We start from the raw sequence: 55,731 nt of genomic DNA on the forward strand, positions 1-55,731 counted from the left end.
CGCCTTTAATCCTATCGAAGCATAAACGCGTTGCCGTCGACATAGAGCTTGTCATGTCGGATCTTTGGGGATTTTCCAGCTTGTAGAGCCTCCGTGAATATTTTACTGAGTGAGCGCCTGGCTTCTCTCACTCGCTTTGTTAGATCCTCGGTGACACGGATCCGTTGGCTATCTTCATTTCGATTTCCTCTTGCAGCTTGTAGTATGTTGTTTCTATCTTTTGTTAGTACAAAATTCGCAATGACAGGCGAAGTTAGTCTTTCCACTTCGCAGTCGATGCGCCCGAAGTTATCAGCACATTTTCGTGTCTGTCATGTGAAGCATGGTTTTCATGAAGTCAATGTACTTTTTCTTCTGTTTGGTCCCAGGTTTCACCCTTTTCCTCCGGTATACCGTGAAACAACAAGTTGTTACGCCTGGAGCGAGATTCATAGTCATCTAGACGATCATGAAGGTTGTTGTTTTCGACACGTAGCAGCGCTGATTTCAGTGTTCATATCCGGCGCCATATTGTTTACCTTCTGATCTAGGTCACTAAATTTGTCATTTACTTCCTTTATATCAGCTTTTAGTCCAACTAGAACGTTCATTAAGTCGTCATTCGTGTATTTACATTGTTGTGAAGTTCCACTGCCACTGGCTTCCACTGATAAAGTTGACTGTCGTGTATAGGGTCCCGGATTTGACTCGACATCGCCGCTCACCACTAACAGGGTGAGCGTTAGTAATGTAAGTCTCAAGATCAAACAAACACTTCGTTTTTCCAGTGAAATGCCACGTACAGATGTGTGACACTTACACGGTTGCACAAAACATCCGATTTTAAGCCTGTATTGTTGTAAACTTATGCCCATTGCGGAGCAGTGGTAAACACGTCTACACTCATGAATTACCCAGCATGCATGAAATTGCTGGAATATTGATCACTCACTCACTCACTCCTGTTGATAATGCTGACCACTGACTGTAATAGGTACTGAAATGAGATCCACCGAGCAGTCTTGCGAAACACATCCGCGCATCTTCAGTGAGCCACCACCAATGGATTCAGCTGCATGGATCATCTATTGGTGATGTCTCCCCATACGTGGTCACGGCTACTGGTGATGTGTAGAAGACAGCGACTTTCATCAGACCAATGAACCCCACCATGTCCTCAAGCTCCGGTTTTCTCGGCCGAGATACTGTACCGGAATATACCGGTTTAACGGTTTACCATTAACATTGCAGTCCTACTAATTTGGATCTTCACGGGATGAGTATATGGTTATGATTAGGCGATTAAGTGGCAACAGAGATGGGTCTCTGGTGGCAATTAGTGTTTCTGGTTTCATGGGTTGACTCATCAGTCAACATACTTTGAAGTACCATCTTTGATCACTTTGGAATAACAGAAAGGCATACACACGTCAACTTAGGTGGGCATTCTTGTTTACCGACTCCTCTTCAGTGAGCCTGATTACCTAGTCATATTCGTCGCCTCCAAGGGCTAACCCGAATCTTCACTCGAAACTGCCAATAATATATAGCGCTGTTATATGACATAAGTTTAGGCGCCCGGCTCTGATATATTTATAAGTATGACCCATATATATAAGATACATAGGCGCCTGGTTCTGATATATTTATAAGTATTACCTATATATATAAGATATAAGATCATATATAGGTCATACTTATAAATAGATCAGAGCCGGGCGCCTATGCATTAACTCAAATAATATTAAACACTTTAATCATTTACAACATAATCAAAGGCACCTGGTCACCTGATGTATGCACCAATCTACAGCTAGCACTGTCTTCAGACGACCGAATTGAATATGAAATAATATGAAACATATAAAATAACAGTGGCCAACTAATTCCCATGTAAAGGCAATTATTTTGAGTCAACGGAAAACCTGAAGCTCCAAGTTTTGACTGAACTGCGAGAGAACAAATATATCAACAAATATTGTCATTGTTTTTTTTAAATACTCTGAAAAATAATCATTTTAGAGGATATGGTAAATTAGGTCTAGAACATTGAAGCTCTATGTTTACTGGCCAAATCTGTCAGCTGCACAATGAGTAATTATGTCAACTCCATAAACAATACATAAAAGAACAAGGACTTTATTCAAACCAAGTTGAAAAGGAGCCCAGGAAACATAAGTTTCTAAGCAGCATAATTAATAAATAACAATCAATCAATTTCTCATTCCTTATTCCTCATTCCTTCTAAAATAAGATTTAAAGCCTTTCCAAGCGCCAACAACAGCGACACCTGCCGAACTTGCTGCAGCAGTAGCAGTTCCACTCAGTCCTACAGCACCAGCCGACTGGCAGACAGCGACCAAGCTTCCAGCAGCTACACCCCCTCCATTAGCAACAGCAGCAACAGACATCGCTCGTGCTGCCAAACTTCCCGCCACTATTCCACCAGCCCCGAAGCCCGCGGCAGAAAGAGCGACAGGTATGGCTACGGGTAGAGCCACAGCTCCTACTACGAAGGGAGCTACACTTTTGGCCTTGTTCAACCAGCCTGATGATGTCTCTTCCATCTGATCCTCTTCCATCTGAACCGGATCAGATCTAAAACAAAAAAATGCCTCTTATATCCTGACCGAAAGACCAATACAAACAAAATTTTGAAAATTAGGTATTGTAACTTGATGTACAATGCAGTTATTAATGCAGGGACCCTTAAAGTGCAGGTGTCCCAATTTTATGTAATATTTATAGGTAAATAATTGCTGACACACACCCAGTACATGTGTACAAAATTGATGGAAACCCCCCCATCTCTTCATAACAAAACGGGTTCACACCCATCCCCCACCCCCCTTTAAAAATCATCATCACCTCCCCTCGCCATAAATTATGAATGGTCCCTTAACAAAAACAGCCTTACTATGCAACCATAAGATATAAACAAAAAGTGATTATTTTATCGCTTAGACAAGCAGGTAAGCATACGTTTATTTTCATTTCCATCCATTTTAATATAATAAATAAATAAATATGAAATATGGTAACTCACCCTGGAACAGACAAACAGGTGATACATACTGACACCCTACTAAAACAGGCCAACAGGTGCTATCTACTGAAATAGGGTAAACATTCCAGGAACAGGCTAGCAGGTGTTTCATTGTGGCATACAGTTTCCTCCCTAAAACAGGGGCTCAATACGAACATATTAATCTTTGAAACAGGTCATCAGGTGCTTCATACTTGAGTATGGAAACTATTCCTAGAACAGGCCAATAGGCATTAATACCAAAATACTGATTCCTCCTTAAAACAGACCAACAGGTGCTTCATACTGACGTAGGCATAGGACACAACTGGTTCAGAACATTGCTTAGATATGTTTTCATCTTTACACTCCAGTAGCATTGTATCAGTTAACAAAAGCACAAAAGCAAATGTCATGATGTTTAAACCAGCTTTACTCTCAACAGTTACACAATGAAACAGCTCTACTTGGTTATGGTGCAAGATCACAGGTCAAAGTAAAATAAACCAAAAAGAATTGATGAAGTACATAAAGATGAAAATAAAGATACGAATAAGACAAAGAAAAATACCCAAAATAGCTGAGAAATGAGATAAAGAACAAAGACAGGGATGAACAAAGATCAAGAATGTGAGAAAGATCAAGAATGTGAGAAAGAAAGATCAGAGACCATATAATAGATCTATTATATGGTCTCTGGAAAGATAAGATGAAGAATGAATTCAGTTTCTTTCTTCATAAAGAGGTAACACTTGAACCACTAGGCTATCCCATTACTAAGAATTAGTTGAGTGAGTGAATGTATAACGGAATGTGATACTTAGAAACTTACTCAATTTTATTGTATGATGCACTGTCAGCATTTCTCGGCATGAATCAGCATCTAGGCCCACAGCCCTGTTGTTCAAAGAGTTCAGAAGAATGCACCATATTTGCCCTTTTTGCCTTTGCTATGGACCCATTCAGCCCAATGCTCATCAAAATTGGCTGAGAACTGATACATCTGCCCCATGCTCACCACGCCAGCGATTGGTTACAGGAAACCCATTGTGCCTTACAACAATCATAGGCACTCTCTCAGCCACGATATCCATACCACAGCAATGGGGTACTAGGGACCTATTCTGGCAGGAATCCACACAAAAAATAGGTTACTATGTATCTATTCTGCCATGGAATCCCTATGATAACAATAGGGTATGCCAAAGAATCACTTCATTAGCCACGGAGTACTTAGGCGTCAAACACACCAAAGCTTCCATAGTCAAATCCTTGGAAAAGATTGTGTTAGCATCTGTTAGATAAAGTAACTGAGCTGCAAAATCGGCATGTATAAACTACAATATACTACGGGCACACCAGAAATAGGCTTCACACATTGTACCCATGTGGGTAATCGAACCCAGGGCTTTGGTATGACAAGCGACGCTTTAACCACTAGGCTACCCCACCAACCCTATGACCTCAGATGCCACACCCACCCTCCCTATTCAAGGATAATGTACAGCTTATTCCACGGTACAAACACTTTTAATACTGCACACATGTACTGTTCCCTAGTACCTCAGAGAATTACAAACAAACTTCACCTTACAGGTTTATTTTTTTCAATTTTACCCATGGACATTGGTTTTTAGAGATCTACAGAAAGTCTTTGATATCCTACACTAAGGCTGCATCCAATACCTAAAATTTTGGCAAAGGAAGAAGTTCCTTTAACTACTTTACAGTAGCTCCAAGAAGAGCCTTAAACGAAACCCAAAAAACCAGTACAATTCTTTATCATCACCTCAATTCATAAATGTGAATAATCATAAGCATTCAAATTATCATTACAATTGGTCCAAAAAAACATCATGCAAAAGCAATCAAGGCCAGTAGTTTCTTGTGAATGTGGTAAAAGTTTCAAATGGGAATGATGAAGATGATACATAAATGTATTAGCGGCCTAAGCCATTTTTCCTTCACACACAGAATGTTTCCTTTGGCAAAGCTGAAATGTACTGTTCCTTTCACTGTAATTACATTTCCAAATGTTTCATAATGCTACCACAAATTCAGTAGTGACATATTTTGACCTAATGCAATGAGGAGTGAAAAAAAGAACAACATTCCTTGCATGAACTTGAGTTTGGGCACTATTTTTCCCTCCACTGCAAGCGTTTCAACAAAAGCCAAGTTGTTCACAGAATGGCATGTACAGGACTCAAAGCAGAGCTAGAGCAAATTCAAGTTGCCAAAAGAACTATGACAGCCAGTTGCATGGTAACAGATAACTAAGAAGACTCCATGTTTCTCAGTGAGTTGTGCTTTTTGAAAAGTTAGAGCCTCTGTCTGGTCAGTCACTGAGCATCTGGACAACACCCAACACCTTTTGGAATTGGTGGAATGTTTGGTGGAGTTGAATCATGAGTGAAGACTGCTGAAGGAAAATGATTTACGTGTTTGGGTAGAGAAGATCATGGAGCTCGGACAACTTCTCACAAGTCTTGCCCACTTCCTTTGATAGGAGATAAAACAGGGACTTCTCTTCACTGAATTTGTAGGCTGTTCCATCCACATTAACCTTGACCTTCAACTGGGAGAGGTGGGGGAGGTCAATAGGCCATGGCAAGCCAAGATGATGGCGATGAAGCTAAAATATGATACATAACAATCAAAAGACAAAGCACACTTAGGCCAGACCAATATTATTTCTTGTTTTACGGATTTTTGTCCTCAGAAAACCTAAAGGCAGGAGGGAAAAAAATAAAAATAAAAATCACTAGTCAAAATAATTTTCCTTTGAAATACTAAAAGTATTTTATTTTTGGCAATTTATGAAGTTTATATGGGGCAAAAAACAATCAAAAAAAGATTATTACTGTAAGTTTACAATTTTGGCCAATAAAAACATGAGGATTTTATTTTTTGAGTGGGGAAAATCATTTTTGTTTTTCTTAGCCTTGAAAAAATACAACGGCGGATCCATTAAACATGAAATAAAATTGGTCTGGCCTTAAACTGCAACAGGGTCGAACAGATCAAGTTAAGCATGCCTTCCAAATATAATCTCATGATAATCAGATCTTAGTGCTCGTTACCGCTAAACAAAGACCTCAGGACAACCCAGTACATGTCATACCAAAACAGCCTTTCTTGAATTTTGACCAATCATTAAAATGACTCAAAAGAAGTCAAAATTAGTCAATGAGAAAGATGCTTGCACAGCCCAAATTTCAAGCTGACAATTTTCTTTTCTTTTTTTTTTTTTGTAATATAAATTTTATTTCTGTATCCCTGTTACAGTCAAGACTAAGCAGCCAGGGAACCGCTCAGTCAGAAGATATGCAGCGATCTTATGGGATACAGGTGTGAATTTTAACGAAACAAGACAAACCATTCACTCACCATTCACACAAACACAAAGTTGTTTTAATTATCAAACAAATTAATTAAGAATATAATTAATTCAGTCGTCTTTGAATAAGCCATGATGATTTAAACGATTTTAGGAAAATACAGTTCCAGTCAAGACCACTCTGAAAATCCTCTTGCCACAGGATATAGTGATAGGCCTTTGAGCCTTTATTAATTGGAAGTAACAATCGAGTAATTGATGTATTTCCTGCACATTTTCCAGTGTTTTCTTTTACTAGTGACAAGCCAGCAAAATATTTTCTTATAGAGCTAATGACACCATAGTATTCTAAAAGAGATACATCCAATTGATACATTTCATTAAAATCAACCAAAGACAGATAACTGCCATGTTCATCAACAGATCACAAATTTGAGAGATACCCCTTTGAAACCACCCTTCATAAAAAATTATTTTCTTATCAATCACAACATTGCTATTATAAAATATATGATCAGACAAGAAATCTTCAAAATTATCAGGTTTAATTTTACTTGAAAAATCATAAAAATCATTGAAACAATCAATCCAGAAGGGATTTTTGAGATTTCAGACCAAACTGGCGATTTTCACTGCAGGCTATGCAGAAAAAATATTTTCCTTTTTTAACATAAATCATAAAGTTCTAAAGTCTCAATTCAAAATTTCAAAACTGGACAAAAATGTAATTTTCTGAATAAAATTGATATTTTATACTTATCCTGATTCATGCTCTTTTTGCTTGTCTTCTTCTTCTTGCGAACATAGTGGAACACTTGTATCTCCCTAATTGAAGCTCCCTTCAATTTAAAATCACTAATTAGTACTCACCAAGAGTTGCCCCTCTTTGCCTTTTGGCGGGAAAGACGGCGCCACCGTTCCCCACATGTCTTCACTTTCTCCTGTTTAACGAGCCCGACACTTGAACTTTCAGGGAAATCCAAAAGTGTCATGTGGGGAGGATGGGAGGGCTTACCTCATGAGTCAGGATAAGTATAAAATATCAATTTTATTCAGAAATTTACATATTTCTCCTTATCCTGACTCATGCTCTTTTTGCTTGTAGAATCCGACGGAATCGGAGGTGGGAACAGATACTTTGGATTTTAATTAGTGATTTAAGATGTAATAACCCCCTACGGGAACTTCATAATGGCACTGTAATTAAATTAATTTCTGCTGCTATCATACATAAGTTCTACCAGCTGCCATAGATGGGGGTACTACAATATTAAAATAAAAGTGGAGAAGCAACCCAATTGTACAGGTAACACAGGTACTGGGTTTAAGACTAAGGTAGGCTTAAGATATACATAACAAGCAAAAACTCCGTAGAGTTGTAAGCTTGATAAATACTGATATAGTATATACGGATATAATCTCGTGAGACTATGTCTCATCGTCTACAAGGAACTGTCAACTGCTGTGCGAGGACCAGAGGACCGAAATGGTGAATGCCTGAGACGTCCTCGGTGGCGATATCTCTCAGGTAGTGGATAGCAAACACCATGTCCGATCTCCAGAAACAGCCCTCCATGATGGTATTCAGCGAGCAATTTCCATGTAGAGCGAGTGTAGAAGCCAGTGCTCTAATTTCGTGAGGATTAGATGCTCTTGGAGGGTCGAGTCCAGCAGTCTTGTAGGCTCGTAGTATGACAGTTCTGATCCATATAGAAATCGTAGTGCGAGAGACTTCCGTCTGTGTCGCCATAGAGATAGGGACGAATAGTCGCTTGACTTTTCGTCGCCTCGTTTTGGATCGTTGTAAATAAACTTTGAGTGCTCTAATTGGGCATAATGATAAGTCAAGCGTATCATGAGGTCCGAGTATGGAGGAAAGTGCTGGGACGTGGAATTGTCTGTCTGGTTGACCTGGCTGTTGATTCTTGGCGATAAAGTCCGTTCGCAGTCCCATATGCACGATATTTTGATTTGCATCAAAACGTGTTCTCTGAAATCCAGAGCATGTATTTCCGACATTCTTGCTGCTGTTACTAAGGTTATCAGGAACAGCGCCTTCTGCATCAAGAACTCGAATGATGTTCTCTGTAATGGTTCGTAGATCTCACTAGTGAGATGTCGTAGAACTACGTTGAGGTCCCACATCGGAGTTTTAAATCTATGATGTTGGTCCTCCAATTAAAAGGGCGTAGTAAGGCCAGTAACTCTGGTACTTTTGTCAGTTGCACTCGTCCTCATGACGATAACTGATTTCAATGCCGCTAGGTATGTTGAGAGTGTTGACCCTTTTAATCGCTTCCTTTGTCTAGGTGACAGAGGTAGTCCGCCACTTGAGGATGTGTCACTTTCATGGCTGTGAAACCGATCCTCGAAACGTATCTTTTTTGTCACGAAGCATCACTACTTGTCGTCAGACAAGTTGTGTGAAGACTTGCGTAAAGCTAGTGTGACTGCTTTCGCTGCTCTGGCGAAATATCCTCTCTTGTTCAAGCATGCTTGATACAGTCCACACGTGTAGCCGGAACACCTCTGGGTTGCCGTGCGCCTGCTTTGTGTGAGGATGTACTAGTAGATTCGTACACTCTGGTAGTTGCAGTAGAAGCAGTCCTAGGTCTTGTATGAGAATAGGAATTCATATTCTCGCTGGTCAAAAGGCGTGCCCCAAATAGTTGTGGGTCTCTCGCCTGACTGATTTCTGCAACACCCTAGGTATCAGAGCTGGTGGAGAAACACGTAAGTGTTTTAGACCTAGGCAGGAGATGCTTCGCATGTCCGTTGCCCCTGTGTTATCAGTTGACCCTTGTGGGGAAGATATCTCTTCAAGGTTCAACCATCTCTTATATGATCTGTTTGAAGATCTCTGAATGTAGCATCCAGTTTGTTGAGAATGGCTGCGTTGGACACGATAGTGTATTGCTAACACATTCTTGGTTCTTGGAATGTGGCATATTCTGCTGTGGACAGTCAGGTTGACTGTTATACTGATCAACTGAAAGCAGAGGTCCAGAAGGTTGATCCTTCTGTAAATGTAGACCGTCACTGTGGAGGTGACTGTGTGTACCGTTAGATGAGCATTTTATAAAAAAGCTGATCCGGTGGAGTATGGCGTTTATTGCTGCTTTCATTTCCAACCTGTGGAAGTGCAGATCGTCTCTGCTATGGTCCATATCACAGCTGACATATTGTTGTCGAGGTGTGCTCCCACTCTAGGAGAGATGCGTCCCCATAGAGATGCGTCTTGTACTGCGACTCCGCTAATTAGGTGCGTCTGCAACCCTCCTCGCACGGAGTTCACCATATATAGATATGGGTTATAATCTGTCCGGATCGTCCGGTTGTACATTCATGAAGACCGGTAGAGGGCGTAGTTACAATTCTCTTTGCATGTCATGTCTTGTGCTGACGTGCGAAAACCCAACAGATTCCGCCACTTCGTAGTAAAAAACGGAGAGAGTAGTGCTTGAGATACAAGAACTTGTATCTATATCCTACGATCTTGACACCCTTACCGTGTCTGTAAGGAAATGAAGCGATGGCCGACTCTGTGACTGCCATCGTTGAAACTTTAGGTAAAAATTGCCTGGCTGCCGTCTTTAATGATGACAGGGGAGGTCTCTAACCCCATGAAGGCAGACAAATCACGAAGGTCCAGTCTAACTGGACTGTAATGGAGGCGTTGCTCGCTCGCTGACATGTTGTCGTCACTTGCAACCCATGTCTTGATCTGTGAACTACGTCCTGCCTCTGCGCAGGGCGTTGTCCCTCGTGGTCCAATCAAAACAAAGCATTTTGATTCTGTAGGCTAGCCACGCTGTGATGTCACCGGTGTAGCAGGAAAAAGATCCATGTAGAATCTAGTGCCGTCGTTGATATCAGATCAATTGTCGGTCTTGTCCGTACTTTTCCGAAGTTACACGAGTGACCACGTGTGTCGAGGGTTAAATGGTAAACGCGCGAATATTTCGGCACGAAATATTTCGCCGCGTAATATCGATGCTGGGTAGGTTGTTTTCCTGGCTGCTCATCGTACAGGCCCTGTTCTGCTCATCATACAGGCCCTGTTCTGCGACGGGAACAATCTCGGCGAGAAAGTTCGTGCGGTCTGCGCTGGCTTCCCCTTGGTGGTAGACGCTGCCCTGGGGGTGCGGATTCTGCGCTGAAATGTAGATGCCCTCTTACTCTAGACTGGGACGACGGGATGTCTGGTGAGGCAGGTCGCTTCTTGGAGACGGCGGACTGCATCCCACGCCTCTCCTCCAAGATAACTCCAGCTGAACACCAGACGGGAGGGGATCATCCGACAGCAGTTGACTTGAGAGGGATTCAGCCTATACACCATGCCTGGATATAGCTTACGTGACCTATCTGCTGTGCGTCACAAGACGCAAAGTAAATATTTGTTAAATGCAGAATTATATAAATTATAGCAAAAACTGCAACCTGAACTGAAAGAACATGGTACAGTATGGCTAGGGCATATTAAATGCGGATCAGCAGCAGAAAAACGTAACTTGCAAACAGTACAGAATTTTTCATGAACGTAACCTACTGAACAAACACGGAATACACCGCGAATAAACAGCAGTAAATACAAATAATGATCAAAACATATTGTTGAAGGATACTAGGTAAACCTCTATAAGGGACTTGTAGAGGTAATTAAGTAAAAATAATCAAAGGATATAGTGCCGTAGGGAGACACAGGAGCTCTCACATCCTGCTCACTGAGCGAAGAAGGAGAGAGTGAAGACATGTGGGGAACGGTGGCGCCGTCTTTCCTGCCAAAAGGCAAAGAGGGGCAACTCTTGGTGAGTACTAATTAGTGATTTTAAATTGAAGGGAGCTTCAATTAGGGAGATACAAGTGTTCCACTATGTTTGCAAGAAGAAGAAGACAAGCAAAAAGAGCATGAGTCAGGATAAGGAAAACTGAAAACTCTGAAACGTATAATGATGCTATGGAAATGTCTGTTTTTTCAAACTTGGAAATTTTAACTATAAATTGTATATTTATATACTTATCCTATCTCACGACTTGCACCTCTCTCTCTTCATTCGACCATCAGTGGAAATGAATTAAACTTTGCTCCAGGCCTACCTTGTCCCTGTCCCTGTCCCCGTGCTGTGCCTGCCTTCCTGTCTTAGCCATGCTCACTAGTCCATGACAGCACGTGGCATGTGGAGTCCTCACCCTTGTGATCACCTTACATACTCATTCTCGATCTTGGAGCCATAAAAGGACAAAACCGGAACGGTGGTAATCTAAGCAGTGGGGAGGTAGGGTGGGACTTTATCGCGTGAGATAGGATAAGTATATAAATATACAGCTTATAGTTAAAATTTCCAATTTTTAAACTTATCCTATCTCACGACTTGCACTATCCCATGGTAGGAAGGTGGGTCATAGATTACCCGAAGTTCAAGCGATAACAGCTAAGCGTTATAACAACCGTAGGAAGCAACTACAAGGCAGGCCAATAACTACCAAAGTGACTACGTGCGAGGGTTAGTTCGAACCCATTGACTTACTAAGCACAAGTGCTCCCAGGGACCGGGATTCCCGAGCAATGTGGTGTTCAGTCACTACCTTCACGAAAGTGAAAGGACGCAGCTTAGCGAGTGTAGTCAGTCGCATCGCCACGATTTCCAAGGTACCCCCGTAATAAAGTCTAACAACTAGTATCGGGCCAGCCCCTGGTTCAAAACAACCCCCACAGACACCGTCCCGTGGAGGGTGAAAGGGTAATTGAATCGGAAAAACTCACAATTTTAACGTTCAGTACCACAACATCATCTTATGACTTCCAATACTTACCACAGTAAGATCACATAGATGTGTATAGCTTCTTAGGAGCATGAACGCTACGAAGTGTAACACTTCGAGAATGACTCACTTCACTTACGTAATTACTCCGTGGAGCAGAGGACAGTAAGTGAGGTGGCGACTCTCCAGACTCTCAAAACAAAATGAGAGGAGAAATCTAAATCCCGGAAGAATCAAAGAAGAAATAAGTTTCAGATTTATTCAGATTGTACACAAGCAGAAACGATCACGACTGGTGATCATCTGCGCTAATGGGTATCCATATAGCATCGTAGCACAAGGAAGTTCATTATCTGCGATGTTGTGCTGCTGACAACTGTTGGGCAAGGATGAGTGGTCCAAACTAATGAAGGCCTTGAATATCCATCACCGACACATCTCTGAGGTAATGAGACGAAAATACAGTGTCAGAACGCCCAAAACAACCCTCCATTATAGCAGTTAATGAGCAGCTACTATGCAACGCCATAGTAGAAGCCAATGCCCTGGTTTCATGAGGGTTGGATGCCGTAGGTGGCGGTAAACTGGCAAAGGCGTAGGCTCGTAGTTTTGTATCCCCGTAACCAATATGAGAGAGTTGTGCGAGAGACTTCCGCCTTGGAAGCAGTAGACAAGGGTATAAACAGTCTCTTACGCAAGCAGCGGCGCTCTTGTGATGCTTTAAGGAAAATGCGAAGTGCTCTTACTGGACACAGAGACAGATCCTCGACATCTTCTGGACCCAAAATAGTAGACAAAGGTGGGATTGTAAAATCTTGAAAGAAACCTGTTCAAAATTCTTGTCCTGTAAGGGTTCATAATGCTCGGACACTAAGTGGCGAAGGACCACAGATAAGTCCCAAGCTGGTGAACAAAATTTCCTGGATTGGTCAGCTAGCTTAAAAGATCGAAGCAAGTACTGCAGTTCCGGTACCGTCGAAACCTTCAAAGTCGTAGTTAAGACCGAATTAATAGCCGCCAAATAAGTGGCTAAAGTGGAACCCTTGAGTTTCCTTGTAGCCCGCAAATGTTGTAAATATTCCGCAACAACCTGGGGTGAAGCAGTAGTAGGGGAAGTGATCCCTCTGACCCGACAATAACATTCAAATTTCTTCCACTTATAATCATATAAAGAGCGTGTAGACGTGCGATGAGCTGCAGTGATAGCTGAGGCCACTCTGTGAGAATAACCTTTGGCCATTAATGATTTCTGCAAATGTGCCATACGTGAAGATTAAACGTCTGTAGTGACTCATGATACATGCCCGAGTGCGGATGAACTAGTAGGTCGTCCCGCACAGGAAGAGGAATACTGCTTCCACTGACTAGACTTTTTAGTCCAATGAACCAGCTTTTTGCCGGCCAGGAGGGTGCTACCGAGTGGCAAACAGGTCGACACTTGGTCGAGAGAACGGGTAAATTATCGTCCGAAAAATCTTGGTCAGGAGTTGCCACTCTGAGGGCGACGGGCGACTGGAACGAGACAGAGCGTCGGCAATCACATTCTTTGTTCCGGGGATGTGCCTGGCTCTTGCTACGATGTTGAGAGAATCTATCAGGAGATAAAATCGAAACGTCTACTGTAGAAGTGCTACTGAACCCGTCGACCTTAGGTGATTTATGTACCACACTACTGTCGAGTTGTCGAACTGTATCAGCAGGTGAGACATCTTGAGTAGAGCCGCCCAGTGCTGAATTGCCAGTAATACTGCCTTGAACTCCAGAATGTTTATGTGGAGTGACTTTCTTATGTGACTGCCCTGCCACTTGATGCTGAAGGAAGTGGGCGCCCCAACCTTCGAGAGAAGCCTCCACAAACAACTGATGGGCACCAAAGAGACGCCGGCGCAAACATTCTGTACGTTGAGCCACCAACGCAGAATTGGACACAGTTCCCTGGGTAACCGAATCAACTCCTGAGGGGAACAAACAATATGGCTTGTTCTGTGTCAAAAACCGCTCCTATGAACTACAGTCTGCGAGTCGGTGTTAACTCAGACTTCTCTTATTTGAGGAGCCACCCTAACTGTTTAAGCAGCTTGATGGTGAACTCCCGATGAATTTGAGGAACGATTGGATCCAGTTGTGCCTGAATACAATCGTCTATATAGCTCTCGAAAGTCACTCCCCGAGAGTGAAGGAAACTGCTAAAGGGTTTGGTCACCCGAGTAAAAAGCCACGGGGACGTAGAGATTCCAAATGGAAGGACTTTCCATTGGAAGTGATGGCCCTCGAAGGTGAACCTCAGGTTCTTCCGATGATCTTGGTGAATCAGAATGTGAAGGTATGCATCTTGAAGATTGAGGGATATGATGAAATCCCCTTTCTTCAGAATTGAATGTAGAAGACTGACTGATACCATTCGAAAATGAGGTGGCGGTTGAGGGAAACGAGTGTTGAATGCCTTCATATTGAATATGAGACGCAGCTTGCTTGAGTATTTCTTTGGCACAAGAAAAACCGTGGAGTAAAACCGTGGAGTTATGCACACCGGATCGAGGCGTTCTACCGCATGTTTCTCCAGTAGAGTTGAGATTGTGGACAAAAGGACTGCAGCCTGATCCTGAGGATACGTTCGCTGCAAAGGTTGAATGGTGAGGGGTGGTTCCCTGACAACAGGCATTCGATAGCCATGAATGAGAGTCATTGTGACAAATGGATCCCCTAGAAACTCCCAGTTGGGAGCAAACAGACCTAACCTCTCGCCTACAGGGGAATCAAACACCGGAACCACCGGATCCGGCAGAACCAATCTGAGCTCTGATTTCCGCGAGTCACTGTTTGGAGTTTTTGACTTCCAGTTCCAGCGTCGGGTTTAAAGGGGCGACGTGATGCGGAACCACGAAAAGGCTTCCTGCCCCTGCCTCGTGCTTGAGAAGACGCCTTGTCTTTCAAACAGTCACGAAGGTCTGGATTGGAAGGGGTAAAGTGTGGGGTTCGACGGTGCCGCATAGAGTCTTGAATTTGAATTTTTTGCAACTCAAACAGATCTACAGATACTTGAAACTGATTAAGACGGTCTACTTTGGATGCGACTTCTGCAATAGACCCACTGAACACCGTATCCCCCGACTATGGTTGACGAAACAATTCAGCCTTGAATCTATCTTCCCATGAGGATAAATTCAAAGGGCCCGGACGACATATGGCAAGTAGATAGCCAAAGAAAGAGAAAGTTGCCCCAAGACCACCTGGAATTGATCTAATATCAGGGCCATACTTCCCCTTATGTATGCATCTTGGTCCGTATAGGCATGATTGACAGCCGCCGCCACAGCGTCAACAGCCGAAATGATACAACAAATGGAAGGGATAGAATGCCACATCGCAGCATCTAGATGAGCCAATTCCCTATCTTCCACAAAAAACGGAGAACTGGAACGCTTGCCACAGACCATGGAAATGTCATCGTCAACTAAAGGTGCCGCTGACCAAAGTTGAACACCATGAGTATGTGCCGTCGATGGTCGGAACCTTGGAGCTGACAAACCATCCTTCGTCCTCCTAAGCTTCTTGAAAGCCGCATCAAGAGAAGAAGGTAATTGTTGAATACATGGACGCAAAGGAAGTGTGATACTGGAAATATCTCTATTTGTCATGGCATAAGACGTGGCCAAATCATCTTGAGATTTACTAAGAGGTAGATGAAGTTTTTCAACTATCCAAGCTAGCACGTGAGCCGGTTCAACAACATCAAAACTGCCATCTGGAGTGGAGATGTCCGACTGCCCAGGTGAAGATAAAGGAGTCTGAGACCGAGTCAGATCCCTCGAATCCAAGGGACGATTATTGCTAGGTATGGCAGACGATTGTTGAACTTGAGAGGACGAATGACACTGATTCCAAGCCGATGTAACAGCACGAAGCATGGTGTCTAAATCCGGTGCAGGAGAGGAATCAAGCGCAGGATTCCAAGACTCAGTAATAACCTGTGACCGAGGCAAAGTAGAAGTGGCATGGCGTGAAGGTGAATGCCGATCCACTGAACCATAACTCTGCCTAGTAGGTGAAATCGCCCACACAGAACGATGTTGATGAAGGGAACTATCACGTAAAGACTGACCAGACAGGATATCCTTATTCACCTGAGGTGAATGAGACCGACTACGAGAATCACTCTGACGAAAAGACACCGTGTGGCTAGGTGAACCGGATCGAAATGGCGAACTACTTCGACTAGGTGAGACTGAACGACTATGTGAATCAAAATGCTGTGGTGAATTGATTCGACTATGAGATGGTGAGTCGAACCGAAACATATGTTGAGGTGAATTGAGTCGGGAATGTGAACCGGTTCGTCCTGGTGAATCCATTCGATTACGTGAATCAGTTCGGTCTGGTGAGCCAGCTCAGCTGAGTGAACTCGTTCGACCCTTGGCAATGCAACGGCTAGGTGAATGGTTCCGTTCTAGTGAACCAACACTGGCATTAGACCCAATTCTGATTGGTGAAATATGAATCGAGGTGGTGAATCGGTTCAGACTGGTACATTGGAAGGACGACGAGATCTCGAGTGTGAATGAGATCTAGAACGGCACTTCCCAGCAGTAGAAGAACGATTTCGAACCTCTGAACCAGATGGTGACTCAACTCGTGTGGGTGAATTGTTTTGGTGGGATGAAACCGTACGAATAGGAGAACGGTTCAGTTCAAACCGCGCCGATCAACGCTAAAATGATGAATGCTTGGATTTAGAAGTTTTCGAGGACTGTGAACGGTCCGATGAAACGGATCTACGAGATAAAGTAGATCGCAGGTCTTGTGTAGAGGAAATATCAGTCATTACCACCCTTGCATGCCCATGAGAACTTGAGCTAGGTGAGGGAAGAGTCCCAAAAAGCCTTCTAACATTCTCAGACAAATAGGAATCAGACGAAGCGTCCATAAAATCTTCGTCAGGAGAGACGGGTGATTTAGAACGGCGAGCAGTTAGGGAGGGGCGATCTAAACATTGTTTTTTGGAGATGGACCAGATCCCGCAGAAGCATTCCTGGCCCTATCTGCCAAACGTCTGGCACAAGCACGTTTGTAAGCTTTAAAATCCTCATTAGACAGTCCTGAACACTTAGGACAACGTTTGTCCCAATCACAACAACCCACACAATCACTAAAAAGCTGAAAAGACTTTATTACATTGAGAGCAAAACTTTCGTTTTCTGGCCTGAACAGGCTTATCCATGTTGAGCAATTCTCAGACGAAAACAATTTCACGTCCACTCTGTTGAGCGACAAGAAAGAGAATGGTAAGGTGATCACGTGGGTGAGGACTGCGCATGCCACATGCTGTCACAGACTAGTGAGCATGGCTAAGGCAGGAAGGCATGCACAGCACGGGGACAGGGACAAGGTAGGCCTGGAGCAAAGATTAATTCATTTCCACTCATGGTCGAATGAAGAGAGAGAGGTGTAAGTTGTGAGATAGGAAAAGTTTAAAAATCTGTTTTTTTAACATTGGAGCAAAGGACACAGATATTGTCATTCAGGCAGTTCCTGTTCTTTATGAATATCACTTATCATATTTTCTTTGAGGGTGCATCATGACAAATCTCATTTTATCTCTAACTTTTGCATCTCAAGATCAGATTGTTTGGATGAAGAGTTGTTCTGAAGTGACTTTGTTGAGCGATACTCAGCACCAAGAAATGACATTGTATAAATGATTACATAAGGTCCTGGGTTTCCCAACAAGTCTACATTTGAAACAGTGACAGGTACACTTTCCTTGTCTTGAAAACAGGTTCCTGATTTTTTAAAAAGATAGTAAATCTTGTTTGACACAACTATTTCATGTCACTCTTTCATGCCAAGAATTACCACAGAGTTTTTTTTGTGCTTAATACCACACTACTATATCAGAGCTCTACATTAGTTACCAATGAATATTAGAGTCTGAAGCAGACAGTCAAGAGATTAATATTCACAGCAATGATCTAGGCTATCAGGATCCAAAGACAGGCATTTGGACACAATTACTGACCACAAGATGTATAAAATACATAGTATACATTGCAAGGTTGCCTATTTTAACCTGGTGTCCCAACACTAGTAAGCATAAATACCTTAAATAAAGCCCCGGTCTCACAGTGCCACACAATGCCCTCAACTTGACCATCACCACTTTCTCTGAACCAGTGAGTGAGATTTTCAAGGGTCGGAGGTTGAGGACAGCTCAAGGTCATGCTTCCATGAACAACAAGAAAATGTAATGGCTTCTTCTTATTGCCAAGCTCTGAAAGAGATGACAATTTTAAAGGAATAAAATGACCAGCTATCCTCCCATATTAAACATTCAGGATAATACTAATATCTACATACACAGTATTTGAAATTAACCATTATTTGTGTGGTTTTACACAGATTTTAGCAATATTCCGCAATATCGCAGCAGGGGACACCAGAACTGAGCTTGAACCTGGCCTTTGGCTTGAAGAGCAAACACCCTTGGCTAACACACCACCCCTTGGCAGAGAACTATACATTATCCAATATAATGATACATTTATTTATCTTACGGGGCGGTGGGGTAGCCTAGTGGTTAAAGCGTTGGCTCGTCACCCAGAAGACCCGGGTTCGAATCCCCACATGGGTACATTGCGTAAAGCCCATTTCTGGTGTCCCCCGCCGTGATGTTGCTGGAATATTGCTAAAAGCGGCGTAAAACCAAAACTCAGTCAGTCAGTCAGTCAGTTATTTATCTTACTGTAAGGGTTTCCATTGACGTTTGTTCCGATGAGCTCCACAGTGCTCCCAAGCAGCTCTGTCAGAGGTACATTGTCAATACAGAGGCCCTCTGCTGTTTGTCTGAAAAAGATGAAATTCATCAGCAGAGTTTCAAGCAAAGCAGAAATGTACATCCAGTCTGCACAAGCCCCCAAAATGGATAGAGGAAAAATATATATTGCAACCCAAAAGACATGCAATTTTATTTATTGTACTAAATTCTTGACAAGAAATATAATGTACCTGTCAAAACCTAATTATTATACCTAAAAGTACAGTACACTGCAGTATTTCATTGTGTTACGAGACCAATATCCGAAAAGGAAATTAGTAGTTTTGGGTCCTCTAGACGCTTATTTGTGAAGGGGGAGGTAAAACCCAGGAGACAATCCTAGTGACTGATATCATGAGCATCAATTAACAGTACTGGGATACAACTGGGAAATGGATTCAACTAAGCCACTGCATGATTTCATTATGATGAATGAACCATGCTGTCTTGGTACAAAGAAGTTTATTTTCTCTCAAGAATGTAATTTTCTGATTAAAATTGATATTTTATACTTATCCTGACTCATGCTTATTGCTTGTCTTCTTCTTCTTGCGAACACAGTGGAACACTTGTATCTCCCAATTGAAGTTCCCTTCAATGTAAAATCACTAATTAGTACTCACCACGAGTTATCTGTCCCCTCAAAAGCTCGGGAACGAGGGCGCCACCTCCTGCCATGTGCCTCACTCTCTCCTTATATAGCGAGCCCAACACTTGAATTTTCAGGGAAATCCAAAGTGTTATGTGGGGAGGACGGGAGGGCTTACCTCATGAGTCAGGATAAGTATAAAATATCAATTTTAATCAGAAAATTACATATTTTTCCTTATCCTGACTCATGCTACTTGCTTGTAGAATCCGACGGAAACGGAGGTGGGAATACAGAATACTTTGGATTTTAGATAATTAGTGATTTCTGTAATGACTGTAATAACCCTTATGGGAACTTCATAAAGGCACTGAATTGATGAATTCCTGCTGCTAACTTATCAGCTGCCCTATATGGGTTATTACAATATAAATATTAAGAAAAAAGTATATACAACATGAATACTATGCTTAAGATTAATAGACTTAAGCTTGACAATATGATAGCATAAACTTCATAGAGTTTGTTAGCTAATATACTTTTATGATATATCCATAGTACTGAGCTTAAGATATGATTAAACTTAAGCTAAATATATAATAGCAAAAAACTCCATAGAGTTTGTTAGCTAATATACTGTTATGATATAACAACCATAGTACTGTGCTTAAGATAATAAATGAACTTAAGCAAAATATATATAGCATATAGCTATTTAGTACTGTTATAAGATAAGTAGTAAAATCTGTAAGATTGACTTATCTTCTCCGAGGAACTGTCAACTGTTGTGCGAGGACCATGGCACCGAAATGGTGAATACCTGAGACGTCCTCGGTGGTGATATCTCTCAGATAATGGTTGGCAAACACCATATCGGATCTCCAGAAACAACCCTCCATTATGGTATTCAAAGAGCAGTTGCCGTGAAGAGCAAGTGTCGATGCTAACGCTCTAATTTCATGAGGATTAGATGCTCTTGGAGGGTCGAGTCCTGCAGCCTTGTAGGCACGTAGTATGACAGTTCTGATCCAAATGGAGATGGTAGTATGTGAGACTTCAGTCTGCGTAGCTGTTGATAGAGGAATAAATAATCTCTTGAATTTTTGTCTCCTCTGTTTGGATCGTTGGAAATATATTTTCAGTGCTCTTACTGGGCATAGTGATAGATCCATCGTATCATGAGGTCCAAGTATAGATGAGAGAGCTGGGACGTGGAATAACCTGTCTGGTTGGCCTGGTAATTGGTTCTTGGCAACAAAATCCCAACGCAGTCCCATATGCACGATGTTATGAATATCATCAAGCGTGTTCTCTCGTAATCCAATGCGTGAATCTCTGACATCCTGGCAGCCGTAGCTAGAGATAACAGGAACAAGGTTTTCTGTGTCAGAAATTCGAACGATGTAGATTGTAACGGTTCATATGCCTCACTTGATCCCAAGCTGGAGCGTGAAATCTGCGTTTCTGATCCTCCAATCGGAATGCTCGTAGCAAGGCAAGTAACTCTGGGGTCTTGGTTAGCTTGACACCCGTTCTCATAGTTATGACAGAGCTTATTGCTGCAAGATAAGTGGATAAGGTTGAGCCTTTTAGATTTTTGGTCTGACGTAGATACTGTAAACGTATTATATTTCGCGCATGTTTTATTTTCGCGCAAAACATTTTAGCGCGAAAATTTATACACCGCGAATAAACCTGTCATTCATTCAGTCTAGCCACGCTCGCCCCTGAGTTGTTACCATAACACATCACGTTTGAAGACAGAAATCAACGGGAATCTTAAAATGACGACTGATCATACTTAACTGTCGCTGTAATGGATTTCCCAAAACATAATTAAATAATGAGCCAAATCCCATTGCCGAATTAGCGAAAACAGCAATGTGTGTTGCGGCCGCCATGGAAATTGGTCACATGACAGATGGTTTGATACAAAACAGATTACCATGAAACGACTCGGAAAGAAATAATACAGCAGTATTTTATATATTCAGTAAGATTTTATTCACCAGTACATCATGAAGCGAATAGTCACTAACACTCAATCATCTCATTCACAACAACCCGGCTTGTTTGAAATCACAAAGAGCTTCATATACAGTATAAGTTAATTCATCAAATCGTCAGAATTCGGAACATAAGACTGATGTGTTTTTCATCCCTTCCGGGATTAAACGGATTACTGTGTACTAGTATATCGCACAGATAGGGATTTCCTGTGAGTAAGCAATAAACGCCGCCTGACAGGTTAAGCAACTCTGTTTGTTTTCACTGCTATTAGTGGCGGCCAAAGAGACAGCTGGCAGTTCTGGCAATTACTGATTGCGCGAATAATTGACCGCGCGATGTAGTCTAAACTGTCAATTCCGCGAAAATTGCACCACGCGAAAATAAGTACGTTTACAGTAACATAAGTAGTCAGCCACTTGAGGATGAGTAGCATATCTAGCTGTAAATCCTTTCTTTGCAGCCTAATTGACAAAACTGTGCCATTTGTCCTCGTATAAGTTGCAAGTGGAGTTACTCAAGGCAAGTGTGACTGCTTTTGCCGCTCTGGCTGAATAACCTCTCTTATTTAGACACGCCTTGATACAGTCCATACGTGAAGTTGGAATGTTTCTGGCTTTCCGTGCGCTTGTTTGGTGTGCGGATGTATTAGCAGATTCGCGCACTTTGGAAGTTGTAGTATTGGTTGTCCGATTTCTTGAATAAGAGTTGGAAACCACGTTCTCGCTGGCCAGTAGGGCGTGACTAAAATCAGATGGAGGCTCTGAGTTTGTTTGATTTTGAGTAACACTTGTGGGATTAACGCTGGTGGCGGGAACGCGTACGCGTTGAGTCCTTCCCACGATATGCTTAGTGCGTCCGCTGCCCATGCTAGTGGGTCTGGAACTGGCGATATACGAAGTTGTCAGTTGATTGTTGAATCGAGTGGCAAATAGGTCTATTAGTGGAGTTCCTATTTCCTTGATAATTTGAGTGAATATCTCTGTATGGAGCATCCATTCCGTCGGTGATGGTTGGAGTGGTCGAGAGAGCGCCTGCTATTACATTCTTTGCTCCTGGAATGTGACATGCTCTGACATGTATGTTGAGATTGTCGATTAAATCGAACAATTGAAAACATAGAGTCAATAGGTTCGGGGACCTTGTTGAGCCTTGTTTGTTCACATAAAACGCCACTGTCGAATTGTCTGTGTGAATCATCAACTGAGCATTCTGTAGTAAGTTGCTCCAGTGACTTATGGCGTTTATCACTGCTTGCATCTCTAGCAGATTTATGTGTAATTTGCTCTCTTGATTGCTCCATTGGCCTGACGCTGTCCTGTTGGCGAGATGGGCTCCCCAACCTTGTAGTGACGCGTCTACGTAGAGATGTGTTTCCGATTCCGGCTCTATTAAGGAGACGCCTACGCAAACATTCGATCTCTTGGTCCACCATAGTAGGTGAGGTTTGACCTGATCCGGTAAACTGAACGGTAGAGAGTCGTCCAGATGCGAATTGATGAGGACTTGTAACGGGCGTAATTGTAGTCTGCCTCTGACTGTCATGTCTTGAGCTGATGTGAGTAATCCCAATAGGCTCTGCCACTGTCGTAGTGGTAGCGGAGAGAGTAAGGCTTGTGGGATTGACTGTTGGATCTTGATCCATCGGTCCTCCGGTACAACTATACGATTCTGGGCTGTTAGAAATCGTATACCTAGAAATTGCAGATCTTGCGTTGGCTCTAGGTCTGACTTGAGTAGATTTACTAACCATCCTAATTGAGTTAGTAACTTGATTATAAAGTTCAGCTGTAGTCTGAGACGCTGTGGATCTGGATCCACTTGTATCCCGTCGTCTAGGTAAAACGCTGCGAAGACCTTGACGATGTAGGTATGAGATGATAGGTTTCGTCACTCTTGTGAATAACCAGGGGGCCGATGAGATTCCAAAAGGGAGCACTTTCCATTGGTAATGTATTCCGTCTAGGATAAATCGGAGATATTTCCTTGAATCGGGATGAATCGAATGTGTAGATATCGCCTTGCAGATCTATGCTGGCCATGTAGTCTCTGGGACGAATTAAGTGCCATAGTTGCGGTAGGTGTATCATGCGAAACGCTGGCGGTTTGCTTAGATAGTCTCTGTTGAAGATGCTCATATTGTATATGAGACGAAGCTTTTCCTTGGAATTTTTCTTGGGCACTAGGAAAACTGGGGAGTAGAAACCTGGCACGATGTTTACTTGATCCAGAACTTCTAAGGCCTGCTTGTTTAAAAGTGTAGCTACTGCTTCTCTTAACATTGGTAGTTCTAATGGATGGAAGTCGAACCTTGGAGGGATGACTGTCAACGGAGGTTTGGCCTTGAGTTGTATTTGATATCCGTGCTGTAGGATGTTGGATACATAAAGATCTTGTAGGAATCCCCAGTTTTCCCAGTGCAGATGAAGGCGTCCACCCACTTGAGATGGTTGTACTGGAACGGATGGGGGTGGAAGACTCCAGTCGTTCCGAACCTGTACTTCATCGTTTATAAGTGCAGGAACCTCTGGATGACCTGCCTCTTGCTGATCCTCCTCTGAAATTGCTGTATGGGCGACGAAAAGACTCCTTATAACCTTTTGCTGCAGCCAATTGCTTGTCACGTGCTTTCTGTAGTCCAGAGAATTTCGACTAGCCAGAGTATCTCATAGATGTTTGCTTAATGACATTAGCTAACGTATCCATGGACTTAATCATAAGCACCTCTCTAGAGACCTTAGACACTTCTTTGGAGACCTTGTCTATGTTACCACCAAAGAGATATGGAGATGACCACGGGGCAGCGTAGAGGGATTCAGTAAATTGATTACCCCAATTACAGGAGGCTAGGAGACCCTGACGACGAGCCATAGTAGTAGCTGCCGAAAGCGCTGACAAATGATCTGTAAGGAACTGTTGGTCTCTTTTCTGGATGAGTAGAGCCGAGTAAATCATCCTATCTTCTTCATCTGTAGTCTTTGAACTTGGTGAGAAGAGTTTCATTGACAGTTCTAGATCTATTCAGTCCAAAAAACATTCTCCTAGAAATGGTATCCAACTGAGCTAGCTTGCGGTCGTCTATTCTGTAATTCCTGGACTTGGTCTCATTGATTAACTTAAAGTTCTCATCAAAATCTTGAGCCTTGAAAAAGGAGTCCATATTGTGGCCTGCAAACTTCTTAGCGTTGAAAACAGGGAAATGTGCAGTCTGAGACTTTGTAGATTTGGTAAAAGCTGCATCCAGATTAGCTGGAACCGCTGCTATCGGGTCAATAGGAGGTAAGGAGATAGTGTCAGCATCATCTTCCTTCATCAAATAAGTATGGGCTGAGTTCTCGTTCTTAGACGGGGAGGAAAGTTCCAAACTATTCACCATCCAGTATCTAATTTCTGCATCTGAGAATACGATACCCTCTTCCTCTTCTGACGTCGGATCACCGATAATAGAGTGAGGTGGAGTCCTAGATCTATATGAGGATCGACGAGAAGAATGTGGTGAACAGACTGACGAGTGGCTTGTATAGGGAGACCTTTGTGGAGACTTCCTTGGCGACCGCTGGTGGCTTCGTGAAGCTCTCTGTGAATCCCTTATAGATCTTCTAGCTGAAGATGACTTGGAGCCACTTAACCTTCGTGAAGGCCTTCGTGAAGGTATCGAGTCAGAGTCCGAATCATTAGATAGGAGCTTGCTTCGCGAACGACCTCTGTGTTCTTCAGGGTCTGAGCTCGGTGAAGCACTCCTCCTCCGTGAAGCCTTTCGCGAATGGTGAGGATCTGGGTCCTTCGTGGAGGCAGACTGGGACGTCCTTCGCTAAGGCTTCGATACGGGCTGGGTTGCCCTTCATGGAGGCGCGTCTGTGGGCTCTGGGGCCATACGCGAAGTCAAGCAAACGGGCTCTGGGGCCCTACAAGACTGTAAGTGGGTTGGGCTCTGGGGCCAGCGGCTCTGAGGCCTCTGTAAACCGTATCGATCTTCCATCAACATCATAATCTGTCTGACCAGGTCGTCTGGGACGGTCTGCGCTGATGTAGACGCTGCCCTCTGTATGGTAGCCACACCCTCAGGTAGATTCTCTGCCGTCAGTGTAGGCATCTCTAGCTGCGTGTTCATCTGCGCTGAGGTGACGGTAGCCGATACTGGTTGCTTCTTATGCCGTATATCTGGAATGATGATCGGTAGATCGTCATCATATAAGCCCAATTCTGAAACAGGAAGAATGTCAGATGAAAAATTGTTAGTAGTCTTCGTAGGTTTCACTTTCGACGAAGATGTAGCCCTGGGGGTGCGGAGCGTACGTTGTGACAACGTAGAAGCTCTCCTGGTCTTAGACTGGGACGACGGGATGTCCTGGGATGCAGGTCGTCCCACGCTTCTCCCCCGAGGGCAACTCAAGCGGAACACCAGACGGTAGGGGGTCATCCGCCAACAGTTGACATGGTATATCAGACTCTGATCTATTAGCCATGACTGAAGACTGTTTCAGTAATCTATCTGCTGCGCGTCTCAAGATGCAAAATAAATATTTATCAAAGGCAGAATTAGATAATTTAATACAATGATTGCAACGTGAAGCAGTAGAGCATGGCGTAATACAACTAGGGCATATTAAATGCGGATCAGCAGCAGAGAAACGTAATTTACAAACAGTGCAGATCTTCATTAACGCAATCTGAGCAAACACGGCGAACCGTGAATAAAACAGTAGAAACACGAATAAATATCAATGCATCATGTATAAGGATACTAGTTACACCTCTGTAGATGATTATAAGAGGTAAACAACTAAATATAAATAAAGGATATAATGTGTAGGGAGACACAGGCGCTCTCACGTCCTGCTCACTGGGCGAAGAAGGAGAGAGTGAGGCACATGGCAGGAGGTGGCGCCCTCATTCCCACGCTTTTGAGGGGACAGATAACTCATGGTGAGTACTAATTAGTGATTTTACATTGAAGGGAACTTCAATTGGGAGATACAAGTGTTCCACTGTGTTCGCAAGAAGAAGAAGACAAGCAAGTAGCATGAGTCAGGATAAGGAAAAATATACAACATTAAAAGATTTACACCAAAACCTAATAGTGATCATCCTTATTCTTTTCAGACATATGTGACATTATAAAAATGGCTTCATTGATATGCTGGGGTTCAAACATATTCACCTCTGTCTAATGTTTGCTAATTTCCAAACAGAGATTGATCTCACCTCAGTACAAGCCCCAGACCATTGGTCAAGTCTACAGACGACAGGTGCCACAGGTGTTCTCTGCCCTTAGGGTCCACCGGCACCCAGCCTGAGAGACAAAACATTTTATTACCATCATATAACGTCACATACAAGTAAGTCTAATATTGATGGTTGGTTGTGTGAGTGAGTGAGTTTAGTTTTTGACGCTTTTAGCAATATTCTAGCAATATTACAGTGGGGGACACCAGAAATGGGCTTCACACATTGTACCCATGTGGGGAAGCAAACCCAGGTATTCGTCATGATAAGAAAATGCTTTAACCACTAGGTTACCCCACCGTCCATTGTTTCTGAGAGACTGTGTGGAGGAGGGACATTATTTTGAAAACATAATCTCTTCCTGCACACATTTCATCATCGGGTTTTACCCCCAAAACAAATACTTCCCCTTTATCGGAAATGCTTTTTCATTTCTTCCAGGATGTCTGTTAGATGATTTAAGTCTGTGTCACTAAAGTGGTTTATTGTTTGTGTGCATTAGACAAACATGTATAAAATATATTGATTTTCTAATTCCTGAATTTGCCCCTTAAACCTTCAGAAAATACTAGGTTCAACCCAAGCCACATGACTAAAACTTAATGCTATAACATACTGCATGGCCAAAGTCAGGTATCTAATTACCGGTACATTCAAAACTTCAAAAATTGTTTATGCATTTTCTTCCCACAGAAGTTACTTATCATATCTTCCCATGAACCTCTGTTCTAATGCGGCCCTTTCATGGTGCAAGTGTTCAGGATTCAGGATTGGTTGCAATCAGATTAAGTTGGGCAATCAGCGATATTGTTTCAAAATTGATCATTCACAAGGCCTCGATGATTTCCGTATGTTTCGGTAAAACTAGAACCTCTTCCCCTATGCAATGTGCAAACGTTTCTTCTAGACAAAACTCAGTCATGTAATGGTAGATCAACGGCATCTCCATCGCCCTCGTTGACAACGGACAAGTTAGCCATTAATTGTCTTGTGTGTCACATCAACACAAGTCCCCGGCAGAGGAGGCATATTTGTGGCCCCACATTTGGTTGTATTAGTCAAGTTGGATCTAAGTCGATGTAACACGTGTTCTGATCGGATACAAAGAAGGGAGATAATTTGTGTTGCCGCTAGGGGATTTTACAAGAACCAGGAAATACAGCCGTATTAGAACAGAGGTTCGTAAGATATGACAAGTAACCTCTGTCGGAAGAGAATGAAGTTTAAGCATCAATGCTTGTAACAATGACTGCCAATACAACTTGACAATTCTTGACACTTTTGTTTGTCATTGCCTAGGAAACCTTTTCTGAGAGTGTCTGAACTGGGTTTAACACTGCCTTGAACATATTGAAGAGTATCCCAGTTACCTGTATCACTTTGGAGAATCCCAGAGAAGTGATATGGTGCTACAAATACAATCTCCACAAACTGGGATTCAAACCCAGGATTCATAGGCTTCTGGCATGCCCAAGGGACACAACTCTGCACAGTGGACTTAGTACATTAATGACTGCCAAACAGTGCCCCACATTTCGAGAACAACCACCCTGTTTGCCCATTTGCAAGTTCCAAGAGAGCACTGTTTTCAAATCTTTGATCATTGTAAACTGGAGATAAATCAAACCTCTCAAACCTTTTTTATAAATAGATTATGTTTATCTCTGACATTTATCTCCAAACCTCTTCATTTAAACCCCACATGGTCTATCTCCCAATCGTTCACATGTTTCACCAAGGTCTATTTTCTAATCTGATAATAACTCAGACTAGAGTTGATCATTTTCTTGTTATAAACAAGACAACTGTACAAATCTGTGCCAAACAAACTGATGGACACAAATGAAACACCATGGGTATCATGTGACAGGTATTTACCAGACGTGAAATCCTGCTCCCAACACTCCAAGACATTGAAAGAGTACTCACCAAAAGTACACAACACATCTGATTGGAAGCAGAAAATTGAGAGTGAATGCTGCTATATCATAATGTGGAAGTACTTTAAATTAATTTCCATATGTTATCATTTCCAAAAGTTTGATGCAGCTGAATGTTTCATAATCTTTTAGCTATACAGTAGAGCTGTTACGATGCATCGAACTATCAATGGATTGCAATTGTTGAGTCTCCGATAGCAATTAATCGATAGTAGAAACAAAAAACTATCATGCATTGATAGTATGTGTGACTATCGAAAGTTTAGTTATTGACTTCCGTTGATAAATGTGCAGCGCAAAATACAGGATGTTTGGGTGCAGACTTGCAGCTTCATTGAGTTTATGTTTAAAACGTCTACTTGATCTGGGTTTCAAGATTCTTGTCAGTTATTAAAAGAGACTGTTTTTATTTCATATAAAGTATACATTCATCTGGGAAATGACTTCAAATGAGACAATTCAAGGAGAAAAAATTTATTGCAAATAGTATTGCAATAGTTGGTTGCAATAGACTATCACTATTGCAATAGTTGTTTCACCCTTAACAGTCATCCGACTGTATAGTAGGTCGGTTTGGGTTGTTTACTCCTCAAGGAGCTGAGAATGAAAACTGAACACACACTATTGACTGAAGTAATGTACAGCTTTGAGCTTGCTTTTGGATGCTGGTTTGGCACATCATTAAATGCATATTAATTCTGCAATAATTACCTGGGATGTGACCATGTTCATCTGGTTGAGGGACGCCATATTCAACTGACACTTCAAGGGCTGGAATCCACTGATTGGGGACTTCCTGTAAAGAAAACCAAAATATTGTTCACAGCTGTTTAACCAATGAAATGTACAATTCATCTGCGTGAGTTAATTTCAAAGCCAGATACACCCTCTTGAAAATCATCATCAATATTTCAATTGTTTTAACCAGTGAGTAGAGTGAGTGAGTGAGTAGAGTGAGTAGAGTGAGTGAGTGAGTGAGTGAGTGAGTGAGTGAGTGAGTGAGTGAGTGAGTGAGTGAGTGAGTGAGTGAGTGAGTGAGTGAGTGAGTGAGTGAGTGAGTGAGTGAGTGAGGTACTAATCTACTTTGAACAGTATTCCAGTAATATCACTGCCCGAAGTGATGCACTTGGACATTTACCCCTTTAGTCAAACCCATGAACATGGGTAGGGTGCTGACATACCTAGAAACATAACTGTGGTGAACCATTAACTTTCAAAGCAGCACTCTAGTTTCATGGACCTGTTAATGATCATTATATTAGTCTCGCCAGAATTGTGTAGTGAAAACCAATACCTTGAAGTCTATCGGGATATCCCAGCTAATTGTTGGCTTGTCTCCAATCTCCCCATCTTCACTCCAGGCCTTCTTTTCCGATACATACTTCTTCAGCTTTTTGTCCCCTGATTTATTCGGCTTTCGGTCATATCGGGCCCACAACCAGGGTTTACCTTAAACCATATCAGTATATATACATTCATATGATCCCATGCAATTCTTTCACTCCACAACCAATAAACCTGTGAACAGATTTTCAGTGATCTGGGTGATACCATTTGTGCTGCATTCTTCAGGTATAAAATTAAATTGATTCAAATAGGTTCAAAATTTGATTTTAAACTATCTAGATTCTCAAAATTTAAACCATTGTATCTTCTTCTTTCAGTTATAGTGAATTATTACTCGCCCATGGAAGATACTGAAGTGTGACGTATGAAGGCATAATGGTTTACAGTTATGATGTCACAATGACAATACCTCTGTCGCAATGGTATTAGGCCTTGCTTGACTCACGGATAGCTGAGAGTCATCACACTGTTGTAGTTTCTATCAATTTATGTTGGATGATACTAAACTCGCTTCCGTGAAATACCATCATTATCAAACTTGTGAAAGATTCATAGTCTCAAACTCGCTTTCGCTTGTTTAATACCAAAAATTAACTCGTTTAATAAAAATGGTATTGTACAGAAGGTCGTTTAGTACCCTCTATTTAACAGAATGTTGAATATTGATATATGATTGGTTTACATAAGCTTGATGAAATACAACGTATCCCACCCAGGAGATAAATATGTTTATCAGTGGAACAATAAATCATTTATACCTTGCAACAACAAAAAACAAACAGACTGCACTACGATTTCTTATCAGGATAATAAATCTCTTGCACCCTGATACAAGACAAGAAGTTGCAATGAGTCAACCTGTGAAGATCCGAGTTAGAATTGGTCTTCAGTAACCAGGGCTCGATTTAAGAGATGTTAACCCACTTGCACTAGGTGCAACCTAAGATAAAAACCTAGTTGCACCAGTAAAATTCCAGTTGCACTGTATTTATTGCAATATGTAATATCAGAAATATGCTATTGAATTATTTCGATGTTTTATTCAGAAGTTTACCCACTCAAAAATTGACTTGCACCTGGTGTTAGTTAGATTAATTACTAGGTTGCACTTCGTAATATTGGGTTGCACCAGTGCAAGTAACAAAGCTTGTTGTAAGAGGCACCTAATGGGATTGGGTGGTCAGACTTGTTGACTTGGTTGACACATCATGTGACATGTCATCGTATCCCAATTGTGTAGATCGATGCTCATGCTGTTGATCACTGGATTGTCTGGTCCAGGCTCAATTATTTACAGGACCGCCACCATATAGCTGGAATATTGCTGAGTGTGGCGTAAAACTAAACTCACTCACTCACTCAATGAGTCAATGCACAGCATAAGTTACCATCAGCTCAACCCAACGGCTCTGTCAATGTCAATAAATGAATATGTATTTCAATTAGTTTTCAAAGGCAGATTGAAACATGTCATCAAGATAAATGTGTTGCAGCATGGGCATGCATGGTGATCATGGTGAGGTTTTAAACCACTCAATTGAGCATGTCCATACATATCCTGTTCATACAACAGCATTTGTTGATCACAGACAGGAATTTTGCATATGCAAACAGAGTGGCTGATAGATTGGTCTCTGGAACTGTTACAGCACAAACAAACAGACTCTATTTCAATGCTGTTTGTTTATTTATTTGTTTAACGCTGCACGCATCAATATTCCAGCTTAATGATGACAGTACATCAGTATTTGAGTCTGGGACACATAATCAGTGATTGAGATCACGAGCATCAATTTATGCAATTGGGACATGATGGGATGTATCAACCACCCACCCAACACAGTAGCCTTTACGACAAGCAGGGGTCGCTGAGGAACAATTTTAACCCAGATCTTCACCGATGACTTTCATCCTTACCTTCATACTCGGCAATATAGCAGCAGGTGCCATCAATCTTCTCCGATACAACGGCAGTGTCGAGGTTGTGCTGCTCCACTTCATCACAAAGATTGTCTGTGGCTACAACAAGAAACTGCTGGTTCTGACGCTTCTGAGAGGCCTTATTTTCCACCCTGATCTTGAAAAGGCACTTCACCTTCTGCTGCACAGGATTTGTTCTCTGTTCACTCATCTTCACAGGTAGAACAATCCTTAAAAGAAAAGGCCTGAATTTTATCCATTTGAAAAATAATTAACAATGATTTTGTCATTTCTTTTTGTTTACAATTTCTTTTTTAACAGACATCCTTGTGCAGTGAGTGAGTGAGAGTTGGGTTTTACGCCGCTTTTAGCAACATTCCAGCAATATCACAGCGGGGGACACCAGAAATGGGCTTCACACTTTGTACTCATGTGGGGAATCGAACCCGGGTTTTCGGCGTGACGAGCCAAGGCTTTAACCACTAGGCTACCCCACCGCCCCCTCAAACTCTAGAAGTGTAGCAATACTATTTAACAATGATGTAGAAATAGACATACACAAATAAAAGAAAGATGCTAGTGGTAATTATATAATTGTTTATACTAGTGTTGATGGTACAAGACTGACTTTAATGAACGTATATGGGCCAAACAAAGATGACCCTGCTTTCTATAACACCCTATTTGGTGCAATTGACAAATTTGATAATGAATCGATGGTACTTTGTGGAGACTGGAACCTAGTAATAGATCCTTCAATAGATCTAGAAAACTATAAGCATGTAAATAACCCTAATGCTAGAAATATAATTATGGAGAAAATTGATGAATTTAATCTTGTTGACATTTGGCGTGACCTTAATATTGATGCAAGGAAGTATACATGGTGGAAAAAGAATCCAAAGCAGCAAGCTAGACTGGACTTCTTTCTGGTCTCACAAGATATATCAAATGTAACTGTTGATACTGCAATTTTACCAGGATATAAATTGAACCACTCAGCCATTACTTTAACTTTTTCCTCTGAAAATAAGTCAAGACTGGAAATTTAACACATCTCTTCTACGAGATCATGAATACGTCAAAATAGTCAAAACTCATTAAGAAGGAACAGAACAGAACAGAACAGAATTGTTTATTCTCGAAAATCATACAGAATGATATAGAGAACATACAGTCGTATGGATAGGTATTTTGATTTAGAAGTGGCTAAGCACAGTTTTAGCAAAAAGTGAAAGTTTGTGGTGTGAACGTGGTGGCCAGTGTGGGACAACTTATTGGTTGTCAAAACAAAGAGCTAATCTGCTACTGTGAGTAGAAGGTGACTGCTGTTAGCAAAGTGATAACTTCAGAGTACAAAGTGAGAGTCTGGTTACCATAAATGGTTTGTGTAATAATTTATCTTTGATTCTAATGTTGTTAACTGCTGGTCTGATTTCTCAGTTTGTTGAGGAGGAGGTTTGTGTAATAATCTAAACGGATCTGCATATCTTCTCCAACTTGAAGGGGGACATCAACCAGCTAAACGTCGACATGTTATAGGAGTGAACAATCAGATTTACCAGCTTGGATTTGAATACATGATGTGCGAGAGGAACATGGCTTCCTATTTGGTAGCTTGTGGATCATTGCTCAACTGAAAATGTGTATTGACGTGTGATATGTGACTTGTGACATGACTTGATGTGTATATGTAAAGCCACGGACATGAATAATGTAAATGTATCGTAAAACACTCTTTGCTTTGTTGTGTTTCTTCTTCATCATGGTATTCAAAGCTATTTCAAAGCATCATGCCTCCGTAATTAGTCCAACACTGTTGGTAATTAAGCTGATTGGATTAAGAGAGGCCAGAGCGTGAACACTTAAAGAACCACTAAACTTTGTTTTTTGTTACTCTTTTAACCATTACATATGAAAGATTTGTGGTTAGTCTTATGTGGAACACCAAATTTATTCTTTAAAAACTTGTGGTTAATTAAATTAGCGATTAAAAGTGGCCAAAAAGTCGCCTGCTTCCCTCTCGCCTGCCAACGAAACCACAGACAGGTTACGTAACTCTGTCGCCAGAGCACTGCAGTGACGTCATATGAGGAACGATTTTCAGTTAGTTGTATAGAAAGTGTGTAGCACGCTCATCATTTTGATGATTTCTCGACATGAACAACGACATGCCGAATCGTTGCTTTGTCGTCAATTGCTCCTAAGGGTCGGGTGATGGTGTCCCCATGCACAGATTTCCACAGGACCCCGCGGCAGTTCGTAAGCTAAATGGGTTATGTTTGTGAGTGCGGTTTAGCCGTTGTGGAAGCCTGAAACGATATCTTACTTGTGTTCAGATCGCCTCACGGAAGTTAAAGAATCAAAACTACTTACTAGTTATAGTAAAATATGTATATGATTGATGACTATAAAGATTTTCCATAACACAACTTGTAACATAACGATTTCTTCCTCGGAAGTGAGGTTGTGGTCGGCAACAATAATATTGTAAGTAGTATTATATTGACACCACCTCGCTGCCAGGAGAGAAATTGTTATGTTATACGCTATGTCATGCAAAATCCTATTGGCCATCAATAAAATACATATTTTACTACCAGTAGAAAGTAGTTTTGATTTTGTAACTCGGTGAAAACAAACCTAAATAGCAGTTATCAACAGACTGGCGGATGTTCCCGACAGGGCGCCACCATTTTTGAAAATTGTAAAGTCTGTTAGAATTAATGAGATTATAGTTTGTTTTCATCAAGTTAGAAAATCAAAACTACTTTCTACTCGTAACTAAATATGTATTGGAATCATAACCAAAAGGATTTTGCATGACACAACTTATAACATAACGATTTCTTCCACGGAAGCGAGGTGGGGGTCGAAGTCACAATAATGCGCGATACATTTCTGGCTACATTCACATGGTTAATGTCCACTCACCAGTATGTAGATACTAGTCAATGTGCGTGTTTATATTTGGTCTTATAATCCTAATTAGTTTATTATCATACTTTTATGCATTTTGAAACTAAATAAAAAGCTGACGATCTGCTGATACTTATAGTGAATTTATAACAGAACTGTAATATCTAGACATTTTATAGTTTGCCAATGTGAATCATAATTCGCACACACACACCCTAGTGTATGTTGTCTGTCTCATTACACTTCACGGCGAAAACAATGATTCTGTTGAATGCTACGACAAATGAATAAAAAACAAAATGCAAATATTAAAATTAAAACAGATTAAAGTTATAGGAACAATATCAGGCCATTACCTTGTTTGAGGAATGTATCCATCAATATCCACAAAACTGTTCCAAATGATGTGTCTTTTAACAGTTTAATATACGAAAAAGTGATAAATCTTTTCAGGTATTGGTGTATAGTCTCATTGGTCACCCAAGATAGCACACCTGGCAACTAATTGCATAATGTCCGCCTTTCTTTAAAAACAGTAATTTAGTTAGCCAATAATGGGCAATCAATGAATGTATTGCCGGTTAATCCTTTTAAAGAAGGATGTTGTTTTTACGCAGACACCGACACGGCAGAGTGTATTCAGTATAGATTAGTAAATCTACATACATAAACACTACCTTTTGACAAATCCGCTATGTAAGATAAAAGTAATTAATCAATCAGCGTGTTATCGGATAATCCTTTGATCGATGTTTATAATGTTGAATATTTACTCCAGACACAAAAAAAAAAAGCCAAATGGGAACCTTTGTCGGGTAATCTAAGTGTGTTACCACTAATTATACCTGTTATAAGTTCATTAACTGACCATTAAGTGAATGATGACAAATAACATGTGTAGGTTTATACCACCTAACACGGGTTACAACAAGGGAGTATTAATTGCATTTGAAAACTTATGGGCCGACACTGTTTTGAGAATACAAACAGATTTTTGCATGACATGATTAAATATCGAGGTAAAAAAACACAGAAATGGGATCAATTTGGATCAGTCATTATACAAATAGGGCCTAACGACACCAATCAATTGTATTCATTTAGAGGAACATTTCTAGACTACAATAAACTTTTGAAAAATATCCCTGTCTCAAGGAGACATACAGTCAATAATTCTCTTAATGAGAATCAACATCTGGGTATTAATGACACAGTGTATGAACTTATTATACCTTCAAAAGGTTGTAGAAGGTTCTATGACAAATTGATTAAAACATGTCAGCTACCTGATGTGTGTAACAAGTGGGAAAGTATGACTCTGATTACATTGCCTTGGAGTATTGTTTTTACAAACTATAGAAAGTGTACTCGGGATGTTAAGTTATTGGATTTCCAATTTAGATTCATCCACAAGATTATATATACTAAAAAAGAATTGTTGAAAATGAAATTGATTGACAAAAATATTTGTACATTTTGCAAATCAGAACCAGAAGATATTATCCATGGTTTTGTCTCGTGTGAACATGTACAGATGTTCTGGAGCGAACTAAGGAGTTTTATCAAAAACACTTTTAGCATTGACATTGTACTATCAGATTTCACAATCCTGTTGGGACTTAACACTGGCTATGATTTTATTAACAACATTATTCTCGCTGGGAATCGATTCATATATGTCTCAAGTATAAACAAGAGATGGCTGCAAATGTCAGGATTTCTGAAAATAATACAGAATATTGTATTTGTCGAAAAATACATAGCTAAGAAAAACAATAGGATTGACAAATTTCACAATAAATGGCCAAATAGCTTTATTTCGAACTTTGAAAATCTGCAAGTCTCTGTGCCAATAAATAATCAGCTCCAACATGCCTATGACCCATGAGTTTGCTGCTGGAGGTTTGCATGCTGTCTTTATATACCCATCCTTTCACACTTTGAAATTAGCAACTCTTTGTTGTCAATGATAACCAGGTTTAACATCATATAAATATCCTATAATAATAATAATGGACAAAACAAGACATTCAGAGTCTTGACCGCCTGACCAGAAGGATCATGTCTGATAACAGAGCCCACCACCCTCATTCCTCTCTTAACCGTTTATATATGCCAATCAATTCTGGAGGTCGGGGTTTGATTAATGTGGCGGCTCTTCATGATAGAATTTTATTGTGTACTTTTGCACATATTTATTTATCAGATGATCCTCTGGTGATGCATGTGAAGACTCATGATGAAAGGAAGGAATTTCACAGCTATTTTAAGCGTGCCAAGGTTGTTGGACAGAATCTGAAATTTGAGGTTGATTTTGTTGATGACGATGTACTGCTTGACGGTACAGCGATGGGAGTAAACCAGGTGAAGTCCTTTACAAAGTCTGCCCAGAGTCGGTCATTTGTGGAGAAGCTTTCTGAGAAACCATTGCATTGTGTGTACATGCAGTGTGTGGAACAGAATAGCAATCCAACCGACTCCTTCGCCTGGATGAAGTCGGCTGGTCTCAAACGTGAAACTGAGGGCTTCATTTTTGCTGCTCAGGACCAGTCACTTCCCACTCGTAATCGCCTAAATGTGATTCTTAAAGAGAATATTAACATGAAATGTCGACTTTGCAATGAATTCACAGAGACTGTCCAACACCTTGTCAGTGGATGCCCTTCTTTGGCACAAACAGCATATCTTAAACGACATGATGGCATGGCTCGTTGCTTTTACTACCGTCTCCGCTATGTCTGTGGCTTTGACTCTGAGGTCCATCCATGGTACGACCCTGAACATGTCCAGGGCGTCATGGAAAATGATGCTTTCAAACTTCTGTGGAATAGGCCCATATACAGCCTCAGAAGAATTCCTGCCAACAAACCTGATCTTGTCCTTTTTGATAAAGCCAATGAATTTATTTATGTCATTGAATTTTCTGTCCCTTTTGTGATTGGCAAGATTCAGGAAAAGCATGATAAATATGCGGATCTCGCCTTTGGAATGTCTTGCTTGCATCCCAAGTACACTGTCGTCAGGCTCCCCATTGTTCTCGGTGCCCTTGGTTTGGTACCTCCTGATCTCTTGGCGCAGATCAGGAGAGTGCCCGGGTTCTCCACCGGGAGCACAGCCCTTCTGACACTCTGGGTAATGCAGAAGGCTGCAGTGTTGGGGAGCCCCATATTCACCGGAAAATTCTTGGTGGGTTCGACTAGGCAGTGTTTCCTGGGAGAAGTCCCATTCGCTGTCTGGACTGCGTGTAGAGGGGGCGAGGGCCCTGAGCTGATGATGAGCCTTACCAGCCTGACTGTGCCAGGATCACCCGAACCCTCTCTGCTGCATTTTCATCTTTAATCTGTAAAACATAATAATAATAATCTAATTGACTAATTAATTGACTGATGTTTACAGGAAACTGTAATTCCACATATGTGTGTGTTTCTTTAGACAAATGTGGCTGGAAATTAGGGATGCCTCGATACATCAATATGTTTCTAAGACGATACACTTATCAAAACATTCAAAACTGTATCCATATTTAGGGCTCCTTACCTCTAGGCAGGAGACCTATTGTAATCGTTCAGATTATTATTATTATTATTATTTATTATTCCGCCGATTTTTGTACCAAACATAACTCCTAAACCAATGCTCCGAATCACTTACAAAACATCACAGATGCGCACCGAGGTGTAGATATTCCCCTTAAAAATCTCTAGGCTCTTGGCCCAATAGCAAAGGGGCGATAATTCAAAATTAATTCCAAAATTTCAACGTTTGACAGCAAATATCTCAAGAACTAATTGTTCCGACACTTCCAAATATCTTGTACAGATGCACAATCGAATACCCAACAATTTTGCCTGGACGGGTCAAGTCGCTAAAACGTACCGTTTGGCAGTTATTTTTGTTTTCAGCTTTTCTGAGTAGTTTGCTCCCAAAATGTGCAAATTCTGCACACAAAAGTGCCAGTATGGTCGATGATGTCCTGGCGATTCCAGAACACTAATTGTTTTGAACGTAGACCCAATAACAACTGAGATACAGCCTTTTAAAGAGGGAACTATTTCTTCTCCGGAACTACCTAAAAGGTACATGACCCACATGACCCCCATGACCAGGGCTGTATTTGGAAGATCCGCTCGCCTGTCAAAACATGTGTTCTGGCTCCGTTTTGGACGATGATATCTAGTCCTCAGATACAATAGATAGAAAGTAAAGCCAAGGAGACCTCATTGTTGCCCGCAACTATATTTAGTTTTGAAAGTATCAGTTTAAATATGTTTATGTATCATTTACATTTTGCGATTGTATCATGTTTTTTTATGTTACGAGAGTTATAAATGGTTGTTTTTCATGCACAAAGATGGGAAAATAGAACATTTTAATCTCTGAGAATAAAATTTTTTGATCTTTTCATGGACAATTATAAAATATGATATGTTAATGGTAATAATGCCACGATTTCAATAGGTATCATGATACGTATCGAATTGTGACATGGGTATCGTGATACGTATCAATTCATGAAACCTATGTATCGTGACATCCCTACTGGAAATCCTTTGGCACAATACGATAAACTGGACAATTCAACAATCCATGAAAATGGGTATGTTGACATGTCATCAACCAAATAACTTAACCTGACCACCAGATACAGTTAGTCACCTCTTACAATAAACACAGATAGTTGGAGAGACATATTCTTACCCGGAATCATCATGAGTTTTCCCCTGTAGGCTATGAGTATCTATAAAATGTACCTTCCACAATATCTCTTGACTACATGCATGGTATAACAAAGGCGAGATCGACATGATGCAAGATGTAGCAATACTCAACAAATACATTACAGTTCAATCAATTGCTGGTCATTATTTTAGATCTAGTCCGTCATCACTGTTCCTCCATATTCTGTAAGAAGGACAGCTGGGTAGACTGGTGGTTAAAGCGTTCTCTCGTCATGCCGAAGACCCGAGTTCAATTCCCAACATGAAAGGGGTACATTTCTGGTGTTCCCTGCCGTGATATTGCTGGAATATTGCTAAAAGCGGCGTAAAACCAAACACAATCAGTCTGTACGTATTCCGTAAGAAAGATATTGGGATATTTTTGGCTGAATTCATAAGGAAAAACGTTGATGGACGTTGATAAATGATCGATATAGCAAATCTACCGGTAGCACTCGCCACCCCTACACTCTCCATTTATAGTTTGCTTCTTGGCGAAAGGTGAATGGCACCCAATGTTTGCCATGTCACGCGACACGGCCGAACATCTGGGCCAGACAATCCAATGATAAATATCGAGAGTAAAGATCCACGTCGTCGGTGTAAAAAGTCTGACCACTCGTTCTGTAAAGTAAGCGCACGTGAGTAAGTGTGGAAGGGTTTGTAAGTCACGGTGTGGAATAACCAGCTGATATTATCAGTGATAACATTGATGGTGACAAGAAACACGTACCTAACTTCCAATTTCCATCACCATCCATACAACAGTCTACAGCTCTACTTATCATATGTCGCCAGCAGTGTAATAATATCGATATATGTATCGCATGATACATCAGATCTAAGTCGTTGCTTCTATATAAATCTACGTTACTTACGAATGGTTGTAGTCAGAGCGTTATGACCTCCTGTCAATGTCCTCCGTTCCTCAAAACAAAGAATCTCGGTTTCCGAGATGCCTGTTTTCGTGGCAATCACTACATTCTACGAAAACGCAAAGCTGAACCAGTTACCACTCGTGTCTCCGAAGTGTGTTCGGCTTATTCCGGGATGACACGACTGTCCACGAAGTCGTTACACATGGAAGCGCCAATATAATCTTTCACGAGCCTGAAGTTTAACAACATTGTAAACTGACTGACTGACTGAGTTTGGTTTTACGCCGCTTTTAGCAATATTCCAGCAACATCACGGCGGGGGACACCAGAAATCGGCTACCCCACAGCCCCGCATTGTAAACACTTTGACAAGACATGTGACCAGATGCTTACTCTACATGTGCAATAACTTCACATGGCAAATACGTTTTACATCATGTTCACTTTATTTTCCTTGTTTTACATTTTTCTGTTATATTTTGTCTGTCTACACGTTCTTTATTTTCTTGTAATATTCAAGCAATCAGTAGGTAATCACGGATAATCCTGGTATGTTTAGTCCGTGTGCCTGCTCGCGCCTTACTTCGATACCTCTTCTGCTATATCTGCTGGAGGATGTACCTGGTCCACATTTGATATTTTCCCCTTTTTCGTGTAATTTTCGTAGTGCTGCGCGTGGTCAATGGTCAGCCTCTGCTCCATTTTCACCCAGGTAATCACCCCCTGGAACCACTTTCCTGCAGAGGTGCAGTGATGGGTGACTGTCCGCCTGCATTTGCAGTGATCGCGTGCTTGTTTTGGCGGTGAATGTAAGTTCGGTGTTAAACATCTAGTCACCATTTGTGAAAGACAAACAATATCATTTAAATATGAACATTACACGAATGCAAAGGTTCTGATGGTTATTTATAGAAAGTTTGGAGCTGCTAGGTTAAACATGAAGAAAGCGATTATCGGCAGAACATATCTTTTCATGCCGACAAATACTAAGTTTATTTGAAATATAATTTTTCTTATGAAAGACAAACAGAGTTAAAATGTATCACCAATAGCAGCTTCTGTGAAAAGAGGAAGTCATTCGGGTGAAAATTGTAGAAGTTATTGTACAAAATGTAAAATTGATATTCAGTGAAGTGATCGCGGGAATACAGCTCACGGAATTCAGTGATCGGAAATTTGGAATATGCACTGATCGGAATTTTCTGTACACCTTTTCTCAAAAGTTTATCAAAATTATGGAATAGGCGGGTGTTTCGATGTAACAAAGTATATTTTCGATCACTTTCAGACTGAGCTACAAAGATGAGAAGGTCAGGTGGGGACATTGCCCTTATATAGATGACTTTTCTGCAGTTGTGAATCACTGTGTGCAGAAACACGGAGATTTGATAAATAAAGACAATGGCCATAGCAATTGATAAAAACAAAGGCAAGAATCAATACTTGCCAAGCGTGTATGACATTGTACCAAGCGAACTTGAGGGTACAAAAAAGACATTACACATCTGCAAAAACACAAAATCTCTATCTATAGTACCTTCAGATACAGCTAGTCCTCTATTAAAGCAAGAAAGCGAAGCAGAGGGACAGGGATATATCGCCTAAGGGTGAAATTTGTGAGGATGTTGATGGAAAGTCAAGTATGACGCGTATGTCCGTGAAATGACATAATTGATATCTGACGTGGTGAAAGAACTTCTCATCAGTACAAAGCAAGAAAGCGAAGCAGAGGGACAGGGATATATCGCCTAAGGGTGAAATTTGTGAGGATGTTGACGGAAAGTCAAATATGACGCATATGTCCGTGAAATGACATAATTGATATCTGACGCCGTGAAAGAACTTCATCGTGCTGATCATGTCACAGACTTCGTTAGCTTTCTGAAACTTGTATTTACCGGAGCCTTTCCACTCGACAATATAGGCTTCCTTCTGCTTGGCGAAATTGTTTCACTGTTCAAATACATTGCTAATGAGACATTTCCCTCAAACAAAGCAGTTTTAGAAAATAGGATTGTGCCTATTTCATGGCACATTTTTTTGCGTTTCGCGTTTCATGGAGTAAGCCCAATATACACTTATATATATATACTTTAGCATTTTGTATGAAACAGTTGTGCTTTTATTCTTCGTCGATATGAATAGAGAATTTGTAAACATTTGACTCCTGAATTGCCTCCGTATAAACGGAAACTTTGGCAAAATTAAAACCAAATATTCGGATTAGTCTGTGACCCCCGACACTACTCACAGAGATTTGTAGTTGACCAACTAATCGGTGGTCACCACAAAGACATAGACGGGGCAGACCGCCTCCGTGGTGTAGTGGTTAGAGCGTCCGCCCGGAGAGCGGAAGGTCGCGGGTTCAATCCCCGACCGCGTCATACCAAAAGACGTTAAAATATGGTACTGCTTGGTCCCTGCCTGGCGCTCGGCATAATGGGTACAACAAGGACTGGTCGGCTTGGAGTCAGTATAATGTCTGAATGGGGTATTCATGCTTCACTGCGGCATGGTATCTCAGTGAGCTAGCACTATAAAACCAGCTTAAGTCTGGGCTAGTACAAGAATACACACGCATGCACGTCGTCATATGAGCGAAATATTCTCAAGCACGACGTCAAACCCAATTTCACCTCACCTCACATAGACGGGGCCATGCAGCGTAGGTTTCCACAATGTGTGTACGTTCAGCAAATTTGTGTATCATGTGAGGCGTGTGAAGAGAAAGATTCGTAATTTTAGTGCTATTTAGATATTTTCTGTATCATTTTCTTATCACGGAGTTACAATTTAGGGATATTTAGAGTTCTAAATATATTAATGGAATTACACGTCATTAGTATCATCAGTACGGGTGTTGTGATTTTGTGAGTTTACTTCTACGCCGCTTTTAGCAATATTCCAGCAATATCAAGTCGGGGGACACCAGAAATGGGCTTCACACATTGTACCCGTGTGGGGAATCGAACCCGGGTCTTCGGCGTGACGAGCGAATGCTTTAACCACCAGGCTACACCACCACCCCAGCACCGGTCTTGAAGAAGGCTAACCACCCCACTAAGTATACGCACATGCGAACTGACTAGCTCTGGTTTACGTTCAGAGGTAAGTGTGTACATCCATGTACCAAAATGAGCTTCATATACATTACCGGGCAAAAGAAAGTAAACACTTGAAATTAAATCTTACAAGAAATTACAACCATTTTAAATTACATTTGTGACGTCATTCCATTGTCTGCTCGCTCCATTACTTTTCAGGAATGGAGCGATGTGTACCAGTTTCAAATTAAAGCCTTCATTTTGTTATTTTGACATTTCATTTTGATAACAGAAATATTCCCAATACTTTGAATGTAATTTAAGTAGGGTAATATCCTCGTAACTTTCCATTCCTTAAAAACAATGTGCCTCGGCCCCTCGGCTCCATTATTTTTAAGGAATGGAGAGTTACTCGGACATTACCCTCTACATCAACACGTTATCTGTCAGAAAACATTCGCCGAAACACTGCAAACTCACCGTCTAAAAGAGGAAAATGATACATCAGAATACTAAATAACATTTGTGTCTGTTTGCTTTGGCCAGCAAACATGGGTGTTATACTTTCTGTTCCCCTAGTGTTCATACAATGGTTTATTCATTAACCTTTACAAATTTATTCGAGGTGAGTATAACTCCATCGGCACGATGAACAAGTGTATTACTCACATATAACATCACTCTGTGGGTAAATGAAGTCAAAATGTTGTAGTATTGCAGAAAGCTGCTATGAATCTTATGTACCCTCTCCATGTTTACATGTTAAGCTATGGTCACTGAAATGAAATGAATCCTGCTGTCCAAATTGTACATGTATATGTGCAAGCACTGGTGTGGGATTTTTTCAGATGGTATCGTTGGGAATCGCGCGACAATCTGAATATGTACTCTGATAACATCAATCTGACATGCTGAGAATGTTATAACAAAACAAGTTGTTTTTAGATTGGGAGGCATATACTTGTTTCAGAGAAGCGAGATTCAAATTGTATAAGGTATATATTCAACTATACTCACTGTTCTCTGCCTATACGCAACACTTCCCTGCGGCATACAAACCACTTCCCTGCTTGCAGTTTGATTTCCAAGAAACGATAAGATAACAGAATATTAACCAATGAATGTTTTAATGTGTGGTTATCAGTCCATATACGTTGAACAATATTCTGGCAACTCTACCATTTTGTGTCTACATTCTACACCTCTCAGATACAATCGAACATGAAGAATGCACAGCTTTTCATTTTATTCCAGAGAAGCCACATAGTACGGAAAGGCACGAATGGTGACGAATTTGTACGAATATTTCATACACAACTCTTGCTTAAAATATGTTTTATCAATGTTACAACTGTTATGTATCGGTTCCCAAACTAAAGCCCTTTTGAATACGTTCAGCCAGAAATGTATATTCAAAGAACAAATAGATGTTATACAATTAACACAAAATTAACTAGGATTTATATATCATGTATTACTGCAAAGTCATTACATCTTCATTATACAATATAGTGGCATCATAAAGTGAGTGAGTGAGTGTGGTTTTACGCCGCTTGTAGCAATATTCCAGTATTATCACGGCGGGGGACACCAGAAATGGGCTTCACACATTGTACCCATGTGGAGAATCGAATCCGGGGTCTTCATCGTGACGAGCGAACGCTTTAACCACAAGGCTGTCCCACCGCCCGGCAACATAAAGACCAGTGGTAGTTCAGTAACAATGGCTGTATAAAATACAACAGCGGTGAGATATAACAGCAATAAAGTCAGTAACAAGTAATTAATGTAGAAGCAACAGCAAATTCAGTGGTCCTAAGGCTTCCGTACAACTAGTATATTGCTGAAACTATGCCGATGCGACTTTAAATTTTAACTGACTCATTTAGAATCGTACACTGGACTCTTTTTTAAGAGGAAATTTCTCATGAATATGGAAAGAATGTTGTCGTTTGTATTGTCGTCGCCGCCTACGACCAGAATAGGTTGAGTACCGCAAACTCACACATCACCATCTACTATATATAACTTGTGCAGCATCACGTCCAAAATATAAGGGGCGGTGGGGTAGCCTAGTAGTTAAGGCGTTCGCTCGTCACGCCGAAGACCCGGGTTCGATTCCCCACATGGGTACAGTGTGTGAAGCCTATTTCTGGTGTCCCTCGTCGTGATATAGCTGGAATATTGCTAAAAGCGGCGTAAAACCCAACTCATTCACTCACTCCAAAATAAAAACTGGATTGTATTCTATAGATCCTTTCCGTATCACAAAAGGCTTTAATGACTGATTCAAGCTGATTATAAATATAAGGCGTCCACGTGTTCTTGTCTGTGTTTTTGGTCGATACAACTAAGTAACCGTAATTACATGTGATGTCCAAGGATATAAAACTCGTTTTGAATGCCACATCACCAAAGGGACCATTTTGAGCCATTGAATGTAAACAGTACCAACATACATGAAATTAGAAATGTTCCTACTATAACTTCGGTACCTTCGAATAATCAGCTATACTTTGAACTTTTCAGATTTTAAAAAGTTTTTATCGATTCGTATTGCCCCGCAGCACATGGAATGAATGTGCTTTATTGTATTCAAGTATTGGTTGAGATGACAGCTTGCGGGCAAAGTTGTATTCCTCGGAGCCGTATTTATACAAATTCTCAATATTTTTGTTCCAGTTAAGAGTAACGTTTAATTCTGAAATTGTTTATAATTACGGCCTCAGATGATCTGATCTGATAACTTTGCAATCCTGTGGACAAACGAATAATATTATTACTTCGAGTTCTCCTTATCTGCCAAGCTGATTGGTGATATTTCATGTTGACTTTTGTGTTGACAAGTTTTGCTTTTGAGTTTGGGACACCGAGTCAATGTAAGATTTATTTCTATTTAAAAGCTGTGCTCCACAATACACAGTGTACCATGCGACTGTCCAGACAGAGTCTAGACCAGACAATCCAGTGACCTGATCATCCATCTACCCAACTGGACACCTCAACCATATCAGTGAGTCACAGTGTCACCACAAAGTGTAGTTAAGTGAGTAAGTTTATTTTTACTCCGCGCTCGGTAATATTCCAGCTAAATTGCGGAGGTCTGTAAATAATCGAGTCGGGACCAGACAATCCTTTGATCAACGCAGCTGGGATACGATGACATGTGTTAACCAAGTCAACGGGTCTGACCACCCGATTCCGTTAGCCGCCTCATACGACAAGCATGGCCGTTTGAAGACCAAATGTACACCAGTTTCTTCACAAGGGGACACTATATAAATCTCCCATATCTTTATGAACACTATATATGGATACGTGGGAGCACTTCTTTTGAGCAGTCTATTACATCACCACATGCATGGCTTCTTGCTATGCCTGTTTATCTCATTAAATGACAAAGCAAATTATTACCGAGCGACCTCACCACGAATCAAATGGGTTGTTTTTCTTTAAGAGATTGTAGTGTCGTGAAAACAACAGGCAACTGTTCCATTGTTGTGTTTTTGACTGATCTTGCCCAATCCACTTGGGACTGAGCCAAGGTAGTTCGGCCTGAATTGATCATTCTTCCAGATAGATGTTATACTTGGTTGGTTTGTTGTTTAACGCCACACTCAGAAATATTCCAGCTATATGGTGGCAGACTGTAAATAATCGAGTCTGGACCAGACAATACAGTGATCGACAGCATTGCGCCCCGGCCTTTAAAGTACAAGTCAGTCAGGTGCCAACAGACCAAGGGTGTGCTAGGGTGGGGTGGGCACGAATCACTCAGTGCTGTGATGACTGGGCAGAACTCCAATCAAACTTCAACTTACAGGTAAGTTTCGTTTAATTTCCGAATTCTGCCCAGTCTGCCCAGAGTGTTCCGTGGGATTTTAAAGCCTAGTTGGCAACAGACACACTTGACTAGTTCACAGACCTTCCTTAAGTTCTCAATATCCATGGATTTTATATATACCAGCTTTATGTCATTAAGTTCCATCTCTTGGTTAAACTTAATTGCCATGTTTCCATTCCAAACTAAAAACAAACATGTTCAAATTCATCTTTTTAATGAATCTATACTCAGTCAAAAAAGAAACTTCACACTCATAAATTTCTAAATATTTTCTTGAAACTAAATACAAGAGTTATTATTATAATTATTAAGGGTAAATGCATTGTCAAAGACATCATGACACACAGCAACTCCGACGTGCACAGGCATGCAGCACGTGCGAGCGTACATCACGGTAAAAACATGTTTTCTCGTGTTCCTAGTCACGTGACCTTATGAGACACGTGCAATTGAGCCCAAGTTAGCACGGTAGAGTGACATCTCGGAAAAACAAGTTCTTACAGTCAATTATCCGTTGATTTGCAATGCCACGACTGTCAAACATTCAACGTGAACGTGCCATTGGCATGCTGAATACTGGAACGTCAGTTACTGACGTTGCCAGGGTTATGGGATGCAGTCGACGGACTATCCATGATGTTCGGACACGTCTCCAACAAACTGGCACCACAGCAGACCGACCTCGTTCAGGTAGACCACGTGTGACGACACAAGCAGAAGACCGACAAATCGTCTTACGTCATTTGCGTAATCGATTTCTCACTGCAACGTCCACTACGAATGAATTGTTTAGAGGTCGTGTGACTGCCCAAACAATACGTAATCGCCTGCTCACTGCTCGTCTCCATGCACGTCGGCCATATCGTGGACCAATTTTAACCCAGTTACACTGATGTCAACGGCTGATCTGGGCACAACGACATCTCAGATGGACTCAGCGTGATTGGAAAAGGGTCGTTTTTAGTGACGAATCCAGATTCAATTTGCACTTCGCTGATGGGAGAGTTAGAGTTTGGATGAGACGCGGTGAACGCAACCCCCAGTTTTGTGTGCAGGAAGTGGACTGTTTTCGGGGTGGTAGTGTTATGGTTTAGGGTGCCTTTAATGGTCCTGCCCGTTCCAGACTGATTGTCGTTCAAGGAAACCTAACTGCTGCAGGATACAGGGATCAAGTGCTTATTCCAGAGCTTTTGCCATTCACGGCAGCTCATAGCCCAGGTCTGACATTCCAACACGATAATGCCAGACCTCATACGGCCAATTTAACGCGGAATTTTCTTAGGAATGCTGGCATCAATGTCATGGAGTGGCCCTCAAGGTCTCCCGACCTTAATCCCATAGAACATGTATGGGATGTGTTGGGCAGAAGACTCCGTCAAGTAAGGAATCCTCCACAGAATTTGCAGGAACTTGGTGCCATGTTGGTACAATTATGGCGACGCATCCCCCAAGCTGTGTTCAGACGCATCATTCAATCCATGAGGAGACGTTGCGTCGCAGTTGTGAATGCTCATGGAGGGCATACGCGCTATTGACATGCTTTCATAAAGTTGTAACTTACCATTTTTACTCTCTTACATTTCCGTAGCATTTCCGGTGGAAATGGTTACATTATGAACATCATTTTTATGGTACACCGTCCTTAATGGGAACAGAATGGAATAAAATCATTAATTAAAACCTCTTTTCATGTATGTTCAACTTATCGACCTCCAAACGAGTGTGAAGTTTCTTTTTTGACTGAGTGTATTATACATTTCACAAGTTCTCTGGAACAATTCCCTGGTAACTAATTACTAGTATACAATTGCATACACTGCTGCACTTTCCCTCAGGTAGGAATTCAGTTTCTACCTAGTATGGCATGAGCAAATCTCTGCTGAGAACTGGGTTCCACATAGACCGAATAATGTTTCACAAAACAATGATCAGATGACCACCCGGGCTGTTTTAATGATATCACTTACTGGCACGAAAGCTGCCCTAGCAGCTGACACTGAAGCAACTCTTGTGCTATGAGCCTTAAACTGTGTAACATCAATACCAGCTATCTGCATACAACATCTAATCCACCTGCTTATTGTCTGACAACAAACAGCTTTGTGAGGCTTAATAAAGCTGCTCAATAACTGATCTTCACTGTTCCTCACATCTGTAGTTTTGGCCAAGTAAGTATCAAGTACACTCACAACACACAAGGCTGGGTCTTGGTCAAAGGGAGATAACTCCACAAATCTTTACATCATACCAGGTCTGCTTTGTTTAAGCAACTTCAAATTGAAAACAACTTTATCATTATATTCTGTGAGATTGCTTAACTTTAAACAATGTAAAGATTGCACTCTCTGTGCAGTAACTAAAGCTAACAAACAGCATAACTTGAATGTTAAAAACTTCAAATCTAACTTTGCATTTGGAACCAGTGTTCTTAACCAAGCCAGTAAACATCCAACATCCACACTGCTGAATACCTAGACCTTGTAGGTCTTACATTAAATGCCCCTTTAAGAAACCTTGTTATTAGTGGGTGTGATCCCACTGTGTCTTTACAGTCATCCAATATTACACATGCAGACCGAGCACATCTTGCAGTGTTCAGAGCACTGTATCCTTTTCGATTTTTATATAACACAGTCAGAAAATCTAACACATTATTCACAGTTCCATGAATTGGATTAATGTCTTTTTCACTACAGAACTGTGCCCACTTCTGCAGGTAGACTTTATATTGTCTCTGAGTTGCACTCCTCCATGATTCAAGCATGACAGTCTGAGCTTCCTCCGAAACTCCTCTTGCTTTGAGACTTCTCCTGACAAGCGACAGGCCATTAGGTGTAGTTTGTTCCTCAGTGGATGCAGCTTCTCTGACCATGGTAGCGTTAGCAGTCTCTGTTGCCTGGGTAGCACTCTGGGTACATCCACCAGCATATTCATCAGTCTCGGGTACCAGGCCTGGGTGCTCCATAAGGGAACCACTATCACCCCCTCCGACTTTTCCTCTGTGACCTTCTGCAGGCATTTCCCAATTGTACTGAATGGAGAAAAAGCATAGAATTTAAAACCACACCAACTTAGTGTAAATGCATTAATATGGTAGGCTTGTGGATCACATTTCCAAGAAACATAAGTCTCAAGTTGTTTATTTAACCGTGATGCAAATAAATCCATATCTAGGGTACCCCATAATTCACAAATTCTGTTTGGTCATCAAATACTCTTGATTCCCTATCTGCAACCACATTCAGTTTGCCAGGTATATGTGTGGCACTCAGCCAGATATCTCTTTCTATGCACCAATACCATATGTCCCTAGCTATGATGTCACAAGCTACTGATTTGCTCCCCCCCCATGGCATTTACATAACACACAGCTGTTGTGTTGTCCATCTGAATTTGAATATGCACCTTTCTATACTCTTTTACCAAAGATTGGATTTCATATAAAGCTGCTAACAATTCCAACTCATTTATATGTTTTTCTGCTTCTAAAGCAGTCCAACTGCCTCCTGTTTTTATATCCCCACAATGTGCTCCCCTATCCAATGGATGAGGCATCAGATTCAATAATTACTTCAGGTGTAGCATGGGAGATAACTCTTTGGGACCTAGCAATGTTCGAATGCCACCATGTCAGATCTTTCATCATGCATGCTGATATTTCTAGTAGTCTATCATAATTTCCATTGTTTTCCTTTAATGCTTTGGCTTTTGCCCTTTCCAACTTCCTATAATGAAGCGGGCCATACTCTACTCCTGGAAAACTAGCCACTAGTCTCCCTATAATTTCAGCCACAGTCTTAATTTTCACGAATTTCTTTCTTGTAAATATGTAACAATCCTTTTCAATTGTATAGACTTTCTCATCTGTTAACTTGACAGTCATGTTTTCAGAATTTAAAACAAAACCTTAGAACAGTACAGACTGTGATGGCACTAATACAGACTTTGTAGGATGGAGAATGAACCCTAACTTTTGAACTAAGTAGACTGTGTCTCGAACATTTGCACGACACTCATCAAATGAATCTCCTTGCAGATAAGAATCATCAATGTAGGGTACACTCTCATGGCCTTTCTCTCTTAATGAGGCAAAAAACGGTTTCATCAACTTGGTAAATTGTCTGGGGCAGCATGCTAAACCATTTGGCAGACACGTATACTGAAACAGTTTGCTTCTCCACATAAACCTTAAATACTTTCTATGCTCTGCTTTGACTGGTACAGAATAATAGTCAGTGAGTGAGTTCAGTTTTACACCGCTTTTAACCATATTCCAGCTATATCATGGCGAGGGACACCAGAAATTGGGCTTCACACATTGTACCCAAGTGGGGAATCGAACCCGGGTCTTCAGCGTGTCGAGCGAACGCTTTAACCACTAGGCTACCCCACCGCCCCTGTACAGAATAGTAAGCATCCTTTAAATCTACTGATGCCATGTAACAGCCTGGCTTCAACAACTTAATTGCAGAGTCTAGACTTTCCATTTTGAAATGTTGATAGGTTACTGACTTATTAAAGTGTTTCAGATTCAGCATAAGTCTGTATGAACCATCTTTCTTGGGTCTTATGAAAATATTTGATACAAACTGACCCTCATTTGGTTCTGTCTCTTCAATAACTCCCTTTATTAGAAATTTCTCTATTTCTGAATCAATGATTTCTGTTTCCCTTGAATCAAATATGATTTGTTTTGGAGTAAAGTTCTGCTCTGGAACCTCCTCAAGTTCAATTCCACAACCTTGAATCAAATTTAAAATTACTTGATCCGATGTGATTTCTTTCCAATTTTCATCAAACTGTTTCAGTCTACCTGCTGTAAACCTACTGACATTCACAAGAGGTACACTATCACATACCTGTTCATCAGTGTGGGAAGTTGGTTCAGGCTTTGACTTTCCCCTATCTGTTTTGTGGAGGGGGACCCTGACGACTGCCAAAAAAACACCTTCTTGTAAATCCACAGTACCAATAAGGGCCGCCTCTACAGATGTTACGTGAGTTGCCCCTCCAGGTAAGCTTATTCCCACAAAGTGGGCGCCGGACTCTGTTTGCACCCCAGTGTGGTCTTGGCACCACCATCTTGTTGGTTAGTTTGTTTGATTTATCTATGTCTCCTAACACCTTTGGCACATCCCCTCCAAAGAGTTTTGAATTAATAGGTAATGTGGAGGACATAATTGATGCATAGTCTGGATGTAAACCCTGCGTGATGAATTCTCTCCTCATATTCAGTTCATAGTTGGCATAAGCTGTAAATTACAGACTTTCTATACCCTGTTCAGAATCTCATCTATAAAAGCCTTGTTCTCTTCACCAGTAGTATCTCTGAATGTCAGTAGTCTATCTAACATCTTTGTAGTTTCGGTCATCCCTTTAATAAGAGACAACTGTGTTCTCTGCATTCTGGCACCAACAGATTGGGATGTAGCACTTAGTTTTTTCCAAACAATGCCCTCCACTTTTGTTTGCACCAATGCACAGCAATTATCTGGTCTTCGTACGTTCTCTAAACTCCTTCATTTTTACTTCATCCGGTTTGTTCAATTTAAAGATCAATCATTCACAATCTCAGCCAGTTTACCATCCACCGATGGGCTTGTTTTCTCACTGTAGTGTCCAGTTCTTGGGCTATTTTTTCAAGTATCGAAAGATTTTTGTCACTGACAGCAGATTTGGGAGCCTCGTTGACAGTTTCGTCCTGCCATCCTATCAAACTAGACACTAAGTCTTGATCAGACAACTTTTGTCTTTTTGGATCACTCGGACCCTCATCACAACTTTGCAGAACTGACGATTCATTATCGGCTTCATCCTCATAATAATCATCATCATAGTAGTCATGATAATAGCCTTCATTGAAACCACCGGTCTCCTGTGGCAGAGATTTAATTGAATCGGCAATCGTCTCAAAGCCTTCCCTCATCGCCAATCTAATTTCTAGTATCGCAGATTGGAAAATGGCTCCTGTGCCAGCGGTTGTTTCACTTGCCATCACTGAGGACATTGATGGGAATGGCAACATCCCTGTAGATTGTTACCTGACAACTTCAGGCGGACGTTCTGATTTTGAAGTTTTGGACTTTCCTTTTTTACTCTCCGCAGAGTTCTTCGAACTCCTATCGCTTCATGATTTTGAACTGCGTACATCAACTTGATCGCTGTCTGACATCGACGACACTTCTGCTTGTGCCATATTTCAAAAACAACACTGTTAATTGTCTGTAAATGAACTACGTTCGTAAACCCACCACCGTCTAACACCATACAAAAATGTCTACAACATTCAACTTCAACACCGGCTTTCACCTTAACAAGGCCAAAAGCCCACTCACCACATGTTTCAATTAGAGCGATGACAAAACACATCCGTCGCCTCCGCATCATACGAACGCACTGAAGTGACGTCACTCCGCACATGCGCAATGCTATCTCACGGAGCACTCAGTGCGATGACTGGGCAGAATCACTTTCACAACCAAAAGCTATTTTTTCATTTAAACTGTTGTTTATTGCGTCACGCTTGATGACATATGTACAAGAATGTACACTGAGGTATATAAACAATACCAATAAATACAGCGATACATATACATATAAACAAACTGACAAATAGTACATATGATTGTTTTTCATATATGTACACATCACCACTGTACAATGTCTCTGAAGTCACAGAAAAGTACATACAAATTTTGTGAAAAGAAGGAATCAAACCAGAAAAGAATGAGGATTTGAACTGGTAATACACACTTGTCAGCTCGACATGGAGGAAAGACATGTCTCAAACCATTTAATACCATTTTGGTGCAGTCCACAAGCTCAGGTATGATGAGAATGAACAGGGATAATCATCTGACCCAAACATGATTCTGACTGCAAGAACAGAGTTTACATGAGAAAATATTTGGGACATCAAGAGTGAGATGGTTCAGTCTTGATCATCCAGTAGATTGTGTAAACAGGCAGATGGTGAACTGTCACCAGGACATTACATCAGCCCTGAACAGGAAGAAAACATTGGCATTATTTGGTCATACATCTATTTGAGGAATTCTTGCAAATAATCTCTTATGTTCACATTTTGTTCAAACAGGCAGGATGTGTAGAAATAAATTGAGACAAACACAAATATAATAAAATAAACAGCAGCTGGTGTAGAATTGGGGTTTTGTGTTGGGTACAAGTCTATTTTATGTCTGAACAAGAATGTGTACTAAGATCAGACCTTTTTTTTTCAATTTTTGTGGCACTGATGTCCGAGAAAAAAAATCACCATTTGGTTTTCATTGATTTGATATCTGAGCTTGTTCACTTATATCAATTTCTGCAGATGACAATAATGTCTATTGTTGCAAGTAATTCAAGTGTCAATAGACACTAATATGTATAAAGTAGACAATATCTATAATAAGGTTAAAGAGACATGCATGTCAGGTATGAACAATGCATGTAACTTCTGTTAACACTACAAGCCTGGTGACTATTACCACATATTTAATAAAAGAATATGTGATAAGAGAATCGTGTGGAGCCTGCATTGTAGCTTGCACACTAACACCAGCAATAGTTAACACTAAAACTAGACACACACAAAATGTATGCACCTTCTTATTTTAGTGAATAGTTTCCAACATTATGTCAAACCCGATTTCACCTGTCGCTCTCATCTGTGCATCACACATTTTGGAAATCATTGTTTTCTGGAGATCTGGATTGTAACTGCACATTTACAGTGTTTGTTCTGACAAAACGGAATAAAACTATTCAGAACAGTCACCAATTTGATATTTGTTTCACCCCAAGATGTACTGTATTACTGGGATGTACAATGGCCATTTCGAATTAAGTTCTTGAAAACAAGACATGAATAAGCCTCATGGCTTATGAAAAATATATAAAACACTTTTATGATGAATAATCATGTAATAAATAGCATTTCGGTATGTACAAAGCCATTATAATTTGCATAGGAAAATTAACAATATTTTTACAGAAGCTAGTATATTCAGAGTAAACAGAACCTGCCACATGTATTGATTCTAAGACATGACATAAGTGCATATTCATTTCTCTTCAATGTGACACTTGGCTGCAATCCGTCTATAAACAACTAGAACCTTCTGACAGCATATGGAATTCCTATCCCCATTCCATTCAGTAAAGTATGTCCCCAGCCAAAAGAAAATTTGAAGCGAGTTCCAATTTGATCCAATCTAACAAGGGTTTGCTCATATGGGGCTGCAATTTTATAATCAGATCAAATTTTGATTGGTTATTGAATTCAATTTATGAACATGGGCTTTGGTTTCTTTGTAATATGAGTTACCTCCCTTACACTTAAGTCCATGTTTGATAGGTAAAATATTGAAAACCAAGGG

At 41.0% G+C, this 55,731-nt stretch overlaps 2 protein-coding genes across 2 annotated transcripts in view; both read right to left on the reverse strand.

The window, feature by feature from the left end:
• Positions 1–2,102: 2,102 nt before the first annotated feature.
• LOC124281846 (uncharacterized protein C12orf29 homolog) lies at positions 2,103–40,614 on the reverse strand. Its single transcript, XM_046717849.1, has 9 exons — positions 40,463–40,614; positions 31,945–32,177; positions 29,975–30,129; positions 29,392–29,476; positions 26,720–26,807; positions 18,847–18,947; positions 18,206–18,375; positions 5,446–5,639; positions 2,103–2,577 (listed from the first exon to the last, which is right to left on the reverse strand). The coding sequence occupies exons 2-9, from the start codon at positions 32,156–32,158 to the stop codon at positions 2,208–2,210; spliced, it is 1,377 nt and encodes a 458-aa protein (XP_046573805.1). The 5' UTR covers positions 32,159–32,177; positions 40,463–40,614; the 3' UTR covers positions 2,103–2,207.
• A 13,905-nt stretch (positions 40,615–54,519) lies between these two features.
• Positions 54,520–55,731, reverse strand: part of LOC124281881 (1-acylglycerol-3-phosphate O-acyltransferase Pnpla3-like) — a 14,694-nt gene continuing 13,482 nt past the window's right edge. Inside the window, 1 exon segment of the mRNA XM_046717897.1 lies at positions 54,520–55,731. This exon segment is cut by the window's right edge and continues 2,395 nt beyond it. The gene's annotated coding sequence lies outside the window, so the exon portion shown is untranslated.

This window comes from Haliotis rubra, unplaced genomic scaffold (genome assembly GCF_003918875.1).
Source record: "Haliotis rubra isolate DU_JTF1 unplaced genomic scaffold, ASM391887v1 Scf29, whole genome shotgun sequence".
NCBI lineage: Eukaryota > Metazoa > Mollusca > Gastropoda > Lepetellida > Haliotidae > Haliotis > Haliotis rubra.

What these genes read in the sequence shown, in the direction of transcription:
- LOC124281846 (XM_046717849.1), bottom strand. Translation starts at nt 32,158, where the DNA reads ATGAGTGAACAGAGAACAAATCCTGTGCAGCAGAAGGTGAAGTGCCTT. An exon ending in GGTCTGGGGCTTGTACTGAG is followed by an intron (nt 18,948 to 26,719) that starts GTGAGATCAATC and finishes CATCTTTTTCAG; the next exon opens with ACAAACAGCAGAGGGCCTCT. An exon ending in GATCTTCTCTACCCAAACAC is followed by an intron (nt 2,578 to 5,445) that starts GTAAATCATTTT and finishes TTTTTGTTTTAG; the next exon opens with ATCTGATCCGGTTCAGATGG.